This window comes from Rana temporaria, chromosome 9 (assembly GCF_905171775.1).
Source record: "Rana temporaria chromosome 9, aRanTem1.1, whole genome shotgun sequence".
In the NCBI taxonomy this organism is placed as follows: Eukaryota; Metazoa; Chordata; class Amphibia; order Anura; family Ranidae; genus Rana; species Rana temporaria.
The window spans coordinates 44,211,257-44,271,111 of NC_053497.1; the positions used below are offsets into that span (position 1 = coordinate 44,211,257).

The 59,855-nt window shown below is 44.1% G+C and overlaps 2 protein-coding genes across 2 annotated transcripts; both read right to left on the reverse strand.

Annotated features, from left to right (window-relative positions):
* Window positions 1–3,107: 3,107 nt before the first annotated feature.
* LOC120913417 (ADP-ribosylation factor 6-like) lies at window positions 3,108–16,409 on the reverse strand. Its single transcript, XM_040323327.1, has 2 exons — window positions 16,307–16,409; window positions 3,108–5,356 (listed from the first exon to the last, which is right to left on the reverse strand). Exon 2 carries the CDS (start codon window positions 5,325–5,327, stop codon window positions 4,800–4,802), a length of 528 nt encoding a protein of 175 aa, XP_040179261.1. The 5' UTR covers window positions 5,328–5,356; window positions 16,307–16,409; the 3' UTR covers window positions 3,108–4,799.
* Window positions 16,410–39,622: 23,213 nt separating this feature from the next.
* On the reverse strand, window positions 39,623–54,247 carry LOC120913418 (DNA topoisomerase 1-like). The gene is made up of 3 exons (XM_040323329.1): window positions 54,177–54,247; window positions 52,350–52,475; window positions 39,623–42,281 (listed from the first exon to the last, which is right to left on the reverse strand). Exon 3 carries the CDS (start codon window positions 40,682–40,684, stop codon window positions 40,226–40,228), a length of 459 nt encoding a protein of 152 aa, XP_040179263.1. The 5' UTR covers window positions 40,685–42,281; window positions 52,350–52,475; window positions 54,177–54,247; the 3' UTR covers window positions 39,623–40,225.
* Window positions 54,248–59,855: the final 5,608 nt, after the last annotated feature.

Consider the following 59,855-nt stretch of genomic DNA (forward strand, 5'->3'; position numbering starts at 1 on the left):
TGAAACTTGGCAGACTGCCTGGATTTTGTTTATCCAGCTGTGAGAAAGTGACATGCTGTTTTGAAGATCAGGAAGGGAAAAAAGGTAGTGATTAAAGCGGAGTTCCACCCAAAAGTGGAACTTCCACTTAATCCACTCCTCGCCCCCTTACATGCCACATTTGGCATGTAATTTTTTTTGGGGGGGGGGGGGGGGGGGGGGGCTTCAGGAGGAGTGGGACTTCCTGTCCCACTTCCTCCGAGGGGCTGCTAAGGCGAATAGTCTAATCACCTTTCTGCAGCCCCTCCCTGTAGGCGGTCGCCTGGGACACGTGACAGGTCCCAGGCGATCGCCTGTCCAATTGGATGGCGCCGCGGGTGCCCGGCCGTGAAGCCGAAAGCGGTGACGGCCGGGTGCCCACGCTTGGAATGAAGACGCCGGGGGGGAGAGGAGCGGAGCCCCGGCCGGCACGTCGCTGGAACGTGGAGCAGGTGAGTGTATGTTTATTAAAAGCCAGCAGCTACACTTTTTGTAGCTGCTGACTTTTATTAAACATAAAAAATTACTGGAACACCCCTTTAATTGTGCAGCTCGAATTTGAACCAATAACCGCTTTATGGCCACAATACAACAGTTTAAGCTGAATCTTCACCCTAAAACCTAATGTCCCAATTCTCTGCCTCCTCTCACTTCCCTCTTTTACATTGTATATTAATTATTTTTATTTTTTTTAACCGCTGCATGCCGATGTACGTCGGCAGAATGGCACAGGTGCGCAATGGGGTGTCCCTACGTAATCCCGTAGTTCAGGAGCTTCCCATTCATTTCAATGGACAGGGGTGTTTTTGAAGCGCTGCAAAGATGCTGCTCGCAGGACTTTTTTTTTTTGTTTTTCCCATCGCTCCACCAGCGCACCAGTGTGAAGGGATCCATCGATAATAATGGGAAACCAGTTTTGAGAAGCTTTTTTTTTTTTAGCACCTGAAAACCGCCTCAGTGTGAAAGGGATCTTAAATTTAGCTGTATATTTCTTGCCATTACAGTAATTTACCAAAGGACAACCCAAAGTAAATTCTGCTTCCGACGATCACAGCCATCACACATGTCTAATGTTAGTAGTTGTTTGTACCCGTAGTAGTGCCCAGAATCTATTTTTGCTGTTTTTTTTAATCCTACCTAAAACACATTGGCAACTGACACCGATCCCAATTTTTTTTTTTAACCACTTGCTTACTGGGCACATACACCCCCTTCCTGCCCAGGCAAAATTAAAGCTTTCGGCACTGCGCCGCTTTAAATGAAAATTGCGTGGTCGTACGACGTGGCTCCCAAACAAAATCGACGTCCTTTTTTTCCCCCCAAATAGAGCTTTCTTTTGGTGGTATTTGACCACCTCTGCGTTTTTTTTTTTTTGCACTATAAACGAAAAAAGAGTGACAATTTTGGAAAAAAAATAAATAAAAAAAAAAACACAATATTTTTTACTTTTTACTATAATAAATATCCCAATTTAAAAAAATAAATACAAATAAAATCTCAGTTTAGGCCGATACGTATTCTTCTACATATTTTGGGGAGAACAAATAATTTTTTTTTTTAAATCGCAATAAGCGTATAGTGATTGGTTTGCGCAGAAGTTATAGCGTCTACAAAATAGGGGATAGAATTCTGACTTTTAAATATATTTTTTTTTTTACTAGTAATGGCAGCGATCTGCGATTTTCGTCAGGACTGCCATACTATGGCAGACACATCATACACTTTTGGGACCATTCACATTTATACAGCGAACAGTGCTAAAAATGAGCACCGATTACTGTATAAATGTGACTGGCAGGGAAGGGGTTAACACTAGGGGCAAGGAAAGGGTTAAAGTGGAGCTCCACCCTCCACGAATCGGAAGCTCCCCCCCCTCCGGTGTCACATTTGACACCTTTCAGGGGGAGAGGGGGTGCAGATACCCATCTAAAGACAGGTATTTGCACCCACTTCCGGCCACACAGTCTGCGGGTAGACTGCGGGCAGGACTTCACCTCCCCCCCCCCCCGTTGTTCTGGGAAACACTCGGCTCCCAGAACACAGCGGAAGCTAGTCAGCACGGCGCATCGTGACTCGCGCATGCGCCGTAGGGAACCGGGCAGTGAAGCCGGAGCGCTTCACTTCCTGGTTCCCTCACCGAGGATGGCGGAGGGGCAGCAGAGTGACGACCGATCGCTCGTCCTCTGCTGCGGACGGCGCTGGACTCCAGGACAGGCAAGTGTGCCAATATTAAAAGTCAGTAGCTGCAGTATTTGTAGCTGCTGGCTTTTAATATTTTTTTTTTTTCAGCGGACATCCGCTTTAAATGTGTTCCCCACTAGTGATTCTAACTGTGGGGGGAGGTGACCGATCTGTGTCCCTATGTACATCGGTCTCCTCTCTCCCTGACAGGACATGGAGCTCTGCGTTTACACACAGAGCTCCACGTCCCTGCTCTGTCACTGCCGATCGCAGGCACCTGGCGGACATCGCGGCCGCCAGGCACGCGCATCGGCATCTCAGTGACGCGCCATATGGTGCGATCCCAGCACAAAGACAGGTATGCATATATGCGGCTACAGTCCCCTTTCTGTGTGGCCGCATATATGCGTACTGTCAGCTGGAAGGGGTCAATTCCCAATTGAAATTACTTTTGCTGTGAGACTGCTGGTTAACCTTGCAGCAGAGAACTAGGAATGTTCAACTCTGTGCTTCTAGTTCTCCAACCTGCTAACAGACAAGTCAGCCATAGCGCTATGGTCAAATTAACTGATGCAATGGTCTGGGCATCTAAGCCTCAAAAGAAAAAACACTGGTCACAAAAGAGTAAACAATGTCCAAATCTCAGCAGACAAGGGCAAGGCTAGACCTTTGCAAAAGCAAACCTTTCTCTGCAGCAAACACAAAACCTTTGTCGCAGGAACACTATAGACCAGAAACGATCAGTACTACTCCCTTTGCAGTTCCTTTTCACATGCATTACATATTAACAAACATCTTTTGTAACACCCATATGGATGTAATGTTGACCTAAAATCAGTACTACAACTTTGCAGTGACTTTTTTTTTCACATGCATTGTGTATTAACACATATCCTTTGTAACACACATTTGGATGCATTGTTGAACTTTTATTGATCAGTTGAAATTTTAAGCAATACAACATTAAACAAAAATCATCTTGGAAGTAAAACATTCTGGATTAGGAATATCATTTGGGCATAGGGGAAAGGTGGGGCAAAAAAAAGACAGCAAGGGGAGTCTGCATAGCTCAGCAACATAAGTCAGTAAGAATTCCATCCTGCCACATCACCTATGTATTGGTATAGCAGCAGGACAAGATTGCCTGTCAGGCTGGAAGACTGAGCCAGACAAAATTAAGTATTCTTAAAGTAGGACAGCCTCATAATCAACAATTAACACTGTATTTTAACACCATACCGGAGGCCACTAAGTGGATGTGATTTTATAAAGAAGAAAAAAAATTATCACAAAGACTTGATTTATATAGTCAAGTGCAAATATATTGACTTGTGTCATTGTTTTATTATCAAAAAGGATAATTGGCTAAACTGAGCTTTGGCCACAAATTTAGTTGCCACAAGTAGGGAGTTTCATTAAGAACAGAATATTAAGAGGTCAGTGGCGTGACAGCCACTAAAGCACTTTTAGATTCAAAAGCATAACTTAGTAGTAATTAAACCATTAAAAAAAAAAAAAAAAAAAATGAAATGTGACTCAATCTTTTTACCTGCTCAGCAACAAACATATAATATGTAACAGGCAGAGATAGACAAATTTCTACAAAAATACGTTGCCAGATAATCCTCCAATCAAGGGGCTAGCAAGTAGTTTTAGGCATTGACATCGTTTTTGCAAAACGGGAAAAAAAGTGCTCTTTATTTTTTAATTTTTAAGATGCCTTGTCTACCTAGCTCATAGGATTTGTTATCATTGCATGTAGCAGTATATGAGCATCGGGAGACAAACGGTTTAGACCATCGTTTTGTACAGATCTGTAGGCCTATACAATGTTAGAAAATGGCTATACCGAAATGGTACGTTTAAATGGGCGCATTTTGTTACCAACAGTGGAATGAAGAGAAAGATTGGAAGCACCGTTAAAATAACATGGATGGGGAATGTTACCTACAAAAATAACAGTCAATAACGGTTTATGGAATGCTAGTACAGGAATGCGTTAATAGGTAAATGAATCCAAATTCAGCTCCCGAAAATTGCAACATGCACTGAACATCAGACTAATTATCAACTAACGAAAATGGCATCCGATAAACAGATTTTGCTGATGAAAAAACACAATCTGCCAAGCATTATAAAGTTCAGGCACAGGTCTGGTATGAGGCGTTACACTATAAGAGGATGCATCCATGATAATGTAACACTAAATCTTCCCTATGTAAAAACAGATCATTTTACTGCCAGGCTGTTGCAAGGTTTTTTGCTGCCGAGGTTACCAGCCCTTTTCATTAACAGTACAGGGGAGCAGACAAAAGATGTGACTGCTGAGGTCTGAAGGAAGATCGAATGTTCATTTGTATTAACCGCTTTACACTATTAATTAAGGCAGATATCGCAAGGGGCTGTCAGTATCCTGCAAGTTCTTTGCAGCCCAGCAGCGCCAAAATCTCCCTTCAACTCTTATAACATAACAAAATGGGCCACCAAGATTTGGTTGATAAGGAATACTCCCTTTAAAGCTCCTCTAGTGAGCCGTTAAAATTACAGAAAAAAAAAATATATAAGAAAAAAAAAAAAACTTCCACCATAAAAAGAAGACTTTAAGATTTGTAGTTTGAAGTTAGCCACATGAGGCCCTCATAGAGTCCCTCTCCGGTGTTGGCACATGACGGCTGGACGTACCAGTTCCTATCCCTGATACGGGTTAGTCCAAGCTTTTCCTGGATTTCGTGTGGCTTCATGGCATCCACCAGGTCCTGTTTGTTGGCGAAAATTAGTATGATGGCATCCCTCATTTCTCGGTCATTAATTATGCGGTGCAGCTCTTGCCGTGCTTCGTCAATACGATCTCGGTCAGCACAGTCTACTACAAATATAAGGCCCTGTGTGCCTGTATAATAGTGCCGCCAGAGGGGACGGATCTTGTCCTGGCCACCAACGTCCCACACATTGAACTTGACATTCTTGTAGGTCACAGTTTCCACATTGAAACCTACGGTGGGAATGGTGGTGACGGACTGGCCCAACTTCAGCTTGTACAAAATGGTGGTCTTCCCAGCTGCATCTAGACCCAACATCAATATTCGCATCTCTTTGTTCCCGAACACTCTGGATAGCATATGCCCCATGATGGAGGCTTAGAGTCCATACACATAGGCTGGTGGGGAAGAGAGGACACAGTCAATTTTAATTAGTTCATTTTCAATAGCAAAGTTTCAAAACATTAAAGCACTATGTTCCCCTCAAAGTGAACTCCACTTTCTTCCTGAAGTGTATAAATCACCTAAAATACCTTTTTTAGAATGATAAATGCTCCTTTAGGCTCCCCCACTTGTTGATCACATGATGAAGTACCTACATATTTGGTCATGTGATCTCTGCTCAAAGGCAGGCTCAACCAATCCTAACTTTGAAAGTATATTGTACAGAAGTATTAAGCTTAACGTATATGTGAATCCTCAACTTGTAAAACAACCCATTAGCTTTAAAATAGAAATGAAAAGGCATAACATTTGTGTATAGAGAAGACGACGGACGGAGTGTCAGCACAAGTCTGATCATTGGAGAGCATGCCGAGTTCCCAGCATGGCAAGAAATCCTGTGTCTCTTTGGTCTCCCTAGATGTTTAACCTCTTCCCAGCCAGTGTCATTAGTACAGTGCATATTTTTAGCTCTGATCACTGTACTAGCGTCACTGGTTCCAGCAAAGTGTCAGATTTGTCCGCCGCAATATTACAGTCCTACTATAAGTCACTGATCACAGCCATTACTAGTATAAAAAAAAAAATCCATAAATAGATCACATAGTTTGTAGACACTATAACACTCATGTAAACCAAACAATATGAGCTTATTGCAATTTATTTTACCAAAACAATGTAGCAGAATACATTTTGACCAATGAAGAAATTTGATTTAAATTTTTTATTGGATATGTTTTGTTTTATAGCAGAAATGTTTTCATATATTTTTTTCCCCTTCAAAATGTTTTTTTTTTGTTTATAGTGCAAAAAATATTAAAAATGCAGTGATGATCAAATACCACCAAAAGAAAGCTCTTTTTGTGGAGGGAAAAAAAAACACATGCAATTTATTTTGGTACAGTGTCGTATGACCGCATCGCAAAAAATGACCTGGTCATAAAGGGGGGTAAATCTTCAGGTCAAGTGGTTAAGTATCACAATTCTGCACTTGTTCTAACCAAATGAAGCAGTCTTATCCCTCTGAAGAGCGTTCCATATTTGGACCACATCACCTCCTCATGCCCCTTTTAACCCCTCTGCACCAATGTGCTGCAATTAAAGTCAGAGTGGTGCCTTCATTCAGTTGAATGAGATGTGTTCGGTGGGTGGTACTGCCCACAAAAAAAGACAGCAGGAATAATCTTTGCAGCTTGAGGGGGAGTTATTGGGGGCCTTGTTTACACCACTAGTGTAAATGAGATCTAAAGCCAACCATACATGGCTCTAATTTCAGAAAAACTTCAATCCAATTCTCATCTGAACAGCAATTGCATCCCATCACGTATTGTGACAGCTGCCAGAGCAGCAGCTGTCAGAATACAGCGGCCGGTATGAGGTTCCTCTATCCTGGCTGTTTAGCGTGGATAGGGGAATCTATTGATTTCTCCTGCTCAGCTCATGGGACTGAACAAGAGAAATAGAAATGTGTATGGCTAACCTAAGCTAACAGTGGGAGGGAACGAGTACAATGGCTTCACTGTATGGAAAGGGCAGGAGACATGTCTTTGTTGATCAGTCAAAACATAGTTCCCTTATGTGTGGTGGAAGAGCGTGTATCTCTTTTACACAGCATGACTAATCTGACCATTTCAGACAAAGCAATTATTAAATGTTAAAAGGCAAAAAGGAACAAGAGTACTATCAGAAAATAGTCCCAAGCAGTCACAAGATATTTTAACATATTTTTTGCAGTACATGACCAATACAAATGTGTGCATTGGTCCTACCTGTCAAAGATTTGTAATTGTTCAACAAGTAGTGTGATCAATGTACCCCTGCCAGATAGCACATCCAGGTCATTGACCTTCTTCTCTGCACCTGCCTGGACAGAATTATGCTGTATTTGCTGTTGTGCTATTGGTTAGACTTCTATGTTTCCAACCCGCTTAGAAAACAGAGATATGAAATCTGACACTCATTTACATAAAATGCTTATTCTGGGTCTATAATTAAAAAGTGTTAGGCCCCTTTCACACGGAGCGGAATCCAACCAAGCAGATCCGCCTGCTCAGTGTGGGATCTCTCTGCTGATCACATGGATGACAGGTCCATGTCTATGCAGAGTGGACACTGCTCTCTATAGGGTGGTTGGATGGAAACAGACTGCATGTCTGTCTCAGTCCGAATGTCATCCGTTCCACCAGGCGGATGGCGAACGTATCCCCATCCGTCTGTTTTTAGCGAACTGAAAGCCGGCGGGTAACAGCTGTCACATGTCCGCTGACCCATAGAGAAAAATGGGTGGTTCGATTAGGTCCCCCTGAAAAATGGACAGGAGGACCCGAGGTCCACTGGTGCAAAAGGGGCCTTAAAGTGACAAAGTAAAACATTTTTTTTGTTTGTTAAAAATAATAAACATGTTATACTTACCTCCTCTGTGCAGTGGATTTGCACAGAGCAGCCTGGAACCTACTCTTCTCGGGTCCCTCGCTGCCGATCCTTGCCCCTCTCCAGTTAAGTGCCCCCACAGCAAGCAGCTTGCTATGGGGGCACCTGAGCTGAGCCACAGGTCCCCATGTCTATTCAGACACGGAACAGTGACCCGGCCCCCTTTATCTCATTTGCTGACTAACTGTTATTGACAGCAGTGGGAGCCAATGGCGCCATGCTGCTGTCTCAGTCAATAAGGAGGGTCAATAATGAGGAGTCCCGGGCAGCTGAGACAATCCTACAACATTACTGGATCTAGATGGGGCTCAGATGAATATTAGGGGGGTGAGGGGGGCTTCTGCACTAAGATAAAAAACCTTCTGCCTTTACACTCACTTTAAAGTTGAACTTGACCAGCTACCCAGCATTTGCAGAAGGCAGCCAGCAATGGCAGACCCCATACTTTTCCCATGACAGGTTCACTTCAAGCAAAACTGTTTGGTCACGGCCCTGTACCATGCCATAGTACTGACTGATGACTAAAGGAACAGCAGCACACAGATAAGGTCATCAATCGGTCCTCTCATCAGAAAGACACTGCAGCAGAGCCCGATTAGTTCATAGAGCTGACTCTCGTTCTCCCAAGTCCATGTGCTGCTGCAACGTTGATTTGAGCATCCTATTGCAGCATTTAGTTGCTTTTAACCACTTGCCGACCTCCTCATGTAAATATACGTCAGCAGAATGGCACGGACAGGCACATCAACGTACCTATACGTCCTCTGCTTGACGCGGGTGGGGGGTCCGATCGGGACCCCCCCCCCCGCGGTACATGCGGCGGTCGGCAAGCCTCGGGGAGCGATCCGGGACGGCGGCGCGGCTATTCGTTTATAGCCGCTCCGTCGCGATCGCTCCCCGGAGCTGAAGAACGGGGAGAGCCGTGTGTACACACGGTTTCCCCGTGCTTCACTATGGCGGCGCATCGATCGAGTGATCCCTTTTATTAGGGAGACTCGATCGATGATGTCAATCCTACAGCCACACCCACCTACTGTTGTAAACACACACACACTGAACACTAAATGTTACAGCGCCCCCTGTGTTTAACTCCCAAACTGCAACTGTCATTTTCACAATAAAGAATGCAATTTAAATGCATTTTTTGCTGTGAAAATAACAATTGTCCCAAAAATGTGTCAAAATTGTCCGAAGTGTCCGCCATAATGTCGCAGTCACGAAAAAAATCGCTGATCGCCGCCATTAGTAGTAAAAAAAATAAAAATGCAATAGAACTATCCCCTATTTTGTAAACGCTATAAATTTTGCGCAAACCAACCGATAAACGATTATTGCGATTTTTTTTTTACCAAAAATAGGAAGAAGAATACGTATCGGCCTAAACTGAGGAAAAAAAATTTTTTATATATGTTTTTGGGGAATATTTATTATAGCAAAAAGTAAAAAATATTGCATTTTTTTCAAAATTGTCGCTCTATTTTTGTTTATAGCGCAAAAAATAAAAACCGCAGAGGTGATCAAATACCACCAAAAGAAAGCTCTATTTGTGGGGAAAAAGGGACGCCAATTTTGTTTGGGAGCCACGTCGCACGACCGCGCAATTGTCTGTTAAAGCGACGCAGTCCCGAACTGTAAAAACCCCTTGGGTCTTTAGGCAGCATATTGGTCCGGGGCTTAAGTGGTTAAGACAGATACTTAGTTTAAAAAAAGTTAAATATTTAGTTAATTTTCATAACATAATTGAGTGTTTTTTCTTTTTTTTAATCGACTTGGAGCGCATCTTTGACTGCAAAGTCGCATGACAAGTTGCACCCCATGATTTCCAATGAGTACTGTTCATATCTGTGCGACTTCAAAGTAGTCCCTGCACTACTTTGGTCCTACTTGAGGCCCACAGATCTCAAGAATATATACAGGCATTGCAAGTCATGTCAAAATCTCGGCAAAAATGTACAACTTTCAGGTCGCACAAGTGTGAAAGGGGCCTAAAGCTAAACAGTAGAGTCATTATTGCATTTAGTGTGCTTTTTTTTAGCTCCTTTATACACACATTTTGTAGAGTTAACCGAAACATACACACAAACAAATTTGATGTCAAGAGGGTCAATTTACATGTGACATGATAAGCCAAACCTTCTGCTGCTTGCAAGATATGTTCCTGCTGCTGGGCTGGTTGTCATGCACCCTACAGTCCAAAGACCTCCAATTGTCTAATGGGGGGGTCTGTGGCATGCTCCCAAGTGCTTTAGTTCAAGTTCTGTGGGGCAACATTGGTCATTAACCAGTTTAGTTGCCCAGCTTACTATGTCACTAAGCAAGGAGGTCATCTTAGCTGGTCGGCAGACAGATGGGTCCTTGACTACTAGCCTTATTTTAACAAAGACTATTGTGATCAATCAACAGAGCAGCCTCCCTGTGACAAGCGTAACAAGTGTACCCTTGTGATCAAGATTAATCACTTCAGCTCCAGGCCAATTCTGACACTTCTTACATACATGTAAAAATCTAAATATTTTGCTAGAAAATTACTTAGAACCGCAAAGCATTGTTTTGCAGAGGCCCTAAAGAATAAAATGATTGGTGATGCTATTTTTCATGTGGTATTTGCACTTCCCCCCTTCCTACCCAGGACAATTTTTAGCTTTCAGCACTGTCGCACTTTGAATGACAATTGCACAGTCATGCAACGCTGTACTCAAACTAAATGTTTATAATTTTCTTCCCACAAATAGAGATTTCTTTTGGTGGTATTTGATCGCCTTTTAATTTTTGCGCTATAAACAAAAAAGGCAGACAATTTAGAAAAAATAAAAACTGGGTGGGCACTGGTGAGGAGCTGACAGGCATTACTGAGTGGCACTTTTATGGGCCCTGACTGGCTTTATAGAGGGGGACAGGCTGGCAGGTGATTGACACCTTTTGATGGGGGCTGTGCTGATAATTAGCTCAGACCCCCCCCCCCCCCCCCCGACAGGAAGAGCTGCCGATTGGCTCTCCCTGTCAACGTGAACCGAGGGAAAGCCGTTTACCGGCATTTCCTGGTTCACACGATGATCAGCTGTGATTGGTTAGAGCCGATCACGTGGCATGAAGCCTCAGTCAGAGGCTTCATACCACGAAAGACGTTGCAGTCTTTCAGACTAAAACAAACACAGCACCTCCGACCGCCGCACTGCACGCCCCCTCTGGATCTGTTATCCTGATCACATCATACGACGTCTGATCAGGATAACTAAACTACTTTGCTGCCGTCATTTTGCTATGCGGCGGGCAGCAAGTGGTTAAATGCACTTTGCTGAATGTTTATGAAATGCTATAAAATAGCCCAATTTCTTGGTAAGATGATTTTATGCCAAGATACCAAACATGTCAAACTTTAAAATTGCGTACACCCACAGAACAGCGCCAACCTATAGTGCCTACAAATTGGCAATGCTTTAAAAGCCTTTACAGGTTACAAGTTTAGAGTTGCACAGGAGGTCTGGAGCTAGAATTATTGCTCTCGCTCTGACAATTGCGGAAATACCTCACATGTGGTGTGATCACGGTTTACAATGCCTGTGGAACTGATGCACGCATTAGCACAGAGGGATGGGGGAATTTAAAATGTATTAAATCATTTTTTTTTTATTCTACATGGTCTTTAAAAAAAAAAAAAATTGTAATCCCTTGTGATAGCATGGGCCATAACAAGTCTGGTTTATGGAGAGATCAGGGGTCTTTTAAACATTGGTTTAATTAGATGCTGGTACAAGCCGATAACTGAGCAAATTAAATCTAGAAGTAACTAAATCCTCGTGACTTCCAGATTCTGACATCGCACAGTGGGAGGAACATCATCAGTTCTTCTCACTGTGCCTTGGAACCAGGCCCCCTTCTGCTGCCTGTAAAAGTAAAGTGAGCAGCTGTATAGCCGCTAGGATTACTTTTGTAGTGAAGGGAATCACTGGCTGAAAAAAATATCACCCCTCCAATTTAGCGACCTACCACTAAACCAGGGGTCTCAAACTGGCGGCCCTCGAGCTGTTGCGAAACTACAAGTCCCATCATGCCTCTGCCTGTGGGAGTCATGCTTGTAACTGTCGGCCTTGCAATGCCTCATGGGACTTGTAGTTTCGCAACAGTTGGAGGGCCACCAGTTTGAGACCCCTGCACTAAACCCTATTGCAGCCACAAATTTAAAACATAAAAACCAGCAAGAGACATAACTAAGGCCAACCTTTATTGAGCATGCTGAACGTACCAAGTACCAACCAGCCTGCCCCGGATTCGCTTCCAATTATCACAAGCCCCGCCCCCCTGCCGGCAGCAGACAATTGCTCAGAAGGAGGCATTCCCCTGTCAACAATGTCTGTGTTGATGGGGGAATTGTGCAAATTTCTTTCCTGCAACCCTTGGAAAGAAATTCGCACCATCTATGGGCTGCCTTCAGTAGGTAGGATGTGTTCCTTGTGCTGATGTCTCTTCAAAGTGATCTATGAATGGAGGACAGGAGGATGATTGGTCTGCTCCCTCCATTCATAGGATGTTTCATTCTTAGAAGCTGTTGTATGGAGCAGCTGAGCTGAAAGGGCAGGCCCGTCAGGCACTCTTGTTGAGAACCTGTGACAACCCCTTAATTTTAATAACCCATGCCGAACCAGAAGATTATGATGGTGGTGGGCATGGATGGGGATTTCAGCTAACAGAGGCTTCATGCTGCGGCACCAGGGGAGGAGGTGGGTGCCTGTTAAAAAAAAAAAAAAAAAAAAAGGTAGGTGGTCACCAGCACGTAAAGCGGAAGTTCAATTTTTGGGTGGAACTCTTTGAAAACTGCTATGTGTTTATCCAGCACAAATTCTACCCACAAAGTATTAATCACCAAAGAAAATAGATATTAGCACTGACAAGGTTGCTCAGTTGATGCTAGAAAATAGTATAAGCCGACTTTTTGTTATGTAATGCATCGTCAGGCTGATAGTTTTGCACAGTGTTTGATGTTGTCTTAATAGATTTATAAGCTCCACATATTAAATAAAAAGTGACATTAACAACCTGGGTACAGACGCATGACACAGCTTTATTTGCTTTTAAAGCAGATCTCGCCCAAAGTCTAAGGCTCCATGCACACTGAAGATGATAAACTGCAGTTTATTGGCGTTTTGGCTTTTTTTTTTTTAAAGCCCATAAACTGAACTCTATGTTAGCCTATGTGCCCATGCACACCTGGGCGTTTTTTAGTGTTAATGAGCTTTGGAGTTTATTGGCTTTTTTCTGAACGCCCAAAATTTGCGTTCAAAGTGCAGTTTTTCGTCAGGAAAAAAAAAAACGCCAAAAAAACGCAAAACGCAGAAAAACGCTCAAAAACGCTGGCGCCAGCGTTTTTATATCCATTAAAAAAAAAAAAAACGCTACACTCAAAAACACTGATTAAAGCTATTGCAAAAACACTAAAAAAACGTTGAAAGGCTCCCTGCAAAGCTACTGGCGTTTTTTTATAGCTTTTATCAGCTTCAGTGTGCATGGAGCCTTAGACCGCATTCACATCTAGGCGTTTTTACGCCTGTAGCGCTACGCCGCTGCCGCCAGAGGGCTGGAAATACATGTCCCTCTATGGAGATGGTTTACATCTCCACGCCGAACGCCGGACGCCTATCGCCTGAAAAAAGGTCCCGGACCTTTTTTTCAGGCGTCTTTCGGCTAGGAGATGGGAAGCATCTCCATAGAGGGGGTCATTCTGGGGCACATCTAGGCGGACAATACCGGCGTTTTGTCGCCGCAAATCGCGGTACAAAACGCCACTATTTGTACCGCGATTTGCGGCGACAAAACGCCGCGATTTCGTCCGCCTAGATGTGAATGGAGCCTTAATGTACACGGGATGTTTTAAAACTTCTCTTAAACGATTTAACTTGACAGATAGTAACCGACATTTAAAAACATCAGTTTTGCCGCATTTACATGGCGTGTTTGTGTTTAGAAGCATTTTTGTTGTTGTTGCAAATAGTCAAAAATGAATAACGCCTGTAAACAAATCCACTGCGGGTTCCCGCATCGCATGTCTCCCGATGGCATATCACACTGCCCTATGCGAACTGCTGGGAGTGTCAATTAAAAGTTAATGACGCCCCCAAATCAGTTTGCAGATCGCAGTGCGAACTGCAAATTTGGACATGAATCGGATCTCATTAGTGTGAATACACATGCGATCCGATTCGGCTGCGGACCAAAAAAAGAGTCCTGTGCAAGTTTGGTCTGAATGCAATGCAAATTCAGCCATGCTATCTGTATGGCTGAAATCACATCGCACAGAGATCGCATGTGACCTGCTCCCTTCCCCTCCAGTGCCACATTTGCCACCTATCGGGGGGTACCTGGCTTTGACAGGTACCCATCCCCACTTCCAGGAGACCTGGCTGCAGTGAGGTCCCCCAGAAGTTCGTCCCCCCCGCTGCAAAGTGAGCCGGAACTGAGCTGGAGGTGGGAGCGGGTACCTATCAAAACCAGGTACTCGATCCCCCTTTTGGGTGGAGCTCCGCTTTAAGCCTGGTACACACCATTTGTTTTTCTTTGTTTAATCCAGCAGGACTGAATGACAAAAAAACTGACAGCTCCGGAGGAGCCGCTGTACTAACTATGCAATGTTAATACAGCAATCTCCCCTCATGTGCCATTATGTTCTGACAGGGGGCGGCGCCCCCAGCCATTGGTCAGCAGACCTTTTTCAGTCATGCTCCTTCAAAAGAAGCCGCTGACCATAAACAAGCCATTATGTTGGTTTGATCAGATGCTTTGAAGGGCAGAGGAGAGATCTAATAGACCCCAGATCTCTCCATAAAGAGGACCTGTCACTGCCCACGCTATCACAAGGAGCATTGTTCATTCCTTGCAATAGCAATAAAAAAAGAAAGAGTAAAAAAAAATAAAAAAAATAAATATATAAAATAAACATAATAAAGTGCCCCATCCCTGCATGCATATGTAAACTGCGATCGCACCACATGTGAGAGCAATAATTCTAGCACCAGACCTCATATGTAATGCTAAACTGGTGATCTGTAAAGCCTTTTAAAACATCACCTATAGAGCTTTTTAAGTACCGTAGTTTGGCGCCATCCCACGAGCGTGCGCAATGCAATTTTAAAGCGTGACATGTTAGGCATCTATTTTCTAAGTGTAACATCAATTTATATTTTAACAATTAATAGGATATTATATGGCGTTTGTGTGCATTCAAATTCACCAATGTGCATTTTTGTTTCAAAAATATTGCATTTGAAAAATTGCTGCGCATATACCGTGTAACATAAAAAATTTGCAACAGCCACCATGTTATTCTCAAGCACCTCGGCTTTAGAAAAACTACTGGGGGTTCTAAATAATTTTCTTTAGGATTTTTATTTTGTTTTGTACACGAGTGAGAAGTGTCAGGATTTGCGCAGAGCTGAAGCTGTCCGGTGATCTGCCGTGCTGGTTCCAGGTGTCCTGGAAGTTCCAGCGCATGCGCAAACTGATGCGCTGAGCTGGTTCCAGCTATCGGGAAAGTTCCTTCAAGCACTGCGCAGGTGCAAACTTGCTGACGGAAATCCCCGAACGGCGGCCGGCATCCAGGGCGACGTGGATTTTGAGGTAAGTGGCCAGTCGGCCTAACGCCCTCGCTGCGCTCGGATGGCTCGCTTCGCTCGGCCTCCTGGCTCTTTTTTTAACATCCTCCAATCCACGGGGATGTTAAAGAATGAGCCTGGATGCCGGGCGAGGTTCGGGGATTTCCATCGGGAAGTTTGCGCCTGCGCAGTCAGTGAAGGAACTTCCCCCACGGTGGAACATTGAGGACAATACACCGGCTCTATGGTTATTATTCAGGTGAGCCACAGCTCAGTCACCTGTCTTTACCACCACCTGTCTGAAAAAGCCCTAAGACAGGAAGTGTGTCACTGGCGGGATCACCAGGTGAAAATCCCTAATAAAAGAAAAATAATGCAGCCATGGCGTCTAATGAGATTGCTAATCTGCACTATGACGACATGACAAGTAACAAGCATGACCCACAAAGGCATGATGGGACTTGTAGTTTCATAGCAGCTGGAGGGTCGCCAGTTTGACACCCCTGCATGAAGGGGAAGTTACTAAAATGGGATTAGCTGTGAATGGCAACCAATCGGCTTCCAGCTTTTATTTTTCAAAGCCTAACTGACAAGCAAAAGCTGGAAGCCGATTGGTTACCATAGGCAGCAGTTTTAGTAAATCCCCCACAATGTTGTATTCCTTCCTGTATAGAGCTTCATCTATTCCTCACAGTTGTAGACAGTTTACAATCCCCTTCCAGTCACACAGCCACCCCCTCCCTCCCTGCCAGTGTCATCACAATGCAGATAGTGATAGCACCGAACCCAGAACAGACACCTCCCCACCACTTACAACACACTCAGCCCCGGCCCCCCCCCCACACCCCCGGCTCCCCCCCACACCCCCGGCTTCATACACAAACCCGCACATACATGGCTCTCCGTGTCACAGCTGATGCTGGCTCCTCGCTGCCCCGGCTCCTGGTCCCGGAATCGGAAGGGCGCGGGCGGCAGGACCACACCGACACCAACGGCGCATGCGCAAAGCCACTCCCACCCACCAAACTACCATAATACGGCTATAGTATTCTCTCTGCGCGTGCGCACTGCTCTAACCTCAGCCTGGCAGACAGTTCACGCACGCGCTGGACGTATCGGCGGACCTTTCGCGTCTGCGCAGTTCTCGGCATCCAGCTCCACACTACCCATTCAAAAGACCGGTTTATCCGCATGCGTGAGCTCTTAGCGTAAAGCATTTTTTCGAGGACGTCAGGTGAGGCTACAACAATATGGCTCCTGTATTCAGACCATATCATTTTTGTTGTATATAGTAATAACCATAGCACAACAGCAATACTACTTTGTACACACAGGTCGAATTTATCGCTCTTGATATATATAAAACATTTTTTTTTGGAAAGACAATAGTTAAAAATTAAAGTGGTTGTTTTTTGTTCTTACCTGCAACAAGGCAAAGGCATAATGTGCTAGCATGCATCACATACTAGCACATTATGTGAAACTTGCCTCAAAACGAAGCCTTCCAGCTATGCAATGTCATCGCTGGAGATGGCGTCCATCTTCACCCAGTTTTCTTTCCGTGTTTGCGGACTCCGACTCTGTGACTTGCCGCAGCCCATGGTCAAGGCACAGGGCTCTAAAGGAATTGCACGGATGGCCGTTCCTTCTGAGCATATGCACCACTGATTTAGGGTTGCCACCTCATCCCTTTTTAAACCGAACACACATGAATTACACAGGTTCTGTGACTGATTAAGGCGGTAATTAAACTCACATGGAGCCTTATCTGCAATAAATTAGCCACAGAACCTGTGTTATTCATATGTGTTCGGGTTTAAAGGGATGAGGTAACAACTCTACAGTGATTTCACTGGCTGAATGTACAGTAAATATCTCCTAAACGGCACACATTTAGGAGATATTTACACTACATATAGGTAAGCCTTATTTTAGGCTTACCTATAGGTAAAACTTAAACATGGAAGTTTACTTCCTCTTTAAAGGGATAGTTCACCTTTACCCAGTAGTGTATTTAGGTTTTGTGCTGCCCTATGCCTGACTAAACTTGTGCACCCCCTAATTTAAATATGACACACCCCTTCCTGTCAGGGCGGGTTAAAGACCCGCCCTGAAATTTGAGTGGGGGCAATGGATTCCCTTGATTTGCATAGAGTTCTTCTCACTTCCTGTTTGGCTATGGGGCAGGAAGTGAAGGGAAATCTCTGCAATGGGATGGGGATCGTTAAAAAATAAACTGACAGGGGCTATAACCCTCCCTTACTTTATCCAAAATGGAAAAAAAATGTGTTGTCTATAGTTCTACTTTAAGCACAAATTTCTGATAATTTTATGGAGGACTAAGAAGATATAACCATGCTAATGGTGCAGCAAAAAACATATAGCACAGTGAGGAAGGTTTGTGGTCCAGGATGATAGGACAGTCAAAACAGCCTCCCACAGTGGCGGAATGCCTGCCACCCACATACAGGAAGCAGTGCAGCTGCTTTTATGGGGGCGCTAGATAGTGTAGCGCAAGCCGGCAGAGACTCTTTCCATGCTGCCTCCTTGCAAAGTGCTGCCCTAGGCATGTGCCTTGTTGGCCTAGGCCAGGATATAGCGTTGTCTTTACCACAAAACTGTCTATGCAGATAAGGAACATCTGAAGACAAACTGTGCAGCTCTGACTAAAGCCCTTTCTATAGGTAAAGGCCATTTACATACCTTATGAAGTCTGATTAGAATACTCCTAGGACGTTGCTAAGTGAGGTCTAGTCACCACTGCTCACCTCCACCATCACAGGAGTGAGCTCTCAAATTCTGAGCTCAGAGCTACTGCATCAGGGGTTTAAATCGGAGAAAGTGCTTACTCCTGTGATGGTGGAGGTGAGAAGTGATGACTAGGCCTCACTTAGCAACTTCCTGGGAGTACTTGGCAACGTCATGACAGTATTCCAGTCAGGCTTCAAAAGGTATGTAAATGGCTTACACCTATAAAAAAAAAAGGTAGTATTCATCTTTAGTTAGAGCTAATTTCTTCATCATTTTAGTCCAATATGTATTCTTCTACATATTTTTGGTAAAAAAAAAATCGCAATAAGTGTATATTGATTGGTTTGCGCAAAAGTTATAGGGCCAGATTCAGAGACATTTAAGTTGCTCCCCTGCGGCGTAACATCTGATTTAAGTTACACTGCCGCAGGTTTACAGCGTAAGTGCCTGATTCACAAAGCTCTTACCTGTAAACTTGCGGCGGTGTAACGTAAATGCGCTCGGCGCAAGCCCGCCTAATTCAAATGGGGTGGGCACCATTTAAATTAGGCGCGTTCCCGCGCCGAACGTTCTGCGCATGCTCCGTGTTTAAATTTCCCGACGTGCTTTGCGCGAAATAATGATGCCCCAACGTTTTTTTTGAACGGCGACGTGCGTTATGGCGTTTCGTATTCCCGGACGTCTTGCGCAAAAAAAAAATATCTAAATTCGACGCGGGAACGACAGCCATACTTTAACATGGCTGATCTAAAGATAAGCCATGTTAAAGCAGGTGTAACTTTGCCACGGGTAAAAACGACTAGCGACGACGTACGGGATTGCGACGAACGCGCAGATCTTCGTGGATCGCCGTAACTAGTCATTTGCATATTCTACGCCGACCGCAATGGAATCGCCACCTAGCGGCCGGCCTAGAATTGCATCCTAAGATCCGACGGTGTAAGTCAATTACACCTGTCGGATCTTATGGCTATCTATGCGTAACTGATTCTATGAATCAGCCGCATAGTTAGGACGGGCGGATCACAGAGATACGACGGCGTATCAGGAGATACGCCGTCGTATCTCTTCTGTGAATCTGGCCCATAGTGTCTACAAAATAGGGGATATATTTATGGCATTTTCATTATTATTTTTTTAATTAGTAATGGCGGTGATCTGCGATTTTTAGTGGGACTGCGACATTGCGGCGGACAGATTGGACACTTTTGACTCTTTTTTTGGGCCCTTTGACATTTATACAGTGATCGGAGCTAAAAAATAGCCACTGAGTACTGTATAAATGTCACTGGCAGGGAAGGGGTTAACACAGGGGTGATCAAGGGGTTAAATGTGTTTCCTTAGTGTGTGTTCTAACTGTGGGGGGATGGGACTGACTGGGGGAGGAGATCATACGTTGTTTCTAAATACTAGGAACACACAATCTGTCTCTACTCCCCTGACAGAATGGGGATTTGTGTGTGTACACACACAGATCCCCGTTCTGGTTCTGTCAGGATCGACATCGTGGCCGCGGGGAACGTGCATCGGCTACTAAGTTATGCGCCCCTTAAAGCGGCCACCATGCAGCTACGGCGATTCGCGCATTGGAGCCATACTGCCACCATATGTCGGCAAGTGGTTAAACTCGCACCCAAGTCGCACGAGATGCGGCTTTGAAATCGTAAGATTTTTAGATGAAGTATCAGGATTTCATGGCCGCAGTCAATGTGAGTGAGGGCTTAAAGTGATTGTAAAGGTTCAGGGTTTATTTTTTTTTAAAAACAAACATGTCATACTTGCCTCCACTGTGCAGTTAATTTTGCACAGAGTGGCCCCGAACATCCTCTTCTGGGGTCCCGCGGCGGCTCTCACGGCTCCTCCCCGCACTCAGCATCCATAGACTCTAAGGGCCAGATTCTCAAAGGCGTTACGACGGCGCAACACCATGTGCGCCGTCGTAACTCCTCATCTGGCCCCGGGTATCTATGCGACTAATTCTTAGAATCAGTTATGCATAGATACCCATTAGATCTGACAGGCGTAAGGCTCTTACGCTGTCAGATCTAAAAAGCAATTTTTTTTCCCGCCGCTAGGTGTCACATCGTCGTTTTCCCCGTCTATGCAAATGAGGTAAGTACGCGAGATTCCCGAACATACGCGCGGTCGACGCTGAGAATTTACGTCGTTTCCGTAGCGTACGCGACGCGTAAGGTTGCCCCTGCTATTATGAGGGGCAACCAATGTTAAGTATGGCCGTCGTTCCCGCGTCGAATTTAAAAAAAATTACGTTGTTTGCGTAAGACGTCCGTGAATGGCGCTGGACGCCATTTACGTAAACGTCTAAGCAAATGACGTCGGGGCATGCGCAGTACGCTCGGCGCGGGAGCGTGCCTAATTTAAATGGTGCCCGCCCCATTTGAATTGGGCGGGCTTGCGCAGAGCGATTTAACGATACACCGCCGCAGGTTTACAGGTAAGTGTTCTGAGAATCAGGATGTAAACCTGTGGCGGTGTAACGTAAATCACATACGTTACGCTGCCCAGGAGCAACGTAAATGTATGAGAATCTGGCCCTAAGTGTATAACTCGGCCTGCCCCCAACGGCGTGTCATTGGATTTGACTGACAGCAGTGAGAGCCTATGGCTGCGCTGCTATCAATCTATCCAATGAAGAGCCAAGAAGAGATGAGGAAAGCAACGCGGGATCGCGCCCACGGAAATTCGGGGTTTAGGTAAGTAAAACAGGGGCTCGGGAGGGCCGGACACAGCAAGGTGTTTTTTCACCCTAATGCATAGGATGCATTAAGGTGAAAAAACACAAGGGTTTACAACTCCTTTAAAGTGGGAGTCCCATCTCTTACTTTTACCTATAAGTAAGCCTATAATATCTCAATTTACTGTATATGCAGCCAGTGGCATCACTGGCACATGCGCTCTAAAGAAACGGTCCAGGTTATTCCTTCAGAGCCCTGTGCTGTAAACTGTGGCTCCCGCATGCATGCATGCATGCATGGGGAAGACGCCATCGTGGCTCCGGCCAGTCACAGTCGGCGTCCACAAACCCAGAAGAAAGACTGGTCAAGATGAGAGCGCCTGCTGCTCTGACATCTCTGAGCTGGAAGGCTTTGTTTTAAGGGAAGTGTAACATAATGTGCTAGCATGCAATGCATACTAGTGCATTATGCCTTTACCTTGCAGGGGGAAAAAAAATAACAGCCAACTTTTTACTACCGCTTTATTGGCAGTTATAAGTACAGCGGAACCTTGGTTTATGAGTAACGCAGTTAACAAGCGTTTTGAATAACGAGCAACTTTTTTTTTAAATCCTGACTCGAATTTGCGAATGTTGTCGCGCAAAACGAGCAGAGTTCAAGCTAATGGGGTGTGCAGTACCGCATTTGGCCAGAGGTGCGGGGGCACCAGTGACACTCGGAATGGTTCGGAGCTGTTCCGAGCCGTTCAGAAATATTTGGAATCACTTGGAAATACTCAGTTTCCGAACCTTTTCCGAGGGTTTTCGAGATCAGCCAAGCTGTCCCCGAGTATTTCCGAGGCTCTCCGGCGCCCCCCAACTCTGGCCCCATGCGGTATTGCATGCCTTAGAAGTCAATGCGGAACAAATTATCTTTGTTTCCATTGGCTTCTATGGAGAAACTCACTTTGATATGTGAGTGCTTTTGGATTACAAGCATTCTTCTGGAACGGATTATGCTCGTAATCCAAGGTTCCACTGTACATGGCAAAAGCTCATTATATTTGCAGGCTCTGATACCTGCTTTGCAGTACTACACAATGGCTGTACTTTGCCTTCTCAGAATGCAAGTCATCCAACTTATTGAAAACAATGCACTTCCTTTGTGACTGATATTTCAAGGTTTGCAGCAATAACTATGTTTTTGTTAAAGTAATATATGCAACATGTGACTCTACTGTACATCCTCTGAGATATATTTACATACCTTCCAACTTTTTGAGATGGGAACGACGGACACCTACCGTGTTTCCCCGAAAATAAGCCCGGGTCTTATATTAATTATGCCAACAAAAGACACCGTAGGGCTTATTTTCGGGGTAGGTCTTACCATGTAATGTGATGTCTTTTCTCCCTCTCTCCCTCCCTGCCTGTCAGGAATCCCCAGTGTAAACTGAGTTAAAATGCTTGTACAATCCTATAATCCACTCTATTACAGTAGTATATAATGTACAATGTGTGTGTTTCTGTAATATAATTGTGCCAAATACATTTGTTATAGTGCCGATCTGCACTTCTGTTACCCGCCGGAGCGCTCTTCCCCGCAATTATATTACAGAAACACACACATTGTACATTATAAATTACTTTAATATAGTAGATTATAGGATTTTACAAGCATTTTTAACTAGGGCTTATTTTAGGGGTAGGGCTTATATTGCAGCCCTCCGGGAAAATAATGCTAGGTCTTATTTTCAGGGTAGGTCTTATTTTTGGGGAAACAGGGTATTAGCAAGTTTTTGTAGGCATATGACACACCCCCTGCCATGCCCCTTACAGGAGAATTATTAAAAAAAATGATTTGTTAAACCTACAAGTGTTTTTTTTTACCACTACTATTATTTTATATTGAATAAGTTTAAATGATGAGCGCAAAAATAAGTGAATGGTGGGTATAAAAACAATGATAATATAAATATGATCCCCAAGGGGAAAAAGCCAGTAAACGAATGAATAAAATACTAAATGTATATCAAATCACTCAAATCACTGTGACAGTGATGAACAAACAATAAAGCAAAGTGTCCTGTGTATAAAAAATAAATAAAAGAAAAATAAGTAAATGTCCCAATGTGATGATCAAAAACTTGTGCATCCAAATCAAAGTGTTTAAATACGATCCCACCGGCAGCCGGGCTCACGGAGCGCTTACCTTCCTGATGTATATAAACAGCGTATGGATGCTCAGATGGAGACTTAAAGACCTTCCTTCTGCTCGGGACGAGCTAGTACAATCCTCTATCCTTTTGCCTGGAGAGCGTCACCCTCACTGTGTGTGGTCCGGGGCTACACCAAAATGGAGGCTCTGTACTCAAAGTATACACAAGCCATCGATCGGATGTGAAAGAAGGAAAGAAAAAGGAGCTCCAAATGGTGAAATATTTCTCAGCAAACAGTTTTTAATTGGTCCAAAAGGTGAAATGCTCAACATGAGCTAAAAAATCAAACGTTGAAACAGCGAGTATCAAATGTGCGGACGGAACGTCACGTCACTTCCGGTCACGTCTATACAGGGCCTTACGCGTTGCGTCACGTCACGTGACTTCATCAGAGGCTGGGGATTGGCTAGACGGACCCCCTTTATATAGGCTAATAGGCGGAAGTCAATAGCGGCCATTTTGAAGATGGGACCGAACATTATCTATAAAAGAGCACCGACTGTTCGAGACATGCTGGTTAAAAACGTGATTGACCGTCCTCCTAGGAGTGGGTACACGTTCTTTAATAAAAAGGGCTTCTTTCCGTGCAAATATTGTTTTGCATGTTTGCACGCAAGGGGTCCTCAATTAAAGAGAACTGTTGGTCTAGTCTTCTAGCTCCTTTAAATCCCTCCCTTTGACGTGATTGAGTGAATCTCCACGTTAATCATAAACACAACCGTTTGTGGGGTTGCTGCACTTTATCCGTGCAATCCACTATATGGTTCCTATTTTGGTCTTAATGTAATTAATTCAGGAATCTATTTTAATTTACAGTCCTTGTTTTTAATATACCCATTAAATATATAGTATTTAAATATAGATTTTAATAAAGATCATTCGCTCATGCAGCTCATGATGATACTATGAGGATTAAAATGTTTCCACATCACTTTGCTTGCCAACACTTGGTTTTAATGGATTTGCGTGCCCGCCTTCTATGTGTTTCCCATACACAAGATGGCCACGATAGATTCGATGGGTTTTCCCATCTTCAAAATGGCCGCTATTGACTTCCGCCTATTAGCCTATATAAAGGGGGTCCGTCTAGCCAATCCCCAGCCTCTGATGAAGTCACGTGACGCAACGCGTAAGGCCCTGTATAGACGTGACCGGAAGTGACGTGACGTTTGATACTCGCTGTTTCAACGTTTGATTTTTTAGCTCATGTTGAGCATTTCACCTTTTGGACCAATTAAAAACTGTTTGCTGAGAAATATTTCACCATTTGGAGCTCCTTTTTCTTTCCTTCTTTCACATCCGATCGATGGCTTGTGTATACTTTGAGTACAGAGCCTCCATTTTGGTGTAGCCCCGGACCACACACAGTGAGGGTGACGCTCTCCAGGCAAAAGGATAGAGGATTGTACTAGCTCGTCCCGAGCAGAAGGAAGGTCTTTAAGTCTCCATCTGAGCATCCATACGCTGTTTATATACATCAGGAAGGTAAGCGCTCCGTGAGCCCGGCTGCCGGTGGGATCGTATTTAAACACTTTGATTTGGATGCACAAGTTTTTGATCATCACATTGGGACATTTACTTATTTTTCTTTTATTTATTTTTTATACACAGGACACTTTGCTTTATTGTTTGTTCATCACTGTCACAGTGATTTGAGTGATTTGATATACATTTAGTATTTTATTCATTCGTTTACTGGCTTTTTTCCCTTGGGGATCATATTTATATTATCATTGTTTTTATACCCACCATTCACTTATTTTTGCGCTCATCATTTAAACTTATTCATTTTATATTCTTTGTCGTTAGCACATTATAGATTTGAGCTGCATTTATTTATTCACTTATGTTATTGTTTATACAATTTTACCCCTCACATTGAGAGTATTGGCTAGCGCTTAAGTTCCCCCCTTTTATACACTTTATCACTATATTCTAACACCACTTAAGCAGCTGTCATGGAAGCACTTTCTTATATGGAACACCGCCAGGTGAATCTAGATGAGGTTTTTAATGTCAATAACCATTCTAAAGACACTGACCTGAATAGCCAATTTAGAATATTGGCGCACAACATGGAAAGAAAGGTCAACTTGTGGTGGGACATTCATACCTTTGATAGGTATATAAAAGAGAAAATTGTACCCAGAAGGCTGAGATGGGACGTTCCGCCCAATGATGGCCTTCTGGATAAACAATCGCTAGATGAATGGTTCCACTTTTTCAATGATAAAAGCCTAGAAGTAATTCACTTCCTTCTAAAACGCAAACAAAAAAGAGCACGACAAACTGATGCGATTATACAAGAGACCAAATTGAAATTAGAGCCTTTTAAAGACTCGGCTGATTTTAAAAAATTAGCAGCCCAATTAAACAATAGTTTGGCGAATAAAGATCTAGAAGTCCAAAAAAGAAAAATGAAAAAATATCAACGTGACATTTCTGATTACAGTATGGATCAGGTATTTAAGTGGCAAATTAAGACCATAGCTCCACTACCTACATCTACATACTCAACACCTGAAAAGCAAGTACAAATTCAAGACCCGACTACAAGTAGACCCATGAAATATATGGGTTGGCAAGCGAAAGGACACGGTACTGAAAGACAAGAACAGGAACAATCACACCATCATCAAAAGAATGATGAGGGGCCGAGTCATCAAACGCCCCATAACAATAAACAGAAGAAACCCTATAAAAAAACGTTCAAAAAATCTAATTGGAACTGTCGCAATTCGGAGAGGGAATATAGGGATAATAGAGGACCTATGTACCATCCACCGCCCCCTAATCCTCAACCCTATTACCCGCATTACTATAACCATTTGCAGCGGAGTCCAATTTCTACCTACAATAGGTACGAGCCCCTACGACACTATCCAGAACATCACTATCCAACATACCATTATGACACCCAAAGGTCTTTTTTAGACAGAGATCGGAGGGATCGCTCTCCAAGGAGACACCCCCAAGAAATGTATCAATCCCCAAGGAGATACACTCAAGAGGATCGCTCACCCCCAAGGATAATTCAAGAACCCCCCAGATCACCAAGAAGACCAAGGGAGGAAAGACTAACCCGCACATCAGAAGAAAACGCGGATGCAGAGTGGGGAAGAGATCCCAAAAGAAAGAGTGGAAAAGGGGAGGGTGTCTTCAACATAAGTGGAAAAACACTATCTGTAGAGGAGTTGGCAGTACTGGAAGGGGGCCTTAAACATGCACCTGTAAAGAATTTAAACAAATTCGACACGTACATTAATATCCAAAAATACATTCGAAAAATAAATATCAAAAAATACTTCCTAGGAAATCCAGCGAAACATCAATTATCTACATCCATAACTAGTGACTTTATACAACACAGTACTCTTCGGAACAATTCTGTGTTTAACCCGCAGGTTGTCAATGGACAACACATAGAAGTATTCAAGAAATTAGTGCTTCAAGAGTTGGATGGCCTCAAAGTAAAGAAAATATCAGATCCCCCACACATCAAAAAGGGGATCCAAAGCCTAAAAAAACTAAATGATATTGTGATCCGCCCCGCGGATAAAGGGGGAGGAGTGGTTGTCCAATCGAAGGAACAATACCATGAAGAACTCCTTAGACAACTTGAAGATGAGGACACCTATATAAAACTATTAGGAAATCCCATTGCTAAATATAAAACACAACTAAAACAACTCATTCATTTAGGCAAGAAAAAGGATATTTTAAATAAAAAAGAGGCCATTTATTTGTTGCCTGAAACCTGCAGAATCCCTGTCATTTACACTATCCCGAAATTACATAAGGATAAGAATAATCCTCCGGGTAGGCCGATCGTCAATGGGATTGATTCCCTGACTGCAAGGATGGGTCAATATTTGGACCATTTCTTGCAACCAGCAGTTCAGCAAACGAAGGCCTATTTGAGAGACACAAAACATGTTCTTCAAATACTAGAAGAAATACCTGTCTCAGAAGGGAATACAATACTGGCCACTGCAGATGTGTCATCTCTGTATACTATCGTGAAACATCATCAAGCCTGTAGTGCAACCAAGTGGCTTTTGAAGAACTACACCATTTTAGCCTGTAAGCAACGTAAATATTTGATTAAGTGTTTAGAGTTCTGTTTAAAATCCAATTATTTTTGGTATAATCAAACTTATTACAATCAACAAACAGGCATTGCCATGGGGGCAAAATTTGCTCCGTCGGTGGCCAATGCTTTTATGGCACAGTGGGAAGAAAATGCAGTGTATTTCAACACCCCACCAGAATTAATCCTGTATAAAAGATACATCGATGATGTGCTGATTGTTTGGAAAGGTTCAAAAAATTCTTTGGAAGAATTCTTCACACGACTTAATTCAAATGACCAAAACATTAAGTTGGTGGTCAACATTAGTGAGAAAACCGTTAGCTTTCTAGACTTGGACATCACGATTACAGAGAAATCGCTTTTTACCAAAACACATTTCAAAAGCGTTGACACCAACAGCTATTTATCATTAAAAAGCTGCCATTATAAATCATGGCTATTAAATATCCCGAAAGGGCAGCTAGTACGCATTCGGCGGAACTGCACGAAGGAAACAGACTTTCTAATTCAAGCTGAATTCATTGGAGATAGATTCCAAAAGAAAGGCTACTCTGAACATTTTATTCAGCAACAAATTCAAACAGTAGCAGGACTTGACAGGAATTCAATGTTACGAGGAGACATCAAAACACAATGCAAAATGGAAGCACCGGTTATCATTCTGGACTACAATGTCCAGCATAAGGATGTGGAAAAGGTATTCAAAAAATACTGGCATGTATTGACAGCAGACAAACATCTGAAAAAGATTCTGCCTGCTCGACCGAACATTATCTATAAAAGAGCACCGACTGTTCGAGACATGCTGGTTAAAAACGTGATTGACCCTCCTCCTAGGAGTGGGTACACGTTCTTTAATAAAAAGGGCTTCTTTCCGTGCAAATATTGTTTTGCATGTTTGCACGCAAGGGGTCCTCAATTAAAGAGAACAGAATTTTTGGGTACACACACCAATGTAATGCATCCCATAAAAGATTTCATTAGCTGTCACACTGAGGGTGTGGTGTACGTATTACAGTGTACATGTAATTTACAATACGTAGGCAGAACCAAAAGGCCATTAATGGTCCGCATTAAAGAACACATTAAGAATATTTTGAAGGGTTCTGACAAACACAATGTCAGTAGACATTTTGAGAAGTTCCACAATAAAAATCCACGTGATTTATCCTTTTGGGCGATTGATAAGTTCAAAAAACCATGGAGAGGGGCACATTTAGTTAGAACTATCAGCCAAAAGGAATCCCAATGGATACACACTTTACATACATTAGTGCCTGATGGATGAAACGTGGACTTTGATGTCAACTGTTTTATAAGCAACTTTTAATTTTTATGCATTTTAAAGCAACTTTTAATTTTTATGCATTTTAAAGCAACTTTTAATTTTTATGCATTTTATTGTAAAGGATGGGATTGAGCATCACTGTTGGTCTAGTCTTCTAGCTCCTTTAAATCCCTCCCTTTGACGTGATTGAGTGAATCTCCACGTTAATCATAAACACAACCGTTTGTGGGGTTGCTGCACTTTATCCGTGCAATCCACTATATGGTTCCTATTTTGGTCTTAATGTAATTAATTCAGGAATCTATTTTAATTTACAGTCCTTGTTTTTAATATACCCATTAAATATATAGTATTTAAATATAGATTTTAATAAAGATCATTCGCTCATGCAGCTCATGATGATACTATGAGGATTAAGATGTTTCCACATCACTTTGCTTGCCAACACTTGGTTTTAATGGATTTGCGTGCTCGCCTTCTATGTGTTTCCCATACACAAGATGGCCACGATAGATTCGATGGGTTTTCCCATCTTCAAAATGGCCGCTATTGACTTCCGCCTATTAGCCTATATAAAGGGGGTCCGTCTAGCCAATCCCCAGCCTCTGATGAAGTCACGTGACGTGACGCAACGCGTAAGGCCCTGTATAGACGTGACCGGAAGTGACGTGACGTTCCGTCCGCACATTTGATACTCGCTGTTTCAACGTTTGATTTTTTAGCTCATGTTGAGCATTTCACCTTTTGGACCAATTAAAAACTGTTTGCTGAGAAATATTTCACCATTTGGAGCTCCTTTTTCTTTCCTTCTTTCACATCCGATCGATGGCTTGTGTATACTTTGAGTACAGAGCCTCCATTTTGGTGTAGCCCCGGACCACACACAGTGAGGGTGACGCTCTCCAGGCAAAAGGATAGAGGATTGTACTAGCTCGTCCCGAGCAGAAGGAAGGTCTTTAAAGCGGAGTTCCACCCTATTTTTCAACTTATCAGCATTCGTTTTAACACTGCCCCTTTAAATACATTTGGGATGTCTTTTTTTTTCTTTTAAATACTCACGTTTTTATCTTTGAGTGTCTTATTCCCCCGCCGCGGCGGAATGGCCCCCCCGCCGCATCCAGCGCTGCTATGCCTCCTGGGTGATGTGTGTCATCAATCCCAGGAGGCTGGCCTCAACATCGCAGCCGTGGTTATACATCTCGGGGGGCGGGAGGGAGGGAGGGCAGTGCCGCCCATAGAGGTGGTGTCCTTCCTCTTCTCCCTCTCCAACTCCTCCCCCGTCCTAGCACCGCCCCCGTCCGTCCGTCCCCCCCGCCAACCCCCCCCCCCCCGCCGTCTGTCTCCGGTGCACGGAGATACAGATCATCAGACAGACAGAGCGGATCTCACTCTGTCTGATAGATCAGTATGTGTGAACACCGAGCGTAGTACAGCCCCGCCTCCCTGTACAGCCCCGCCTCCCTGTACAGCCCCGCCTCCGTGTACATAGAAACATCGCTCTGCACTGTGTGTTACAAGTCTAGTGCAGGGAGGCGGGGCTGTACTACATTCGGTGCTCACACATACAGATCTACACAGACCGAGATGTGCTCTGTATGCCTGATCATCTGTACCTCCCCCACTCTGCACTGGGCACTAACTGTCACCGCACTGATGGGCACTAACTGTCACCGCACTGATGGGCACTAACTGTCACCGCACTGATGGGCACTAACTGTCACCGCACTGATGGGCACTAACTGTCACCGCACTGATGGGCACTAACTGTCACCGCACTGATGGGCACTAACTGTCACCGCACTGATGGGCACTAACTGTCACCGCACTGATGGGCACTAACTGTCACCGCACTGATGGGCACTAACTGTCACCGCACTGATGGGCACTAACTGTCACCGCACTGATGGGCACTAACTGTCACCGCACTGATGGGCACTAACGGTCACCGCACTGATGGGCACTAACGGTCACCGCACTGATGGGCACTAACGGTCACCGCACTGATGGGCACTAACGGTCACCGCACTGATGGGCACTAACGGTCACCGCACTGATGGGCACTAACGGTCACCGCACTGATGGGCACTAACTGTCACCGCACTGATGGGCACTAACTGTCACCGCACTGATGGGCACTAACGGTCACCGCACTGATGGGCACTAACGGTCACCGCACTGATGGGCACTAACGGTCACCGCACTGATGGGCACTAACGGTCACCGCACTGATGGGCACTAACGGTCACCGCACTGATGGGCACTAACGGTCACCGCACTGATGGGCACTAACGGTCACCGCACTGATGGGCACTAATGTTGTCACCGCACTGATGGGCACTAATGTTGTCACCGCACTGATGGGCACTAATGTTGTCACCGCACTGATGGGCACTAATAATGTTGTCACCGCACTGATATAAGGCACTGGTGCCACTGCACAGATAATAAACTGGTGTCACCGCACTAATGGGCACTGATAATGCACTGGTGGGCACTGACATTTGGGTCTGGTTGTGGTTCTGGGGCCGATGCGGGGTGCTGTGCCGGGGATGATGCGGTGGGCAATGTTATGGTGGCAATGTGCTGTGCTGGGGGAAGAAGGAAGCAGGAGGAACTCAGCACAGGGATGGTGGGAACCCCTCATAATGGGCACAGCGGGTGTACAGACCCGAGAACTCAGCACAGGGATGGTGGGAACCCCTCATAACGGGCACAGCGGGGGTACAGACCCGGGAACTCAGTGCAGGGATGGTGGGAACCCCTCATAATGGGCACAGCGGGTGTACAGACCCGGGAACTCAGCACAGGGATGGTGGGAACCCCTCATAATGGGCACAGCGGGTGTACAGACCCAGGAAGTCAGCACAGGGATGGTGGGAACCCCTCATAGTGGGCACAGCGGGGGTACAGACCCGGGAACTCAGCACAGGGATGGTGGGAACCCCTCATAATGGGCACAGCGGGTGTACAGACCCGGGAACTCAGCACAGGGATGTTGGGAACCCCTCATAATGGGCACAGCGGGTGTAGAGACCCGGGAACTCAGCACAGGGATGGTGGGAACCCCTCATAATGGGCACAGCGGGTGTACAGACCCGGGAACTCAGCACAGGGATGGTGGGAACCCCTCATAATGGGGCACAGCGGGGGTACAGACCCGGGAACTCAGCACAGGGATGGTGGGAACCCCTGATAATGGGCACAGCGGGTGTACAGACCCGAGAACTCAGCACAGGGATGGTGGGAACCCCTCATAATGGGGCACAGCTGGTGTACAGACCCGGGAACTCAGCACAGGGATGGTGGGAACCCCTCATAACGGGCACAGCGGGTGTACAGACCCGGGAACTCAGCACAGGGATGGTGGGAACCCCTCATAATGGGCACAGCGGGTGTACAGACCCAGGAACTCAGCACAGGGATGGTGGGAACCCCTCATAATGGGGCACAGCGGGTGTACAGACCCAGGAACTCAGCACAGGGATGGTGGGAACCCCTCATAATGGGCACAGCGGGGGTACAGACCCGGGAACTCAGCACAGGGATGGTGGGAACCCCTCATAATGGGCACAGCGGGTGTACAGACCCGGGAACTCAGCGCAGGGATGGTGGGAACCCCTCATAATGGGCACAGCGGGGGGTACAGACCCGGGAACTCAGCACAGGGATGGTGGGAACCCCTCATAATGGGCACAGCACAGGGATGGTGGGAACCCCTCATAATGGACACAGCGGGTGTACAGACCCAGGAACTCAGCACAGGGATGGTGGGAACCCCTCATAATGGGCACAGCGGGTGTACAGACCCGGGAACTCAGCACAGGGATGGTGGGAACCCCTCATAATGGGGCACATCGGGTGTACAGACCCGGGAACTCAGTGCAGGGATGGCTGGGAACCCCCTCATGAAGGGTTCTCACCATCCCTGTTCTGTGCTGACTTCCTGTGCCTGTACTCCTGCTGTGCCCATTATGAGCGTACGAATCCGAATTGAGTTTCGGGCACAAAATACGAAATAACGGCTAATAATGCGAAACGGAACTAAACAAAATGAATTTATTGACAGTGCACACGTCTAGTATATGTATACACACCACATATATAACAAGAGATATATATATCATCTTGTTATGTAGATATATCTGCACAGGAACAAATTATTTCGTATATTTACTGGTTCCTGGAAGGAGGAGGGGAGGAGAGGTTTGCATAGATAAGGGGCGGTAACTTCCTCTGACACTCCCGTTGCTATTGAAACCTGATCTGAAACCATTACACTGCTTGTACAACACTGAGCATGTGCGAGGCTGAAATCCAGGAAGTCATACAGTCTGGCTTCATGATGCCCACACTTAAGATGGCCCCAGTCAATTTCTGTTTTATAAAGTGTCTAAATGCTGTAAAAACCTATCAAAACGGACCTTAGTTTACAGACTAACTGTAGTAGAATACATTAAGCTTGTGTATTACAGGGGTATTCATATTTAAAAAGTTTTTATTTTTAAAATTGTGGCCGGAACTCCGCTTTAAGTCTCCATCTGAGCATCCATACGCTGTTTATATACATCAGGAAGGTAAGCGCTCCGTGAGCCCGGCTGCCGGTGGGATCGTATTTAAACACTTTGATTTGGATGCACAAGTTTTTGATCATCACATTGGGACATTTACTTATTTTTCTTTTATTTATTTTTTATACACAGGACACTTTGCTTTATTGTTTGTTCATCACTGTCACAGTGATTTGAGTGATTTGATATACATTTAGTATTTTATTCATTCGTTTACTGGCTTTTTCCCCTTGGGGATCATATTTATTTTATCATTGTTTTTATACCCACCATTCACTTATTTTTGCGCTCATCATTTAAACGTATTCATTTTATATTCTTTGTCGTTAGCACATTATAGATTTGAGCTGCATTTATTTATTCACTTATGTTATTGTTTATACAATTTTACCCCTCACATTGAGAGTATTGGCTAGCGCTTAAGTTCCCCCCTTTTATACATATTATTTTATATTGGCTTTTAAAATTTACAAATGCAGCAATTTAGAAATTGGATAAAAAAGTTTAGAACTGGGAAATGCTTTTTGAAAGATAAAAAGTGTATTTTATATACAATTAATATAGATCAGATCATAATGAGGGACAAATCAGGAGGATACAGGGACAGAGGGACTTTGTTCCAAATCAGGAACAGTTGGGGGCTATGTATTTATATGTAGTGTTTTCATGTAATACACGTGATTCAATAAACAATACTAAATACTTATGCTTATAAGCTAACCCCCCCCCCCCCCCCAGCTAAGAAGTAATACCATAAAGATTAAATCGTACCTAAACAAAAATATTATATAATGCAGTCTTTTATTTGTGATGGCTACATTATTTTACTTCTCTTAAACCTTTTCCCCTTTACTTTTACCTGCTAATAACCAACTTCCTTTCCCTTCATGACTACACTCATTTCTCCATTGTGTCTGTAGCGCTTACCCCCGCAGGACCCACTTGAATATTCTGCCACGACTCTTTAAAGTGAATGTAAACCCACTCTCATTCTTTCTAAACTACTGCCATAGTGCTGATCTATAAGGATATACATGCCTCCTGGAATTAAAAAATAATGCCTGTCTCCAGGCTAGTGCATGAGATGTGTAAATAACCTGTCACTCTCAGCAAGGTGGCGGAACGGACTAAGGCCCCTTTCAGACGTACAGACCGTTCGTCCGTTTACGGACTTGTAATGCATCTCTATGGGATCGCGTCCGTTAGCGGATGATGCATCCGCTAACGTCCGCAACCATCCGCGTCCGTCAGGATTCGGTTTTTCGGATGGAAGAAAACCCTATTTTTCTTCCGTCCGACGAAACGGATCGGACGAAGACGGACAGACGGTCCGTCTTCATCCGATTCCCCATAGGGGAGAGCGGAGGAGAGACAGGGCGGTCTCTGCACTGTGTGCGGGGACCGCCCTATCCGCCGACAGCTCAGCAGGGATTACGGATGATCCCCGCTGAGCTTTTGCGGACACACGGAGCGGACACAAAAACGGTCCGCTCCGTGTGAAAGAGGCCTAAGGGTTTTTCTCTGTAAGTCCGTTTTATTTCACTGAACAATAAAATAGGATTGCTCAGAGCTGGACTAACTATGTGTGGCGAGACTGGGCACAGATGATAGGAAATCTTATACTGTACATTGTGACATCAAAAAATAAAAATAACATTTTCCGGTTTACATCCACTTTAACCCACTTGGTCCCCACTGACCTAGTTATAAGTGTTGCTCACACGTGTGTAACTTAAGCATTGGTATGCTACCACTCTACAATAATACACAGAAAATAGGCCACAAGCAACCTGATGATGAGATTAATTAGATGTATTATGGCAAGGCAAGTTAGACATTGCATGGATCCATAACATGGAAATCAAACTGAACTTCAGCAATGCTAAACCATTTTTTTACTGATACAAACCGGGTTGAAAGTGTCAGCATTAACTTACCCAAAAATAAAAGTGCTCGAGTGCATGCCATGCCCCTGGTGGTGGCTATAAAATACCTGGCACCTGTTTAGCAGTACTCAGCCAGCTATTCTTGGGGCCCATCTGTAAGGTGGTGCACATGAAGCTGTCTCTTTAAGACTGTACTAATTGGGTGGTTGATGGGCTGCCAAGTAAGGAGCAATCTCCCTTGGCATTAACTGTGGACAGTAAGGGGTTATGCTTTGTAGGTTCTGCTCACCACTACTGACATTCAATGAATCTTGTCCAATATGCTTGGCAGTTAGCTAGGTCAGAGGGCTCAGTCCTCATGATTAGGACCTCCTTTGATGTGGGCACACACAGCAAAAGGTCTCCCAGCTCAGTCCCAAGACACTTTGACTCTCTGTGGTTCATCCTCTCAGCTCCATGGGTGCTAAAAAGGCTCAGTCTCTCACTAGTGTAGGCACGTACAGATCCAATGTCTGCCCAGCTCAGATAACCATTCACAGGCTAACTGTGACTCAGTCCCGGCCTCAGTTCTCCGCAACAGGTCCGTCCTCTCTCTGGTGTAGTGTACAAATCCCAGCAACCGGTCTGCTCTCTCTGACTACCTGCACTAGACTTCCCAGACCTCTGGTACGTTGCCTTGGAAAACACTGTCCTCTCCTCCTCCCGTTTGCAGGGAATCCTAGGTGTTGAAGTCCAAGACCCATAGCCGCCATTGTACAACACTCCTTTAAGGACTACATGTCCTATGACCCTCCGCCAGCCTCCCACTGATTGGTCCACTGTCTTGCTGCCAGAAGGTGGGGAGGGGCAGGATTGAGCGCAGGATTTTACACAACCCGCTCTGACACACACAGCCATCAATTGCGCCTCTCTGTGATCTCAGCACAAGCTCTCTGTCATTTTGCAGTGTCAGGGGTGGGGGTTGTAAAGGAGGAGAGCGCTGGGTGCAGACACACACAGCCCGCTCCTCCAGCGACTTTGTTCATCTCTATTTCATTGTTTATTAAAGCGGGAGTTCACCCATTTATTTAATTGTTGCCCCTTTCCCCTTAGATTAATGCTCGTTTTGTCTAGGGGAATCGGCTATTGGTTTTAAAATATGATCCGTACTTACCCGTTTACGAGATGCATCCTCTCCGTCGCTTCCGGGTATGGGCTGCGGGAATGGGCGTTCCTTCTTGATTGACAGTCTTCCGAGAGGCTTCCGACGGTCGCATCCATCACGTCACTCGTAGCCGAAAGAAGCCGAACGTCGGTGCGGCTCTATACTGCGCCTGCGCACCGACGTTCGGCTTCTTTCGGAAAATCGTGACGCGATGGATGCGACCGTCGGAAGCCTCTCGGAAGACTGTCAATCAAGAAGGAACGCCCATTCCCGCAGCCCATACCCGGAAGCGACGGAGAAGATGCATCTCGTAAACGGGTAAGTACGGATCATATTTTAAAACCAATAGCCGATTCCCCTAGACAAAACGAGCATTAATCTAAGGGGAAAATGTGCTCTCTAACGGTGAACCTCCGCTTTAATCAGATTTGTAGTATACACAATAAAATTTAGCTTCTTTGTACTTTCATTTCAGCCCACAGGAAGTGACAAGGACACTGCATTATTGGCAGGATCAGCAGCTGTTTTCTGTACTTCCTGAAAATGAAGTCATGAAGAAGTAAAAATTAATGCAGCCATCACATCTAATGACTGGTAAGCGTCAATATATATTACATTTAGCATCACTCCCTTGCAAATATTTTAATTTACTTTTAAATTAAGTCTTGCGCACTGCTATTCTCTTAATAATTAACTCATTCTCACCCAGCTCTTACGCCCAGGGGGAAAAAAATTGCCCTATCATGTGAACACTATGGGGGTTATTTACGTAAGGCAAATCCACTTTGCATAAAGTGGATTTGCCTTTCGTAAATAACCCCCATAATGTTCACATGCTAGGGCACATGAAAGTGCACTTGGAAGTGCATTCGCTGTAGATCAGATGGGGACATGCAAGGAAAATAAAAAAAAACAGCATTTTAACTTGCACATGATTGGATGATAAAATCAGCAGGGCTTCCCCTCATTTCAGATCTTCCCCTCAGTTTTAAAGCGACAGCACTTCCAAGTGCACTTTCAGTGACATGATCAATCCCATCAGCTCCTGGTCATTACTAGAGATCAGAAGCTGTCTATGTTCTGAGAGCACACAGTGAGCTTGCTGTCCGCATTGAAACCTTGGCCTTCCATGGAGGCATACGTGCTGCATGTGAGCCTTATTAAAGAGGAACTGCCGTCTGCTCACATAATTTGTAATAAAAACATCTTTGCCATTCTTAAGCTTCCCTCCAACCACTTTGCATATTTTATATATACTGTGATTCTGTACTTGCCAAATATGCTGCTGAAATCTCCCTCCACCGAGTCTGGCTGCAGCCATTTTAATTGTGGGCAGCTGAAGCTGCTGCCTGTTCACTTCCTGGATTTACACAGACACACAGAGGCCCAACTGCAGCTCTCATTGGCCCTCTTACGACTCACCCCCCCCTCCCTTTCCTGGCAAACTCTCACAAAGTATTTACTGGCAGAAAAAAAAGATTTTACTATGCAAAGTTAAAATAACAAGAGCAGAATATTTAATAGATGGAAAGTTGAAAAAATGACTGAAGGTGGCACTAAGCTCTAAATTCTGATATCTGCCTCACAAAGCCTTTGGCCAGCTACACCAGCGAGTAGAGTATATCATGTTTTAGCACTATTGCTATTTTGTCTGTATAATGACTATCTACACTGGCTGTACTTTATGTCAAAACTTTAGAATACTGGTTGTATGTTTCTCCTGTATTTTCAATAAAAACATATTAAAGTATGTATTCTTGGGGCGTGACCAAGATGGCTACCAGGCCAGACGCATAGGCACAGAGCTCTGCTGCAAAACGGGGAGAAATCCTGCTTAATATCCTCCCAAGCCTAGCTGATGCCAATGGTTTTCGTACTCACCTACTAGCAGATGTTGACACGGGGAAAGAACTCATTGGAGCCGCGTAAATCGGGAGCGGGTCTCTAACATGGCGACCCAGACCACCGCTGCATCGGACCTGGCCCTGGCGAGCAGTCAAAGTATGTATTCTTAACCACTTAAGACCTGGACCTTTAGGCAGCTAAAGGACCCGGCCAGGTTTTGCGATTCGGCACTGCGTCGCTTTAACAGACAATTGCGCGGTCGTGCGACGTGGCTCCCAAACAAAATTGGCGTTCTTTTTTTTCCCCACAAATAGAGCTTTCTTTTGGTGGTATTTGATCCCCTCTGCAGTTTTTATTTTTTGCGCTATAAACAAAAATAGAGCGACAATTTTGAAAAAAATTCAATATTTTTTACTTTTTGCTATTATAAATATCCCCCCAAAAATATATAAAAAAAAATGTTTTCCTCAGTTAGGCCGATGCGTATTCTTCTACCTATTTTTGGTAAAAAAAAAATCGCAATAAGCGTTTATTCGGTTGGTTTGCGCAAAATTTATAGCGTTTATAAAATAGGGGATAGTTTTATTGCATTTTTTCAATTTTTTTTTTTTTTTTCATGACTGCGACATTATGGCGGACACTTCGGACAATTTTGACACATTTTTGGGACCATTGTCATTTTCACAGCAAATAATGCATTTAAAATGCATTGTTTATTGTGAAAATGACGATTGCAGTTTGGGAGTTAACCACAAGTTTCTAACTGTAGGGTGGTGTGGCTGTAGGTGTGACGTCATCGATTGTGTATCCCTATAAAAGGGATCACACGATCGATGACGCCACCACAGTGAAGAACGGGGAAGCTGTGTTTACACACAGCTCTCCCCATTCTTCAGCTCCGGGGACCGATCGCAGGACTCCAGCGGCGATCGGGTCCCGGTCACTGAACTTCGGACCGGGTCGCTGGCCCGTGACCCACGGCTGGGCACTAGCACAGGACGTACCTATATGTGCATGTGCCCAGCCGTGCCATTCTGCCGACGTAAATGTGCCTTAGGCTTATCTATAGGTAAAAGTTAGGAGGGGGGGTTTACAACATAACATAACATCACATACTCCAATTTAAGTAAATCTCCCCCAATGTTCCATGAAAGGACACAAACAACTAAGGTAACTGAAATAAGGGTGCATTTTTATTTTTTTAAAGACCAATAGTGGTTAAAATATCTAATTAAAAAAATCAAACAGTTCTTATAAATGTGTTTTAATCCCATTCAGTTGTGTATTCTCTTTAGTGTTTTGTTGTGAAGCCTGATATGCCATTCCTATATATTTGTGATTATTTTATCTTGGAGCTTGTAGACATTCAAATGCACATAAGTTATGTTATACCGAATACGAAGTTTGTAGGAAATCCAAATACATGCTCTGCTAATTCAAGTGTGATTATCAACTCTTACAGTCATTCCATATACACCGAATACTGTGAAATGTGCAGTGATTTCATAGACTTCTAATTGTCCCATATTTAGTGAAACTTGCCGTTTTATTCAAAACATAGGCGTGTTTTGTGCAGCTATTCCATTAACACATAGGTGTGTTTAATATTGTGTAAAACTTGTAGTCATTGTTTAGCTTCCTGTCTGGCTGAACTTAACTCTTTGTTCACATTTTTGTGCTTTTCAGTGTTTTGTATAGTGGCATCCTTCCATGGCTGGATACACGGAAGTGATATCCTGTGGTTTTTTTTTTTTTTTTAAATAGTGACGTGTCAGGCATACATATCCTAGTTTATAAGATCCAAATTAAGAATGTAATCTATTCAGTACCTTGGGATTCTTGGGAAAAACTTTCCAACCTATCAGAGGCTTCTTCTACTAGCCATTGAACCATGCTTTTCACCTCTACCTGCAGTGATTTCCATTCTTCGTCCTCCATCACACCATCTTCACCATCATTTATGTCTTCCTGATTGCCCACTGTGTTTGGTGCTGATTCTTCTTGAAATGTTGAGAATTCTGCTTGTGGTTCTCCTGATCTTACAGTACACGTGGTGTGAGTGATCACAATCTCCTGTTTTACTGACCTGTCTTTGATCTCTTCTGAAACGACTTTTCTTAGACCTTTATGTTTTTTTACACATTTGTTCTTCTTTGGCAAATTACCGTCTTCAAGACTGTCCTGTTCAGTTATTTGGGCTTTTGTTTTCCGCAAATTATTCCCTTGTCGTTCTTGCTCTAGACAGGGCGTATCTGGTTTTCTTGTCTTCTCTGTATTGCTGTTCTGTTCTAACAAGCAGTCTCCTCCTTCCTCTAAATAGCCATCCTGTTCTAAAAACTGATCTCCTACTTCTCCTTTTTTGTTTTATGGTTGCCCTTTTCTAGAAACTGGTCTTCTGATTTTCCGTCTTTCTGTTTATGGCAGTCCTCTTCTAGAAAATGGTCTTCTACTTTTCCATTTTTCTGTTTATGGCAGTCCTCTTGTGGAAACTGGTCTTCTGCTTTTCCATCTTTGTGTTTATGGCAGTCCTCTTCTAGAAGCTGGTCTTCTGCTTTTCCGTCTTTGTGTTTATGACTATCCTCTTCTAGAAACCGGTCTTCTGCTTTTCCATCTTTGTGTATATGGCAGTCCTCTTCTAGAAGCTGGTCTTCTGTTTTTCCATCTTTGTGTTTATGGCACTTCTCTTCTAAAAGCTGGCCACCTGCTTTTTCTTCTTTGTGTATATGGCTGTGTTGTTCTAAAAGGTGGTCTCCTGCATTTTCTTCTCTCTGTATATGGCTGGCTTGGTCTGGAAACTGGTCCATTGTTTTTTCTTCTTTTTGTATATGGTTGTCCTGTTCTGGTGAGTGGTCTTCTTTTTTTATTTTCCCTATTTGGATATTCTGTTTTTGAGAGAAGTTTTCTGGTTCCTTCGTATTCCCTACATGGATTTCCTTTTCTGGCAAGTGGTTTATTTTTTCTTTATAACTCTCCCTATCTATCAAATGGCTTTCTGACTCTCCTACAACCTCTTTATGAGTTTTGACTTTAGGAAGATTTTCATCCGATTCTTCTACTTTGTCTTGTTTGTTCTGAGTGTCTTCAGCAATCTCTGCATGGTGGTCAATTACAACTGGTAACACTTCCCCATCTTTTTTATGTTCTGAAAACTCAGATCTTGCTCTCCCCCTCACTTTCTTCTTGTGTTGGTGAGCTTTTAGCTATGTCTACTGTATTTTCTTCAGGGCTTTTTTGTTCTTGACAGTCATTTTCTAGCTTTTCTGCATTCTCCATTATCATGCCATTTTCTGGCAAGTCATTTGCCACATCATCTGCCTTCTTTGTGTGGATGAACGGATTGTGTTCTTTTAAGTCATTGTCTAGTTCATGTACCTTTTTTGAGTTTATCTCTAGATTTGTTATGCTGTCTCTCGCTTTTGTAATTTTGTTGCCCAGGTCCTCCACTATTTCTTTATGATTCTCTTGGCCTAACATGTCTTTGTCATTGTGTCCGTTTGCCTTGCCTGCATGATTTTCTTGTTCTTTCAGGTTATTTCCAAGTTCTTCCACATTGTCTGTTGGGTTTTGTATTCTGCCATGCCATTCCTTTTAACACCTATGTTCATTCCACCATTATCCTTTTCATCCACAGTTTTCTCTGGGTCTCTTAAATTCTTGTCATTGATTTCCCTGTCACCCTGATCAGCACTTAATTCTACTTTTCTCTCCTGTTGTAGAACTTTGCTTCCCTTTTCTCCCTTCGTCCTTTCCTCACTTTCCTTCTCTTCTGACATTTTTCCTTTTCTCCTCCCAATATATCCCCATATCTTTTTGGTTTGGTAACTTTCCCACTTAGGTCTAATTTTTTCTCATGGTGTTCTTCTACAAAAAATCCTTCCTTGCACTGCTCCATTTCTATCACTTTTTCCTTCTCTGTGGCATCTCTTTCTCTCATTAGTCTGTAGCCTCGAATTTTTCTCAAAAAGGACGCCTTGGAGTATGGTTTTAATTCTTCCTCTGGAATTGCCTGGTTTCCTTGTTCATCTACCTTATTTACTTGTGCGTTTATCTGCTCACCGGTTTCTGTCCTTTCTGCTGGTCTGAGACAAGGTAACCGGAAAATATTCCCACTCAGCACCTTTCGTTTTTTTCCCTCTAACTCCATGTTTGTCCTCTGTGCTTTGATTGCTTGACGAGGCATCCTCTAGGGACCTATCCGGCTCTGTCCTTTTCAGAAACAGACAGATGAATCCTCCTCTTAGGCAAGATGGTTGAGCTGCTTTAGGAGATTCCATTGATGTTCTCTGTGATCTGTCATGTCCTTCAGAGATTGCATTTTCAGATGTTTCTGGACTGCCTGGCTGTGGCATTCCCATAGTTGGCTTGGTTATATGGCTAATGATGATGTCTTATCTTCAGTATCTGTGTAAAATAAAGCAAAAATATCAATGGTCAAAGAAAATATGTGAAGCAGTTTTATGAGATCTCTGTCGCAGAGTGGTTCCTTTTTTAAATTTCTTTAATCTTTTTAATATATCCACCTGTGAATAAAAATAACGCAAAATAACGCATGCTAATTTTAGTTTATTTAAAAAGGGGCCCATATCCTCTATCTCCTGGTTACCAGTGCAAAGAATGCTTCTCCTGTGATTGGAGGAGAGCCTGTCATGTGGCTTTGACTGGTAATATGACTGCCCTCTCCTCCTTACTTTTTATTTACCCATTCACAGGGACGCACAAGCATAAAGGCAGCTGCCCTAGGGTACAAGATAGGGGGCGGCAAAACACAAACCCCCAGCCAGAGTTCTCAGACCCCAGAGTCGCCTTCATCCCTCCCAGTATGCAGGAGTGGCTGGAGTGGGGGTGGGGCTGTAGTACCAGCGTGGGGTGGCATGAGAACAATGGTGGGTTGAACTAGCAGTAGGAGTACAACATGGAGAAGTCAAAGATCAACGGGCACAGTGTCACCCATTGTCGCCTCCTCACACCTGATTTAAAAACTCGAATTGCCTTACTACTGTGTGGCAAATTGCATACAGTGCACGGCAATCATTGGTTTAAATTGGATGGTGAGGAGGCAACATATCGCATCCTCATCACCTGTCAAACACACTTGGACCACTTTTCAGAGGAGCAGCAGTGCCTGCTGCACTTGTGAATGAGCCCTTAGTATTATTCTGTAGCGGCACCCTTAGGACTTGTTTACATGTACAGTTGGGGGGGGTAAAACCCTGCGGCTGTCAGGTTACCACCCCCATCCACGCTTCCTTTAGCTGCAGCAGCCAAGGGTGTACACCATGCCACAGCAGGAGGTGAAACCCCCTGTTGCTTTTGGTGGGTGCTACCGCCTGCCAATCATAACCCATTCAAGTAAATGGGGCCACTCTGCAAGCGCCCCGCAACTGCTTTAACCCCTTGTTTGCTGTGCTGTACTGCATAAGGTTGCAGGGCACTTGCAGAGTGGCCTCTTTCATTTGAATGGGTCATGCTTGGCAGGTGTTACACCTACCATCCATGACAGGGTAAAAAACTCCTGCTGCAGCTGCGACATGTGTACACCCTTGACCACTGCAAGTAAAGGGGGTGCGGTTGGGGCGGGGATGATAAAAAAACATCATAACTATGGGGTTTACCACCACCCCCCAATCTGCAAATGTGAATGAACCTTTTACTGTTCCGAGTCCCCTATAAGGCTGCTTTCACACTGATGTGTTGTGGTTTACCTGCACCACAGGTGCAGCACAGGCATTTGTGACTTTCTTGGGTTACCTGCACTTTAACCATAGACTTCTATTATCTTGTAGGTGTGGTTTGCTTTCAGAAAGTTCACCAAACCCGCAGGATATAACAGAAGTCTATAGCTAAAGCGTAGCAATCCTGCAGGAAAGCAGTAGGTACAATGCACTGCACCCACGGTGTGTGGGGAACCTGCAGCACATCAGTGTGAAAGCCCCCCGCTACTATTATGCCCAGTATATTGCTTCACACTGACCTGAAGATTTCTTCTTTCCTGCTGCTGGGACCACTCTGGAGACTGATAGGATAGGAGGTGGACTGCAATTGGTATCACTCCACATGGGACAGGAGTCGGCACTACAGAGGAGGCATCTCTTATGTGGCTCTTGCTCTCTACTACAGCTCCAACTTTAGAATTATTCTTTTAGTATTGCACTCTGTTTGATGGTCTGGGATAACGGGTCAGCAAGCCCAGATCGCGATCTACCAGTCACCTGTCCCGCGAGCTACTGGTAGATCGCAATCTACTGGTTGCAATCCCCCGCTGTAGGTTGCTCACTCAGCACCTCCTCTATTCATTAAAAGCCTTACTTTCTTTTCCGTGGAAGCAAGCTGCTCTGTGATTAGAGGAGGTGCGAATGAACATCGAGATCTCCCCTCCTGCAATCACAGAACACCTTGCATACATGGAAAGAATGAATGGAGGAGGTGCCGAGTGAGCAACCCACAGTGTATTCATTGTATTGCAGCTGGAACTACAAGTCTCAGCACTGGATGTTTGGCTCCAACAGGCGACTGCTGCCTAAGTAAAAATAAGATGATTTAAAATGCAGCAGTAACCAAATATTAGCGCTTACTTATTTATACTGTGCAAATAGTGAAAAATATTTTTTGGGCGATACTTCAGCTTTAGTCTGGGAACAGTTTACATTTCTGTCAAGTTTTTTTTTTTTTTTTTTCTCCCTCCCCTGTGATTGCTTTGGTGAGTTTTTCCTTCACTTTATGCCCTTTGACACCTATACTAGAATAGGTGGGTTAGGTTGCCACTGGGGCATGAAATGCATGGAGAGCAAAAAAAATAAAAAATCTAGGGAATTCAATAAATATCTATTGTCAGTTTTCAGGCGCTATGGCCCCTTAAAATGGCCTCTGCAGACTCAAAAAATCCCTACCACCTGTTTGGGTAACTTTATCGACGTGCAGCAGATTTAGATATTTCTTAATAGCGCCATTTTACAAAGTGGTGCTATTAATGCACAAAATTAAAAAATAATTACCTCCAGTTTGTAGATAACAAAACTGGAGGTAATTAATCCTACACTAACTTGGTGTACAGAGACGGGCAGAGTGCCTTTCTCTATACACAGTATAGCAGAGCAGTATAATTGTTTTCTGTAGGCCAATAGTAAGTTGTATGTTGGGTAAGGATCTGCTGACTGCTTGTTGTCAATCACATGGGGAGGGAACCTGATGGGGAACTAGTGTCAGTGAATCCCCATCAGGGTCCAGCCCCCTAGATACAATTTTTTTTTTTTTTTTTTTTAATTGCAACCAATTTAAAAGCGGTAGTAAACACTGCTTGGTCACTTACACATATAGGTAAGCTTATGATAAGGCTCACCTGTAGCTACAATGAATAAACGTGCAGTGATGTCACCGGGACCAGTTTATCTAGCGCCCAGGGTGAACATGCCAAATTGTGTCAGCAAAAATAGTCCCCCCCCAAAAAAAAAAAAAATCGAGCACTACTCTGCATGCTTACCCCCTAAGCTTAAATTCCTACTCCCAATCCGCACCCTGATGAAATCCGCTTTCCAGTGCAAATTTTTTGCCCCCCAACCCCCGCAGCTCAAATCCTTTCATTTCCCATATGCCCCCAGCACAGATCCAACCCCCCCCCCCAAAAAAACACCTTCCTAGTACAAAATCCCCCCCCCCCCCCCCAGCAAAAATTCTCCCCAATCCCCCATCCTAGCACAAATCCCCTTGATCATCCCTGCTAGAAAAAATACACCCCCTCCCAAGAAAAAATACCCTCCTGGCACAAATCCTACCCCCCTTCCCCCCACCACCATATTACCTTTTCTAGCACATACCTACAAAATTTCCCCCTCCTAGCACAAATCCCCCCCCCCTTCCAACACAAATCCCCCTCAAATCACCACTCCTAGCAAACCTCTCCAAATGTCTTCTACTAGAACAATTCTTATCCCCTGCTGCTCCCCAAATTCCCCCTCCCAACACAAACCCCCTTGTGGTACCCCCCACCTCACATGATACCACAGTGCCCAGGACAGCTGTCACTCCTGCCCACCCCTTGTCCCAGGCCTAGTCACCGGCACATGCACACTGCACTCTGAAGTGAGGGCACACTGAATATGCCGTCAATCCAGAGCTCTGTGCCTCAATAGTGACTCCTGTGCCATGTGTGGGAGTGACATCATCGCGGCTTAGCCATTCAACGGCCAGAACCCGCAAACCTACTCTTCACACCACTGCTCTGTAGGTGCAGTACGTTTTCAAAAGCCCTGCACGCTGCATCTTTGGCTTTTCAAAACTGAACCAAAAACACATTGAAATTAATGGAAAATGCATAAAACTCTTAAACACATACAAAATGCACAGCTGTTGCATTTTTTGGTGCATTTTTGAGTCTGTTTCACAGGTGCATGCCAACCAGAAAACGCACCAGAAACATAAAAAATGCATATGCGTTTTTTGACAAGTTTTTTTCAACAGAGCAGTGTGAAAGCACCCTAAACTACACTGTATATAAAATATTATTAAAAAAGGAAATGCAAATATTTTAAAAGCAAACCACAAACCTAGGTATCATTATGCTGACAAAAAAACCTGAAAAAAACAGTACTTAAAGCGAGTTCCAAAAAGTGTAGCTGCTGACTTTTAATAAACAGACACTTGCCTGTTCCACTCCTCTTCCCCTCCTTATCGCCGGCGCCTAGAAGGAGGGGCCGCCTAAGGCGAGAGGAGGAATCTCCTAGGCGGCCCCTGGGCGGAAGGAGGAAGTGGGACAGGAAGTCCCACTCCCCCCCAAATAAATGACAATGCCAAATGTGGCATGTAAGGGGGGCGAGGAGTGCTTAAAGCGGAAGTTGCACTTTTGGGTGGAACTCCGCTTTAAAGTGGTTGTGTGTGTGTGTGTGTATGTATATGTATATGTATGTGTGTGTATATATATATATATATATATATATATATATATATATATATATACACTACACACTATAGTATGTACTTGTCTCAATTAAAAGCATCCAAGTGTCATTTCTATCTGCTGCTTTGTTCCTTTATCAGCATGAATAACTTCTGACAAGTTTCCTGGCACCAAGAGAAAAATGGTGACAGGGGAGGGAGCTCCAGCTGATTGACAACCTCAGCTCTGTCCCTGTGTGCTGTGTGGAAGAGGGTGTTTCTCTTCCCTCCAGGCAGCTCTCAGATCTCTGCTCTCAGATTCTCACTGATCTCTGCAGAGTGTAACTTCAGCTCTCTGCCCACTGAGACAAGCTGTATAAGTGCTGTACTTTTAACAGATGTAGAGGAGAGAAGACCACAGATAAACAGGTACAACAAAGGAGGATTTGTTTAATCTCTGCATCACCGGCATCCAGTCACTGTAAGGGTTTACAACCACTTTAAATGTTTGAATATGTGTCAAATACAGTGCCTTGAAAAGTATTCCTACCCCTTGAAATGTTCCACATTTTATCATGTTGCATACAAAAACGTATATGTTATTTATTGGGATTTTATGTGATAGACCAACACAAAGTGGCACAGAACTGTGAAGTGGAATGAAAATGAATTTCCCCTTTTTTTACAAATAAGTATCTAAAAAGTGTGGCGTGCATTTATATTCAGCCCTCTTTAAGCCTTGTACACATGGTACGATTGTTGGCCAACCGAATGGCGTATGATTTTTGTCAAAAGGGCGTGGGCCAGGATCTTGTCTTGCATACTAACGTTACACAATTGTCATGCCACAAACATGAACGTAGTGATGTACTATGAGGAATTTCACCTCTTGAGCGCCACCCTTTGGGCCCCTTCTGCTAATTTCGTGTTTGGTGAGCATTGATTCCAAGCATGTGTGTTTGTACTTTCGACTTTTGTGTGACGGATTGTGTACTCCCCATACGAAAATCAGACATGGAGACGTTGTCCACTGAAAATTTACTAGCCTGTCATCCAACATTTGTTGCTGGAAAATTGGACAACAGTTGTCAAAAGGAGTGTAATAACGGTATGATTTTAGGACAACAAAATGCTATGTGTGGTGGAAAACTAACACTGCACATCACCTGAACACACGTGAAACATGGTGGTGGCAGCATCATGTTGTGGGGATGCTTTTCTTCAGCAGGGACAGGGAAGCTGGTCAGAGTTGATGGAAGTTGGATGGGGACAAATACAGGGCAATCTTAGAAGAAAACCTGTTAGAGTCTGGAAGACCTGAGACTGGGGAGAGGTTCACTTTCCAGCATGACAACAACCCTAAACATACAGCCAGACCTACAATTGAATGGTTTAGATAAAGCATATTCATGTGTTAGAATGGCCCAGTCAAAGTCCCGACCTAAATCCAATTGAGAATCTGTGGCAAGATCTGAAAATTGTTGTTCAGACGCTCTCCAATTTCTGATAGCGCTTAAGTGATTTTGCAAGAAGAATGGGTAAAAAGTTTACTCTCTAGATGTGCAAAGCTGGTAGAGACATCCCAATAAAAGACTTGAAGCTGTAATTTGCAGTGAAAGGCGTTCTACAATGTAATGACTCAGGGGGGCTGAATACAATGCACGCCACACTTTTCACATATTTATTTGTAAAACATTTTGAAAAACATTTTATCATTTTTCTTCCACTTCACAATTCTGTGCAACTTTGTGTTGGTCTATCACATAAAATCTTAATAAAATACATTTACAGTTTTGGTGGTAACATGACAAAATGTGGAAAATTTCAAGGGATATGAATACTTTTTCAAGGCACTGTACTGTTGCTTATTTCTCATCATCATCATTATCGTAAAATAATAACATTGTAACAAGCCACACTACTAAGCTCGCCACACATGTTACACTCTGATTGTAAAATCTCCTTTCGACCTACCAACAAGTATGTAGTGCAAGGACTAGCCCGATTGGGGGTAGCTTCTCATGTATGTAGATTTGGTAGATATAAAGTTGATTGTACAGAAATTATATGGTCAGATTATAATGCCGTGTACACACGATCGGAATTTCTGACAAGAAAACCGTGGATTCTTTTTCCGATGGAATGTTGGCTCACACTTGTGTTGCATACACACAGTCACACAATTGTTGTCGGAAATTCTGAACGTCAAGAACGCGGGGGTGACGTACAACACTCGACGAGCCGAGAAAAATGAAGTTCAATGATTCCGAGCATGCGTTGGATTTTTATGCGTTGGAATTGCATACAGATGATCAGAATTTCCGACAAGAACTTTTCAGTCGGAAAAATTTGAGAACCAGCTCTCAAATTTTTGCTGTTGGAAATTCCAACAGAAAATGTCCGATTGGTGCATACACGCGTCGGAATTCTCGCCCAAAAAGCTCACATCGAACTTTTCTTGTTGTGTGTATGCGGCATTACATGTATGGTGAGCCTCACATTTGCGTATTAAAGTATATCTCTAGCAAAAAACCCTATCGGTTGTCTTATTTGCTGTCTGTGGAAACAGAAAATTTTGCGCTATCAGTGGTAAGCAGCTCGCACACCAATAGACAATGGTGGAAACAAAAACAAACATAGAAAGTGTAGCGCATAAATTAGAAGATCACCCACATAAATGGATGAATAAACAGTGTATAAAATATATAGTGAAAAAATGTTAATGACAATGGTATCAACCAAGCAATACTAAACACTAATGCCGCGTACACACAATCATTTTTCGGGTTGTAAAAAACAACGTTTTTCAGGCTCTAGAAAAAACAACGTTTTTTTCAACTTGATCATTAAAACGGTCTTGCCTACACGCGATCGGGGAAAAAAATGCTCTAGCAAAGCGCGGTGACGTACAACACGTACGACGGCACTATAAAGGGGAAGTTCCATTCGGATGACCCCACCCTTTGGGCTGCTTTAGCAGATTTCGTGTTAGTAAAGACGATTTGCGCTTTTCTGTCTGTCACAGCGTGATGAATGTGCTTACTCCATTACGAACGTAGTTTTACCAGAACGAGCGCTCCCGTTCTCATAATTTGCTTCTGAGCATGCTCAGATTTTTCACGTCGTTAAAGCCTACACACGACCATTTTTTACAACCCGTAAAACTACAACGTTAAAAACGTAGATAAAAAATAAAGCATGTTCGAAATTTTTTTTTGCCGTTTTTCAGAACCCGAAAAAATGCTCTGAAGCCCACACACGATCGTTTTTAATGGACATTAAAAAAAACGTAATTTTTTTTAGAACCTGAAAAATGGTCGTGGTACGCGGCATAAGTGTATACATGAAATCCTCCAGTGAAATGTAAAAAAGTCCAAAAAATTGAGTGCCTAAAAAGTCCCAAGCCTCGAGTTGAAGTGCAATGAAGGAACCATCACCGATCGTTGAAGGGGAAGCTTACCAGAGAATATAAGTGTATTTACCTACATTAAACATCGGTACCTTTCAGTATACGCTATGTGCCTCTCTCTCTTTTTCTTCTACATCTCTACTTATTGGTTTAACTATTGGCCCACACTGGGCATCCCGGAAGCGACTATTTACCTGATTTGATCTCTAGGTTTCTTCTCTGATTGACGTGCGAGTCGTACCCCGTGAGAATTGCAATTGACGATCCAGGTTCGAGAGTGGTTTATATTCTGCTTTACTGACCCTCTGGTACAGTAATCTCTGGTAAGCTTCCCCTTCAACGATCGGTGGTGGTTTCCTTCATTGCACTTCACCTCGAGGCATTGGGACTTTTATCACTCAATTTTTGGACTTTTTTAAATTTCACTGAGAATTTCATGTATACACTACTTAGTGTTTAGTATTCCTTGGTTGATACCATTGTCATTTCAATTTTTTCACTATATATTTGATACACTGTTTATTCATCCATTTATGTGGGTGATCTTCTAATTTATTTGCTACACTTTCTATGTTTGTTATTTGCTGTCTGTGTCTCATTGGGGATCCTTTTCCCTTTTTTACTTTTTGATTATAACTAGAAGTAAAAATACATTTGTCCAAAAATAAAAGGCAAGTTATTACCATAGGTGGTGTCCCAATGGAATATTACTTCTCTCATTCTGTTGCAGTGACAACCTTAAAATTTTTGCAGCAATAAAAAACATGACAAGGGTTGTAATCCTTGCCTGTTCTGCAAAATCTGAAGACAAAGGTTTTGACTGGAGATGCACATTAACACAGAAGGCCGAAAAACAAATCCAAAGGCATGTAACCATGCTGTGCAGATGTAATGTACAAAGGACTTGATCCCAACATGTGGGGACTGATTTATTAAAGGCAAACAGACTAGGCACTTTGCAAAGTGCTGTTGCTCCAAAGCTTAATAGATGAGGTAAAGTTTTACTATGCAAAGAATACCAATCACGTGCAAAGGGGAAAAAACAAAAACACACACAAAAAAAAAAAAAAAGATTTTTGCTTGCAACATGATTAGATCATGGAAGTCAGCAGAGCTCTCTGCTCATTTACTAATCTCTGGAGCAACTGACTTGCAAAGTGCACAGTCTATTTGCCTTTAGAAAATCAACCGCATGGAACCTTGAAGAGGAATAGCTGACATCGCAGAAGGCCTACACAGCTTAAACTCTGGTCCAACAGGCTGTAGGCGGGCACAGATCACCAAAACTGGATAACACAATTTCTTGCTGCAGTATTCAAATACTAGACAGGCATACCCAATAACTGCCAATTGATTGTAATTTACAGCAGAGAACTCACTATCCCATACATAGTTTTAGCCATGGAGGGTGCTCTGCCCCTCGTTATTAAGGTGAAATGTATAATACACCTCTGGTCTCCAGACAAGGTCCTAACACAAAACTTTCCCTCTTAACAAGCTTTGCTCTTTGTCTTTGTTCATCACTTCTCTCATGTGACTCCTGTCTGGAACACAGCTCCACATGCCAACAGACATTCACCACCACTCCACGTCTTTAAAGCGGGGGTTCACCCTTAGAGGGCACTTTTCCCCCTTAGATTCCTGCTCGTTATTACTAGGGAATCGGCAATTTATTTTAAATATGTGCAGTACTTACCCGTTTACGAGACGCATCCTCTCCGTCGCTTCCGGGTATGGGCTTCGGGAATGGGCGTTCCTTCTTGATTGACAGGTTTCCGAGAGGCTTCCGACGGTCGCATCCCATCGCGTCACGATTTTCCGAAAGAAGCCGAACGTCGGTGCGCAGGCGCAGTATAGAGCCGCACCGACGTTCGGCTTCTTTCGGCTACGAGTGACGCGATGGATGCGACCGTCGGAAGCCTCTCGGAAGGTTGTCAATCAAGAAGGAACGGCCCGCTCCCGAAGACCCATACCCGGAAGCGACGCAAGAAGATGCAGCTCGAAAACGGGTAAGTACTGCACATATTTTAATATAAATAGCCGATTCCCCTAGACCGAACGAGCAGGAAGCTAAGGGGAGATTTTTTTTTTTTTTAAATGGTGTGAACTCCCGCTTTAAATCACACTCGGACCCATCCTTCCAGAAAAACATTTAACTTCAAAGTGGACCTTCACCCCAGAATTGGTCTTACCTGCTTTCATTTCCTCTCCCCAGCCTCGTCGGATATAATAGGAACCAATTTTCATGGTACCTGCGCCCACTTCCTCGTTCCTCGCCCTAGGCAAAGATTCTCAATAAACGCCTTCCTGAAAAACGGCTTTGGGGAGTAAGTAGGTGCTGCATCAACCACCAGCTGGAAATCAAAGACATTCAAAGTGCGATGTCACCAGCACACCAAGGATCTTCAGAACGGGTCCTAAACTTTATTCAGCGATCACATCATTAATTACAGAAGCAAAGTTTTCAAAGCCATGCAGGACTCTAGTTGAGGCATGTGACGTCACATGCCTGGTGAAGGGGGTCCTGCGTGGCTCTGCAATGTTACTTCTGTAATTATGATGTAATCGATGAATAATGCTTTGGACCCGTTCTGAAGATCCTTGATGTGCTGGCGACATAATTCTCGCTTTAAGTGCGATCAGTGCAGGCCAACATCATCTAGAGCCAGAACAAACATGCCAAACTGCATCCTCCCCAAAATATGAGCATTACGTGTCATCAAAATTGCCCCTCCCACATAAAAACACAGCGCATGAATCTGCATGCTTACCACCTGAGAATTATTTTCCCCCACCACCCAATGAAATCCCCACTCTCGGCACAAATGTTTGCCTCCCCATCCCCCAAATCCCCCCACCCTCCAAAGAATAAAAATTCCCCCTCCTAGCACAAATCCTCTACCCTTGAAATTTCCCCTCCTAGTACACATCTTCCCCTCCATTCAAATCCATCCCAGCACTATCTTCTTCCCCCATCCCCCCATCCTCCCAACACAAATGCCCTAGATCACCACTCTTATGACCCCCCCCCCAAATTCTTCCTTACAACATAAATCCCTCCCCGTATCTCCTTGTGGTGCCCCCCACCTCACATGATACCACAGTGCCAGGACAGATGTCCACCTGCCCACCCCTTGCCCCTGCGAGGATGATGTCGCCTTGTCCCAGCCCCCACACTATCAGCCTCCTGGGATCACGTCATACATCCAGGAGGCTGCAGAACTAGTCTAGCATGCGCATGCACAGAAGGGAAGCCAGCTGTGAGCCATTAGGAAGTTTCCCCTAGCTCCCAAAACCAAGATGGTGGCATTGAGAAGCATCAGCTGTATAGAAGACAGCGCTGGACTCCAGGTGCTAGTAAGTATCTCTTTCCTAAAAGTCAGCAGCTATTTGTAGCTTTTGACTTGCAGTTTTCCCATTCCCTGGTGAAGTCCCCCTTTAATCACATTGTCACTACAATTTTTTCTATTCTCGCAATATTATCCACAATACAACTACTGCTGCCAACCCTCCCTTTGCCTTTTTTCCTGCCCATTCTTCTTTTCAAAGGGGACATTTTTGGGGCAAGGTATCCTATTTGTATTATTTAATGTTATTGTACAAGCCCTGTATGTTCCTACTGTGTACAGTGCGAACTGCATTCATTGCATCAGTGTGAAAGCTCGTACACTAAGCCCTGGATATGCATGTCAACTACACAAAAAAGCGGTTACATGATTTGATTATTTATAAGAGAACAATCACACATTCATAGTATGGTATAGTTCTAGTGCAATGCCTGCTGGTCCCCTCCTAGGTATGTGGCTTCTGTATTCCTGTCCTGAGGTATATGTGATGTCATGAAGCTCCTTCCTCCAGCCTGTGCTGTCTGCTGTGTGCTGCCAGTCCCTGATTCCTTACTGCATTGTGTGACAACCCTCCATCCCAGTAATGGCTGCGCAGTTCCCTACTATGATGTATCGCAGTCCTGTGCGGTTCTATATTTGGGTTCCATTCCCCACCCCTTTCCGTCGGCTTACACAGCGTGCAGTCTTGGATCTCCTCTCTTCTGTGGGATGCAGACGGTATGTCTGTGCAAACAGACCCCCCCCCCCCCTCCACCATCACATCCCCCCAAACGTCGCTCACACTTCATTTCTGTTTCCATGGCAACCAATCTGCGAAACCATTCAGAACCCCGAGAGAGCGCACTGACAGACATGTGTGTTTTCATTACTGCGAAAGCCGCCAGCCACAAACTGATGCGTAATGATTACCGGCTATGACACAATATGTGAAATATGGGCATATTGCTTAGAAGGCATGTTGGATGCAAATCATCTTCCTGAATCCAGTGTATGTGTAAGTGCGTATGAGGAAGCAGGAAGTCGTTTGATCCTTTGGAAAGTGCATTCTTTGCCATTCAATTTGCTATAAACCTAATCTCTAAAATCTCAAACAATTTTTTAAGATGCAAATGTAATCTCCAAAGTCATTTGCAATTTGTGTTAATCAGAAATTTCACTAAATTTTTCCATAAAATATTACCTAAAGGGTCCTTGTTTAAAGCTGATCTCTGAGATAAGCAAATATTGCCTAAATATGAGAACCATGTGTAGCGACCTGCTACTTTTTTAGCTGGCGCTGCTTTAAGTTTAGAGCGTAGTCTGAGAGTTAGTTGACTCAGACCGTATGATTTTTCCAAATTTTGGGCCTCTTTTTTCAGCCATGGCTGTACTGTGAGTGACCACTATTGTTGTCTGGGGTGCCGTTACAACCCCAGGCCAAGGGTGGCAGCAGTCAGGTCAAGGTGTTTTGGGTGCTCCCCTTCCGCAGCCAATCAGTGGGGGTTGATCGTCCCGCTGTGCATGCTGGGGAGGAGTATTTAAGGGACAGACGCCATTAGACCGGGGTCGTCGATCGCTGGTCTGTCGTCCCACCACCCCACGGGGGATGTGTTCATGTGTTCCTGGCTCTGGGACCACGTTGGTCTGGGTTGTGATCTACTAGGGAGGAAGCCACTCGATGAAGAACCTATCTTGGAATGCACGAGCACAAGGCTGGTATCTCAGGAGAGGCCTTAAACTTCTTCGAAGGACGCACCATTACTGGAAGGCTGAATGATGGTCGCCTGTCAGTTCTAAGTTTACAAGAAGTTCATTGGGAGAGATCCGGGTGCTGAATCCTGTGTTGAGAGGATTTTGGACCGAATATACCACCATCTGTGGGAAGGTCTGTGGCAGAGACTTTACCCATTTCCGTGCGCCATCCCGGCTGCTAGGCTAGTGAGAGAGGCCTATCCGGGTGCGCAATACCTGCTCTGGCCAGAGTGGCGACGAAAGCTGTGTTTCTGGAAGCAGGAGTGTTTCCAGACAGAAGTTGTGCACCTGAACCTATTATCTGTTACCCTTCCACCTCTTCAACTACTTATTTTATTCCTTTACCAAGTTCAGCAAATAAATCAAAGAATAAGAAGTCTAAAGTGTGGACATTGAACTTTTTCTCAACTCTCCTCTGATACCCTAGACAGCGAGGAAATGGAGGTAACATGCCGCCCAAAACAAACCAGGCAGCTCCTCCAGGGGTAGTGCTATACTGTGTATTCTTAAATCTTGGTGTGTTTTGTTCATTCCTTCCAGATATGTGCAATAATCCAGTGTGACAGTTGCCATCTTTTTTTTCCAGGAACTTCCTGCAATAAAGACCAGTTACTGCTGCGCTCTCTCCTTGTGCACGGTTGACTGGTCTTGTATACGCCCACTTCCTGTAGTTTTCTGCATGTAGCCTGTTGTGGGTGGAGCCTTCTGGGTCCCACCCACAGCTCTGCTGTCTGCACAGGGTATGTACAACACGGTGATGACATCACTACTAATTTTACAATTGTTCTCATAAAGTATTACTGGGTCTGGGGATGGCACCTACAGCCATATTTCTTTGCACCTACATCCCTTTAAAATATTTTATACTCCCTATGTGGATAAAAATGGTGAACCAAATACTGCCATATGAAAAACTTGTATATGAACACAGAGGGTGCCCAACAAAATATAATACGATTTGGGATGTGTGGTGCGCCATCTACCCTCATTATTTCCAGTAAGTGAGAAACCCATTGACTCCGACATAAAGTATAACAACTGTCAGAATTCAAACCTCTTAAAATGGAGTTCCGGCGGAAAAAAAAATATTAAAAGTCAACAGCTACAAATACTGCAGCTGCTGACTTACCTGTCCTGGGCGCCCACGATGTCGGCACACAAAGCCGATCTCTCTATCTCTCTCGGCTTTTGGGTGCTGCCGCCACCATCTTCAGGAAAGGGAATCAGGAAGTGAAGCCTTGCGGCTTCACTTCCTGGTTCCCTACTGCGCATGCGCGAGTCACGATGCACGATCCCACTTGTCCCTGCTGTCTTCTGGGGGGGACAGAGTAAGCGTCGGACGTGGCGTAGGGCACCGCGGGTATCTGTGCCCTTAAGAGGGAGCAATTACCTGGATTACACAGTTATCTGCTCCTTCCTGCCCCCCTGAAAGGTGCCAAATGTGGCACTGGAGGGGGAGAGGATTACAAAAAGCTGAATTTCCATTTTTGGGTGGAACTCCGCTTTAATGTTGATTTTTTTTCATACCCTGGGAAATAACGTTTTTTAATTAAAAGCTTTATATATCTTTTATTTTTCTTATCCAAGCAAGCTATATATACATTTTCAAATAACCTGATGTGTGAGAGGAGACCAATGGTGTGTCCCTTGTACATAGGGACACCGATCGGTGAATCTGTGTGTTAGAGGAAACCGATGATGTGTCCCTTGTGGCCATCATATTACAATGGCAGGGATGGGAAGTGGTTAAGCCTTGCATTTTGTACAGTATAGGATTGCATGTCATCTGTGCCCAGTCTTTGCCACAAAGAGTTAATCCAGCTCATAGCAGTCCTCTTATGGTCAGACAGAGAAAATAAATGTCCATTTCTCCCCCTTGCTATGAGTGACAGGTGATTTACATATCTCATGCAGACGTGTGAGAGAGGCATTCTGTGTACATTCTGTGTAATTCAGATCCCCTCCTCCTCTTCTCCAGCTCTCCCAGGATTGGCTGCTCCACAACTCGGCATGATTGGGCATGCTGAAGACATGTGATGACTTTCCTGGGTTTTGACTGGATGTTGGTGATCATGGGGCATAATCCACAAGACCAGCAGAAGTTCAGTTTTGAGAATTTGGGATGTGTGGTGCGCATCTATGCCTGGCCAAGGGGAGTGTAGAGGTGGGTGGGGAGTCTGCTGACATCACAACTCCACCCACCAAGCTCCAGACAACAGACCACCCACAGTTTTTCGGGTCTCATAACAGTGGAGACATTTGACATGGTAAGGATAAGGATACATGCAGGAGGTATCTATATCATTAAAGATAACCACTATGGCAGTAGTTTAGAAAGGATGAGACTGGGTTTACATCCACTATTCATATCTTAGATCCAACAAGGTGTTGGAAACATTCCTCAGAGATTTTGGTCCATATTGACATGATAGCATCACGAAGTTGCAGATTTTTCGGCTGCACATCCATGATGCAAATCTCCCATTCCACCACATCCCAAAGGTGATCTATTGGATTGAGATCTGGTTACTATGGAGGCCATTGGAGTACAGTGACCTCATTGTCATGTTTAAGAAACCAGTAGTGAGATGATTTCCTAACACCCCAGGGGGTAAGGCACACTCGGGTCCACCTAGCCAAAAGGCCAGGTAGACCCTGCTCCTCATGGTCAGCCAAAGCCAACCACCAAGTACTAGGTGAGAGACCCCTCCCCCCCCCCAGGCAGGGGAGGAAGGGACCTGATGGCCATGCATCCATCCTCTAGGCCCGAAGACCACACACTTCATCCTGACTGAAAAGGAAAATGCATAAATAAGTGCAGGGTCACGTGGAGAGCAAAAAAAATTATATAAAACAAAATGCCAGTGGAGGTGCTTAGGCTAGGCTCCATTAGCTTCTTTCCTGGGCACAGAAGGCAGGGCAAGTGACAGCTGAACCTGGAAGTGATGTCCTTGTTCATTCTAGCTGGGGGAGATCAGCGAATTATGGGGGTCCATGGAAGTGATCAGGCTGCTTGTCAGATGGTAGCAAAACAGTTAAAACCTATTTTACTCCATACTGTTTTCATAATTATTTATTTTATTTTTGTTTCGTAGCACTAATGAGTTATGTTGGCCCGCAAAACGCGTTGGCTGTTTTATGTGAACATATGATAAACAATTAAAGCAATCTGGTCTGGCACTCTTGGTCTACCTTTTCATGCTTTTCATTTTGTAGGTTCCCTCTGGGAAACCTTGTTTAAGGCTGGGTTCACACGCGAACATGCGGAGTCCGGTGCGTCGCTATTCACCGTTTCAGGTCCGATTTCAGCCCGAATTTTTGGCCGAATTCGATAGAGAGCCGGTCACAATCTCCTGCTATGTGAATTTGATGTGGAGAAACCTACATGCAATTCGCTTAAGTGTGAACCCAGCCTACAGTAAGCAGCCTTTCCAGAGCAAGATAGAATAGATTTGACTTTTATTTTAAACGTGCTGAAGACTCCGTGCTTTTTAATGCCTTTTTGGAATTCACAAGCTGAAATGCATATTTGTCCTGTTTAAAGACCACAAGGAACTAAACTTCTGTTTAATGTCTAGCAAATTTCAAACTGACAAACTGTACAATGCATCTTTAACCACTTAAGACCCAGACCAAAATTCAGGTAAAAGACCAGGCCCCTTTTTTGCGATTCGGCACTGCGTCGCTTTAACTGACAATTGCGCGGTCGTGCGACGTGGCTCCCAAACAAAATTGGCGTCCTTTTTTTCCACAAATAGAGCTTTCTTTTGGTGGTATTTGATCACCTCTGCGGTTTTTATTTTTTGCGCTATAAACAAAAATACAGCGACAATTTTGAAAAAAATGCACTGGGCTAGATCCACAAAGAAATTACGCCGGCGTATCTATTGATACGCCGCGTAATTTCAAAATTCCCGCATCGTATCTTTGTTTTGAATCCTCAAAACAAGAAACGACGGCTTCTGGGTTAGATCCGACAGGTGTACATCTTCGTACTCCTTCGGATCTAAGCTGCAATACTTCGGCGTCCGCTGGGTGGCGTTTTCCGCGTCGGGTATGCAAATTAGCGATTTACGACGATCCACAAACGTACGCGCGGCCGTCGCATTTTCTAACGTCGTCTGTACTTGGCTTTTTCCGGCGTATAGTTAAAGCTGGTATTTTGCGGCGTATAGATAGAATTGGCATGTTAAGTATGGCAGTCGTTCCCGCATCGAAATTTAAATTTTTTTTTTGCGTAAGTCGTCCGTGAATAGGGATGGACGTAACTCACGTCTAAGTTAAAAAAATGACGTCCAACGACCCGCCCAATTTGAAATCCGCCGCCAGAAATACACTACGCCGCCGTAACTTACGGCGCGAACTCGCTGAGGATTCGAAAATGCGCCAGGTAAGGTACGGTGGCGTAGTGTATCTCTGATACGCTGCGCCGATCTACATGTATGTGGATCTGGCCCAATATTTTTTACTTTTTGCTATAATAAATATCCCCCAAATATATATATAAAAAAAAAAAAATCCCACTGATGGCGGCGATCAGCGTTTTTTTTTTTTTTCGTGACTGCGACATTATGGCGGACACTTCGGACAATTTTGACACATTTTTGCGACCATTGTCAT

Coding starts and splice junctions, on each gene's coding strand:
- LOC120913417 (XM_040323327.1), bottom strand. CDS start 5,327: ATGGGGCATATGCTATCCAGAGTGTTCGGGAACAAAGAGATGCGAATA.
- LOC120913418 (XM_040323329.1), bottom strand. CDS start 40,684: ATGGACCAGTTTCCAGACCAAGCCAGCCATATACAGAGAGAAGAAAAT.